Raw genomic sequence first — 71,168 nt, forward strand, 5'->3', positions numbered from 1 at the left:
TAATTAGGAACTAGGCTTGGGTTTAAATAAATTTAAATAGACTCAATCATAATGATGCTTGCTATTTGAATGTTTTAAACAAACGAATGAATTTAATCTTTTAATATGTTTTAGCAATTGAGATTAAATGTGTAGGATGAATTGGATATGGAGAATGCTTATTTGACGGTATAATAAAATATCATCATATGCATAAGATTCAGTTTATGTAGGACATATGATATAGGAAGCTTAAATAAATAATAAGTCATTCCTATTTTGTGATAACTTGATATCATATTATCATAGTTATTTCTGGATTGTTTGATGTATTTCCTTAATCGTTACATTAATTGTTGGATTGTGTGGTTTAATGCACCGGTATGGGATGGTGGCATTCTAGGGACGGATTAACTTATCAGTTAAGTCCTACCTATTTTATATAAGGAAATGGATTAACTAAAATGTTAAGTCATACTTATATTCAAGTCAGGTCAGCTGAACAAGTTGAATGACTTATGGAGGATTAATTTATTATATAAGGGAATGAATTAACTAAAATGTTAAGTCCTACTTATATTCAAGTCAGGTCAGCTGAACAAGTTGAATGACTTATGAAGGATTAATTTATACTGGATAGGATGGTTACTAGATTTTATATATATAAGTATGATGCCATGATATGAGCTTGAGTCTCTGGATCAGTGGTTAGGGCGCGTATATCGCCAGGGATGTGTAGCTAGATATAGTGTAGTTGTGTACCCTGGTAGATCTAGGTACTCATGCCCACTATATATGCGTTTTGCATGTTGCTTATTATTCAGGTTGAGACAACCCTAAAGTCTAGTGAGGTTCCTTTAGTGTGTGTGTATATATATATATATATATATATACGGATTACTAGTTACTGTTGGATTGACTAGGATGTATACGTGTATCGGATCTCTGCTTGGACTGTAGTAGAGTAGAACTTGTTTGTGAGCCTGACCCACCTTTATTTTTCAGGAGTTCGTTAGGAGTAGAGGTTGTTCGTGCTGAGCGGGGATCAGTCTACTTCATTCTTCCGATGCTGCATAGGAGTTCCTTTATGATTCAGTTTCTTGATTTAGACAGTTATTGCTGTCATTTGTTTAGTTTGGATTTTCTAGGGATCCACACAGTATGGATTCCCGAGTTGTATTTTGGAGGATCAGTTGTATCAGAAGATTTTATTAATTAATGGAAATATATTATGAGATTTATTATTAGATTATCATTTTAGTTTCTTGTCAGCATTTTATTTATTCTTCTTTATGCTTTTTGTACTCTGTGTTCGTTTATTATCAATTTGTTTTGATATCCTCGGGTATTCGGGCGTGGGCCTGGCCAACCCGCATTCGGAAATCCGGGGGTATCACATAATTCTACCAACTTTTGTGTATAAATAGAGGCCTAGACCTCCAATAAAGGGGTAAGCAATTCAATTTTTTTATAAACACTGTTTTTGTTTATTTTTATTATTTGTTGAGTGTGTTGTATTATTTTCTCTCAATCGTAATTAGTTGAGCGGAATTTTGCACCTACAAACGGTTTATATATAAAGTGTGGATTACTTTTCTTGCTCCATGGGGAGCAAGCTTTGTTAAGTTTAATTCCCGTAGTTTTACTTTTATTTGTCGTGGAAGAGTTTACTTTAAGGCTTTGAGGATTAAATATATATAACATTGCATCTCGATCTCTAACGCATAGATATTTAAGATTGCATCTCCAATATATATAATTAGATAGATATTTGTTTATTAATATAATGATTAAAACTAATGATCTCTGTGATTCCAGAAGCAAAAATAAAGAGAGAAATTTAAAAAAAAATTACAGAGCGCGTGCCCATGCTCATGCAGGGGCGTGTGCGCGTAGCGTGCGCATGGGGGCTTGGCCCTGGTGCCCCCTTGGGCCGTGACGACGCCCGATTTTATTTGTCTTTTCTCTTCCGTTCGGACTCCAAATTAAGTAATTTTCGAGTCTAACTTCATTAATTTTTCGTTATCTATCCAATGGTGTGCTTGGTAGCACCCATTATTTTCTGAAAATTACCGTTTTGGCTCTAGGGCTAAAATTGTCCCTTTTTAAAATATCGCTTCCGCATTTTGTTTTCTTTTAAACTCCGTGACTTCATGGAAAGTCACTCTAGCGTTCTTGGGATGCCGTTTACCCGTAGGAACTTTGTTTACTTTGTTTTTACTTCTGCATTCCGAATCCATTATCGGGTCACATTGATATTTCCGGTTTATGAAAATTCGGAACGTCACAGGAAAAAATTGAAAAAAATTGGTGTTTTTGTTTTAGATTTTGTATCAATCAAATTCTTCTATTTGAGTACCATGAAAGATATTGTGAAAACGGAAAAGAAGATACAGTTATGGAAAACTGAAAAGATAAGAAAATGAGTTATGAAAAACTAAGTAGATAAAAAAAGTAAAATTGACGTATTTTATTGAAACAAATAGGAGTAATAATGATGTTATTTAAATTGAAATTTTATAATAACACGTCATATTTTTAACTAGGTCGGTTTTAAGTCGGAGTATTAGAATCGTCAAAAATATCATTTCCCATTATATAATTGCTAAAAATAAAGTTCACATGAATAATGTGCATATAAGGATACATTAAATGCTAGGATGTGTACCTCTATTTTCACTTATATTCTCTAATTTACTATCATATCTTGATTTTATTTTCTTTTAAAAATGATCTTAAGCAAAATTTTATGATTTCTACGCGTAAGTCACCTTAAATTTAAGTGTACAGATGATTTGATTTTAAATATACAAAGTTTTGTACTCCTAAAACTTCACATGGAACCAAATTACATTAGGTTTGAAAAATTCATTTGAAATATAAATATAAAAATGTAGGACATAAACAAAAGAACCATAAAACATGGGTAGTGTGAACTTCATAAATTACATTATTTTTGCTTAAGGTTTCGCAAAATTATATAATATCTTCTATTGTTTCAAAAATTAAACTAACTTCGCCTAAAAACTAATCTTGGTAACAAGTATAGTGTTGGTCAATATTACCCTCCTTTACATGGCATATTTGTTAAGCATAAAAATCTCTTTGATTTTTACATTTTGGTTTGATTTTACATATTTATTGTGAAATAGCTGTGCTTAAAAATTATTAAAAGCAACCAAAATAACTTCTACAATAAAAATACATAAACTCAATAAATAAAATAATTGACATAAAAATGAAGTTTAATTGTTTAAATAAAGATGTTGATAACATGGGTTGTGTGATGAACTTAAAAATAAATACATAAATAAATAATTGTTCAGATATTAAGTAAAAGACATTATTACAGACAATCAATGAAATAGAATGAGCCGATGAAGTGGGATTTATTTATTTAACTGAACCCAAACAGATTCTGTAGTTAGGAAAAGATTGAGCCGAGTTGGATTCAATTGGGTATATTTACAAACCTTTTTGTTTACTTTATTTTTTGCTTTTTGAAAAGGGAGGACATACTAATATATTTATTGTAGTTTGATGGGTATTAGAAAATATGTAAAATATTTTTACGTTTTGAGTGGGTTCACTTTGATTCTATTTCTCCATTCACACGTCAGTTGTGAAGCAAAGAATTTTACATGCCCATATGAGAATCACTTTAGGTATGCTTTCACATATAATCCAAACTTTAGGTGTGTTTATATATAGTATATACCTGTCATAACTTGGATATCTTGGATACACTTTGTGAACAAAAAAAAAAATTCAAAGATACAATATATCAAAACAATAATCATGAAAAAGTATAATATTTTTTATTTAGTACTAATGTAATTTTACATCTCGATGTTATATATTACATGAATAATGTATTCTATGGTATAGTATAGTATCATTATCATTTTTACATTTTTTCATAGGTATTAATCTGTCACATAGATTTTTTTTCATATATTTTTTAAATTATATATTACATATCAAAACAATAATCATGAAAAAGTATAATATTTTCTATTTAGTACTAATGTAATTTTACATCTCAATGTTATATGTTACATGAATAATACATTCTATGGTATAGTATAGTATTATTATCATGTATTAGTCTGTCACGTAAATTTTTTTTCATATATTTTTAAAATTATATGTTACATCAAAAGGAAAGGAAAAAAATAAAATAAAAATCCATCTAAAATAAAATACAAGAATGCAGGCCATATATGAAAATATCATAAATTATAGGTGGTGTTCCCCATTCATCAATAAACTTTCGTTTTTTTTTTTTTTTAATTAGTAATACATATATAATTTTATTTTTATAAAAAATGAGTTGATTGATTCCACCAACCGTCTGAATCGGATTTTCCTGCGTTTTCTGACTTTTCTTCTTCTCCCCATAATTCTTTTCTTTGACCCTTTACCATCTCCCTCTCTCTCTCTACACTTTTCTAGGGTTCTTTACTTCCTCTTCTTCTTATATTCTCCGTCTTTCTCTACACAGTTTGTGCTTTTGCGTTTATCTCTTTCCTATTATTCTCTTAATATACACACACAAACCCATTGATTCAGTCTTGAGTACTGTCAATGGCGGATTTCATTACTTCAATCAACATTCCTCCGATCACGTCTTCGTCTTCGTCTTCTGGAGCTGCCGATGACAACTACGAAGACGCCTGCAGTATATGTCTCGAGCCTTTCAACACCGATGATCCTGCCTCTGTATGAAACTCACACACTTATTCTCACTATATACTTGTATATGTGTGCATAATTTATATATGTATATGTGTTGTTATACATGATTACGTTTGTAAAATTAGGCTTTTTCTTGTTTTTAATTGACTGAAACTCTTAAGCTAGAATGAACAACTGCATTTGTTTAGATCATATGAATTGCCTCAATTTGCGGAAAAATATGACATGGGAATTTGAAAATCTGGAATGGTATTTGTTTGTGATAAATGTCTAGATGTGTATGCTTATGTTTTTTTTTGTTTTTTTGTTTTCTTTTGTGTGTGTGTGTGATTACGTGATGTTGGTGATGATTATGGTCTAGTTTGTGGTGATGTTCTAATTAATAGAAGTGATTCAGTTGAAATTTGTGTGATATTATGATATGCAATTTCAATTAATTACTTTTCAATCGTTAATTTAGTTATTTTGATTTTCAATTGATGTGATAGAGGGTCAAATTATTATTATTATTATTATTATTATTTTTAACAATTTCCAGTCATGATTCTTAATTGAATCTATAAATGTTGTGTTTGTGTTCAATAAAAGTTTTTGCTACTGAAAACTTGTTTTTTTTTTTTTTTTTTTGCAATTTTTTGTAATTAGTTTGGCCTCTTGTTACAGTGCTTCTCCCATGGTATTTTTTTTTTTTTTTCTCTTTTAGGTTTTGGGAGATGTGCTTCATTTGAGAATGACTGCATTGTATGCATAGCTATCCATGAGTTCGAATTAGTATTAAGCTTTTGGACATCCTTTTTTTTTTTTTTTCACAGATTACCAACTGCAAACATGAGTATCATCTGCAGTGCATTCTTGAATGGTAGGTTTCTTTACTTTTTAAAAGTTCAATTTGTTGCATTGGGAGGTTCAGCACAGTTTTTCCAGCACTTGTACCCCCTACTTTTGCACCCTCGTAGATGTTATGTAATCGTTTTATTGGGTGAATGTTCTCAATGTAATTATCTTCAGGTCACAAAGAAGCAAGGAGTGCCCAATATGTTGGCAGCTGCTTGTCTTGAAAGACCCTGCCAGGTAGATAAATTTTCATATTATAACAAGGCACATTAATACATACACTAACAATACTCAGACTAACCAATTCATTTTCATGTCCATGGATTTCTGATTTTCATGTTGATTGAATCAAGCTTGCAACCCAATAATTTTTATCTCCATAATTATTTTTTCCAATATTCATTTGTTGTCTTAAGCCAAGAGCTTCTAGCTGCAGTGGAGAATGAAAGGAGTTTGAGGTCAAGGCACAAAATTCGTCACACCCATGGGGGCTATGAAATTGATCGTGTGAGTTACATAGTCCAACTTGAAACTACATTTTCTTGAAATGTTTTGTGCTGAATAGCTTACCGAGCAAGAATGATATCTTTCAGGAAGCTTTTGCAGATGATTCTGATTTTGATGAGCGTATTATGCGACATTTTGCTGCTGCAGCTAGTAGAGCTTGTTATGTTAATAAAAGGGGAAGGCACAGATCCTCTGGAATTGGTCCTTCACAAGTTTCTCTTTCTATCCCTACTGCAGATCTGTCTAATGAGCAGCAAATGCACACATCATCACCAGAGGAATGCCAAAGTTCGAGTTATGGATTATTGGAGGGCAACTCAGCAGCTTCTACCACACCAACTACTATTGATGGTCAATACTCATCTGTGTTTCCGTCTGATGTGAATGTGGTACCCAACATTGTTGGCAACAGATATGGCCCCACTAAGCCCAGGTGTGGTTTAGTCATAAAATTTACAGTATATTTAGGAATTGATGTCAACAAATGGAGGGATAGCATGTCTTTCCAGTCTGCACACTCAAAATTTGACACTTTTAAATCACGAAGCCATAACTAACTATACAAGTGAATGAGTTCTCTACGACAGAAATTCGTTGCAACAAATTGCAACGTAATATCATTTCTGTCTCTTTTTACTGGTCTGTTCTGTTCTTTCTTTCTTTCTTTTTTTTCCCACACATAATTATGTGCCTCATTGGTCCTATTGTCATTATTACTATTCTTTTGATGAGTATCCTCTTGTTAATATAGAGTTCTTTGCAGCCAGCCACCTCCTGATAGTCCGCAAAGACTAAACTCATCTGAATTGCTCGCTTTTTCGGACTCTATTAAGTCTAGGTTTTCTGCTGCTTCAGCCAGGTAAATGAATTCAACTTGGTTCTCCTTAGGAGTTGATCCTTACTTGTTTCATCCATTTGATTCCGGTGTTTGAATCTCCAGGTATAAGGAATCAATCTCAAGAAGTACCCGTGGTTTTAAGGAGAGGCTGCTTGCACGCAATGTCTCAGTCAAAGATCTGGGAAGAGGTGTTCAGCGTGAGATGAGTGCAGGCATTGCTGGTGTGGCACGAATAATTGAGCGCTTAGATCTTACCTCGAAACAAGCTGGAGCTCCTAATCCTTTATCTGATTCAACTATGGGGACCTCAAACATCTCTCATAAAGGAAAAGGGGTGCAAGAGAGCGTAATAAGTCAGTCTCTTAATGGAAACATTGGGGAAACTACTCTTGATATGAGTTTAGCTGCACCCACATGCGTCTACGATACCATCCCAGGCCAAGTGGAAATTTCTTTTGCACAGGTTCTTTAATATACACGCTCTCTGATTCCTTCAAATTTTTCCCAAATTTTCTTTGGTTTCAGTTCAAAAGATAAAAATAGCTTGAAATTGCCCAATGTTTGAGCGAGATGAGCATTTGTGTATGTGGTTGAAAGAATTGTTTAAACATTCACCATACTAACAGATCTGAAGTCATACATATGTTCCCTTACAAATGTTGTACACAAACAAATAGCATATACCACATTAAAAATGGTAAGAATCTTCCACAAACCTAAGTCTTATCTATATAAAATGAGTTAGTCGTAACTGGTTCATTCTCTCAAAACAGAAGCTTCTCAAAGGTTTATGGTCACTCTGATTAGTTTATCTATATAGAATGGGTTAGTCGTACCTGGTTCATTCTTTGAAGCTTCTCAAAGGTTCATGGTCACTCTGATTAGTTTAGTATGCAGCTGTTGCATCATCTGTAATCTGTTGATATGGAGTTTGTTACATTATGTGTCTTTTAATTTGGTATCTAGTGAGGCTCGTGACCACGTAAACTTCTACTATTACTCGTCAAAATTTGTTAGTCGATGCTGGGATTATTATAATCAAATGGTTAAGATTCACTCTAAAACACTTCTAAAATATCTAAATTTCTAAGTCTACAGTCTACATAATTCTTTACTTTATTCTCTACTCTGCATGCTTCTGTAATTCCCTAGGATCTTCCAACATTCCATAATTCTCTACACAACTCTAGAATCCACTCTCCACCTGCCAAGTATATGCCATACACAATTTTCCTTAGGCTATGTTTGGTACGGTAGGAAAGAAAAGAAAGGATAACATTAGTTATGAGGGGAAGGGAAGGGAAGGTAAGGATTGTTTTAACCCCCTATCGTGTTTGGTAAATTAATGAAGGAAAAAAAAGGAAAGGATAATAATCATGTTTGGAAAAAGAAAGGAAATGAAACTATTTTAATAAATTTACTATTATGCCCTTTTATATTTTAAAAGATAAAATTATATATTTAACTATGTAATTTATAGGCCCATGGATGATGGGCCACCAGAAAAGAAAAAATATTTTTAGGGCAAATCATTTCAGCCTCCCCAATTGCCTCCATCTCTATTCTTGTTCTCACTGAACTTGCCTCCACTCTCTCAATATATTTCAGTTTATCTATCTGTCTGCAAGAATCAAAAGTCCAAAACCTATTACCCATATCAAAACCCATATCGGCATATCATTTCAGATTGTTCAGAAAATCAAAACCCATATCTTTCAGTTTCCAGTTCGGCTCTCACTCAACTCTCAAGCTTGCCCCCCTCTCTCTCTGCAACTGCTAACTTGTATGCATGGGTTTTGTTTTAATTTTTTTTTTCTAAATCAACTAATCAAGGTCTGTAATTCTTGTTTTGCAAACTAAAATCAAGTGTAATCTTGATTTTGTGTTAGGGTAAATTTGGTATCAGAAATAATACATCAAACCTATCAAACCTCTCCTTCTTTTTCCTTCCATCTCTTCCCATTTTTGAGAGGATAAGAAAGTTACTATTCAAGCCTTGTGATATCCTTCCAAAACCATCCCTTTCCTTTCCTTTCCTTCCAACCATTTATGCCAAACACAATTTTTAATCACCCTCCATCACCTTTCCTTTCCTTTCCTCCCTTTTCCATTGCACCAAACTGACCCTTAGCGCTCACATGTGGCGTGCATGACACAACCTCACTGAATATTGGCAGAGGATGACACAGAGCTCACCCCTCCTTCCCAGAAAGCGGATCATTTACTTTTACGGCTGATAGCAGATTGCTATATGGGAGTTCTATTGCATAATATGTTTATATACCCATCCCCTATACAACCGATGGGATAGTCTTGTATCTCTCCCCTCTCCTATGCTAATGGTACCTACTCTTCTCCTCTGTGCAGTGTGGTAAATGATGCTGTTATGATTCAAATTTGGCGCTTAACAACAGTTTGTGTATGATCTACCCTGCTGAAGAATGCGAGTGACGTGTTGAAAGAAAATCAGTCCGTCATTCTTGAAATGGGCGGTTGGTTTGCGTCCTGCAATAATTCTATATGCTAATTGGAGACTGACTTCACAATTAATTACTATTTAAATGTCTACTCATGTTTGTTTAAACGGTACTAGTCGCCTTTTAGCTAATGAAATTTTACTTGTATTGACTTGCTGTGCCTCTATCTTTTTAGATTGGGTGAATAGACGACAAATATTCTTACAAAATTCCCTCAGTTTTCATAGTCTAATTGAAGTTATAGTGCTCAGGAAATGGTTTCAGTATTGTCGAGTACAAATATTAATGTAGCAATTCAGGAACGTTTGGTCAAGATAGTCTTGAGTACACATTCGGATATATGTAGTTTAATGCTTCATAAGGCAACAAAGTCAGATTTTTTGTTGCAATGGCCTATTTCTTAGTTGCTGTGAAAACAATCATTGGGTTTTTTGTTGCAAGAGCCTATTTCTAAATCTGACACATTCAAATGAAGAAAAGAGAGAACCTGATTCAAATGACCACAACATTTAACAGGCTCACAACTTTGGAGAGTCGTTCCTTAAAGTTGAGCCAAACCAGAAGGTGATCTGCTTGGTAATCACAAAGGGAGGAACCCACGAGAACAAATGGAGAAATTTTTACATGGTTTGGGGCTATATGGTGAAATTGATTGTCGAGTTGTGATTGGTTGGAACAATGTAAAAATTACTCACCCAGATAATTCTGCTGCTCGCAGGTATAGAATTCAAGGCTATTTGTTAGAACTTTTTAAAGTTACAATAGACTTTACATCAGAAGTAAGAGAGACAGAACCAGGTGGTCTTTTATTTCTCACAAATTCTTATGGACACAAACACTTGGATCTCATTACACATACTAGCATACTACCTTTGAAAAAGGTAAGACAGACGCCGAAAATCATACAATCACACGCCAAGTTCCATATCAACCATTGATTATCTCACCACCCGCGTAATACATACCATTGGGGTGGAGAACCTGGCCAGTGAAGTAGGAGCAGCAGTGATTGCATGCGAGGAATATATAAGATGGTGCAATCTCATGGGGCTGCACAGCCCTGCCCATTGGTGTCCCTGACCCTTAACTGGCTTCGGGCATAGAGGGCGGTTGCAGGGAGTCCAAACAGGACCAGGGGCCACAGCATTGATTCGAATTCCTCTCTGGACCAGCTGGAGGGCTTAACCCCTAGTGAAAGCCACAATTGCTCCCTTGGTTGCGCTGTAGTCTAGCATCATCGGACCGTCTGTGTAGGCAACGACCGATGCCGAGTTGATAATGCACCTCCCCTCTCTCATGTGTTTCAGAGCATGCCTGCACCCCACCACGTCAGATCAATTATCAGTTTCTGTGCGTGTGTTTTTTCTTCTTCTTTCTTTTCTGCATCCACCACCAACCAACATACCATATTAAAGTTCGTTATGAATGGCATTTGATAGACGCTAATTTTTAGTGTGAAAACACCTTAATGTACCATGTAAGAGAAGCTTGTAATATTGAATAAGACATAATAATCAACATTAGAATGTCATTAATTAGAACGTGAGAATGTTTTATGGAGAAAGATTAAGACCCAAATCAATCATGCATTTCAGTAAGTTAATCAGGTGTACTGAGTCATCTTCTGTACTAAGAATCAGCTTAATGAATCATGCTCAATACATGGAAATTTTGCTTGATTTGATCACTGCAACCCATTCTGTCTAACTTCGTATGAACCATGTAATCTCAGTCAATCAAAATAAAAATAAAAATAAAACTTCCTATTTTTATTTTACACAAAACATGATTGTATGACAACTTGGTGGAACCACATAATGGCAGATCATTTAATAATTTTCCTTATATATATATATATAGACACGCGTATTGAGTCGTTTATTAAGCAGTTGAATTAAGGACAATAAGCAATCATGAAGCTTGTTGGAAGGCTTGTAGTCAGGGTTTATGGCCTGTGGAATTGGGTTCATGACATGCTCTTTCCCGGGCTGCCTCTTTGTGTCTGTGGTGGGAACTTCTAGCTTTACTGCGAAGGAATGCACTGATTTAGAAAAACCAAAGACAGATGCTATATATATATATATATATATATATATGCGTGTGTGTATGAAAAGCTTTGATGTTGAGGCTTAGAGGAATTCATGAGTGATTAACAGAGGAGAGAAGATTTATACGCAAACCATCATGTGGACTCGGTGGGGATTGCAATTATCCAAACCGAGCAAGTGGGTCCAGGTAAATCTGAGTCATCATCCTACTTGACACCTGTGCAATGTTTCTGTCATACGTGTCACCTCAGACTTTTCCCATATGAGTCGATTTGGCATGTACTACTCCAATTACGGCTTTAGTGACACCGCCGGTCAACCAAGTTGAGTCGATTGAGCTTGCTTTTTAGACATGGTTGAACCAAACCAAAACCATTCATGCTACTTTTAATTGAAATTGTATATTTTGCAAAACAAGTATTTCTCATCATAAACATAATTTCAATTACCAAATACCCTTGCTGTTAATTTTTTTCTTTTTTTGCATGGTTGAACCAAAACAAAACCATTCATACTACTATTAATTAAAATTGTATATTTTGAAAAACAAGAATTTCTCATCATAAACATAATCTCAATTATCAAATACCCTAGCTGTTCATTTTTTTTTAATTTTTTTCTTCAGAAGACTTGTTTCTACCGATCATTGCCCTTATCGGTGGTGAATGAATAGATTATTGTCACATCACGTCAGTCGCCTCCTTGTGCATCTCTTCTACCTTTAAAATAAAAATAGTGAGAATTCAAATTCCGGATAAATAGGATAAATAAGTGTGTAAATTTCTTGTCAAAAAAAAAAAGAAAAAAAAAGACTTATTTATACCTATCATTGTCATGTCAGTTCACAACTGTTATGATCCACAAGTTTATCTTTTTCTCATCAAAATAAATCCTGCAGCCAAAACTCCTCATAGTTGAGGAGTTCAATAATCTTGGATATTTTGTTACTGTCAGATTATAGCAGTCTCAAAGAAGCTTCTTACTGACAGACATATGCACCAGAATAATCGAATACTAATATTCAAGATTGTCAAAGTAATTATGTTGATACGAGTCATATTAATATACTGTAAATCCTATTATCAAAGCAAAGGCACCATGAATTGTCATTATTTACAACATTATTGAAGCTAACTTCAGCAACATTAATTTCCAGAGGAAAAAAAAAAATCAGCAACAGTCTCGTCATCTTATTAATCGTGTAGTCTCTCTTCCTACAGGTACCAACAGATACAAATACATGGCAACTTGCACTGTAATAGAAACTGAAACAACATTATATTTTTCCCAAAATTTCTTCCCCACCAGATACTTTGAACTCAGATGGGGCTTCCTCCACATTAAGAACTTTAATCTTTCCATCAACCACATATGCTGACCATCTGCATAAAAACAATAGAATTATGAGGAGCATGCAACATAAATTCGGAATAGTGACAAAGTAACATAGCACAAGAAAATTCCATTATTTCTCTTCTAAAAACTATTTCAAGCAAATCAATGGTGAACAAGCATGTTAAATGATATTAAAGAAACTAATCTCATACCTATGAGAGCGAGGTCCAAGCAGAGCAGCAGATAGATCTATTTCCAAACCCAAGCTCTTGTTGAACTTGCCATCAAAGTCACCATAAAATTCAATCTAGATGGACAAAAAAACAAAAATGTTGCTCTCAGGCAGATCAATGCAGTTCATGGCCATTGCATGGAAGTGAAACCATTTCAAAGCATTTAACACCAGCAGAGTAGCATTAACTCATCAAGTGAAAATTAAATTTATTACAAGGAGAAACTTCTTTTAAATTTTTCCCATATATTATGCATGACGAAGAACTGGCTAAGAAACTTAATTGTCTTCCCCAAAACCTAATTTCCCATTTATCTTTCAATTTTGTTTGCTGTTGTTTACATGATAACGTGTTAATTGACTCTCATATCCACCTACTCTTAGTTTAGACTTAAGTAATTCATCCAAATTTTAATGGTACTTCTTTTGTACAAGAAAAAAGTACAGCTTGAATGACAAGAACAGGCTCACAAAATCTGATTGGGCCACAGATCATGGAGCCCAAGATTTCAAACATAATACAAGAAACACCGCCGCATGTTACCCGATAGTACGATCATATTTAGAAGCCAACCTCTTTTCTCAAGGCACCATCTTAGTATACCCTGCCCCTTCCCACATACCAAGGAACCGTAAAGTACCTCAAAGATAGACCTAGAGCTTCTAGCTGGCTGACCAGATAGGAGAGTTTATGGTTTTAAGATTTTTATTCATCAGTCAACACTATGAGCTAACTTTCTGAAGCAGCTATAAAAAGTTTTATACAACTAAAATGAAGGCTCTTTTGACAATAAAAGATCTCATTTGGAGATTAACATAACTGAACAAGTGAACACCAAACAGAAGAAATTGCCAAATTCAAATAGTAAAAAGTAAAAATATGGCCTCTAAGGAAAAATAGTAGGCCAAAAAGATAGCATAACCATAGCTCGGTTTGTGGATCAATTGATATGCCTGATATAGATACGACTGAAAGATTGACATAATCTAATGAGAAGCTCAATAATTAAGGTTTTTACAGCCATATTTTTAACATATCTAATATGCATCATTATGTGGTTTTCTTATAAGAGAGCAAATGCCTGTTTTTATCTTTAATTTGAGAATTTAAATGGGCATGGGGAAGGACAGTTTGGAGAAGGTCCAGAAGTTCCATTTTTTATTTTTTTTTTGGTATATAAATCTTTTAGAGAAGTACAGCCAACTCAAAAAAAAAAAAAATTATCAAGTTCTAGTAAATCAGTTTCTAAAATAATCCAACTACATGTCTTTGTGCAGTGGTACTGGAAAACTAATATAAACCGAATCAATGGCTAAAAATTCAAAAAGGAATGCCATCATAACCTGAACAATTTTTGCATAAAGTGATCAAGCTCATTTTTCCTAGGTGTTGATGCCAGTTCCCCTTTGTATATTTTGACAGTCCTAATAACAATATTTGAACGGAACTTATAAAAAAATAACAGTATTTGAATGGTGCTGATACTACAAACCATGGAGTCGAAATCATTTGATCTGGGAGGGGACCAAAAGATCTAGGAAAAAGTATTTCTAATAAGTATAGCTTGAGATTCACCAGGGGGAACAAGTATATCTTAGAGACATGCTATTTCATAATAAATGTTGCTAATAATTGTTGGTATTTTCAATTACTGAAAAAAAAAATAAAAATAGTTGCTTGATATTTATTTTTCAGGATATTTTCCCTTCAAATTCATGTTATCACTATTTATTTCAATAATATATAAAAGTTCCATGTATTCCGAAGCCAGCAAGCAAGGCTAAGTAATGAAGCCACCTTATTTTTTCAGGAAAAAAAATTGGTCAAGTTTTTCAATGTCTATTAGGGTTTGGGTTTAGGGCTGGTAACAAAAAAAATTTGATTCATCTTTCCTCCCGTATGTTGAAGTGAAGAATAGGGAAGTTAAAAATTTATGCAAATGGGCTATGAAGTATGAGTGGGCCAAATAAAGGCACATGAAACCATTAACATATTAAAACTACAAGTTTTGAAGGAACGACTCAAGGGGACAACTTACACCATCTTTGGCTTCAAGTTTCTCTGCCCAACCATTCATGGCATATGGATCATTGACAGCTACACAAATTACAGAATCAACTCCTTTGGCCTTGAACTTATCGATATTCTTCTTGTAACTTGGCACATGTTGAGCCGAACAAACTCCTGTGAAAGCACCCTGGAAGATAGCAAAATAAACCTCATGATGCAATATATAGCAAAAATGTCAAATTAAGAAAACAAACGAATAAATTTTATGTCAGGGTCTCCTAAATATTTATTATGTATTAATATGGACCCTTCTGGCTACAAAACCCAGATCCCAGTTTTGGGTAATTTTACATTCTTGCAGATAAAATATATCTTTTTTGGTGTGTTTTTGTGCATGTGTGTTTACTGAGGATGCTTCTGTTTACCTTCTTAGTCATCTCTGAAACATGTCCTTATTCACTTGACAAGTGTTGATTAAAGATCACAAAAGTCTCATCATTTGCCACACATTTCCATTCCCTCCCTTCCCCTCCCTCTCGCTCTCACCCACCCAACTCATACTCAAATAAAGAAATGACCACTAATTTGACCACTCGTAATTCATAATGGTTCTACAGGGCAGCTTATGATGAAATAGACGGTTCAGGGAAACTAAACTAGATCGAGGAGCATTTTTCCTTGCTTGATCAAGCTCGAGGAATGAGGTCAAGCTTTTTGTTAATAGTGCATGATATGAAATTAGGAATTTTGATGATTCCACAACCATGATAAAATGTTTGTGCTGATGTACCCACAACCATGATAAAATGTTCAGGCACTTATTTTCTTTATATTATTGAAAGATAGACAATTTTATAGTTCATAGTTTAATCCATAGAATGATTAAAGGTATAGAGCTACTAAAAGTAAACTTCTTGTGTAGTTACAAAACAACTGTTCTATAAATAAGTAAACCAAATCAAAAGATAGCTTTTTCTTTTCATATTTGACAAAGTTTGAGGGTTGGAAGTCAAAGAGTTGCTCTTTTGCCATGAAATTATGGAATTATGATTTTGGATGTTTTCATATCCTTGATTTTATCATTGAAGCAATGAAGAATAAATTTGGTTCGATAAAGATGCAAGGCTCAAAACTAAGGCAATAGAATAAGAAAGGATATACATGTTCAGGATTTACTGAATTTGTTCTATAAGAAATCCAAACAGCATAACTCCCACTTTCTTAGAATTAATGCCTTCTTTTTATCGTAGTAGTTCAGCCTAGGAATCATTTAATTCTGTGAAGACAAAATTTTATAGGAAATGCGGATGTCCAGATGCAAGAGACTGGAAATAATTGTGTCTGTGCTATTGAAGATATGAATGCACAAGGATGGAATGTAAACTATTGTGCCTCATCAAGAAGAAATCAAGTTAAGAGGAAAATCCATTTTTTAATAAGGAAAGGCAGAAGCCAATTTCCATCATGTGAAGAAGGGTTGAAATTTGTGTCATTTACACGTATAGCTATGATAAGGTAACAAGACTTCCCTTTTCTTATGTTTCCGTAGGACAAACCTTTCATTGGTAGCTTACTCTATACTGATATCCCCAATCAGTTAAATCACATTTCATAGTCCAATGTGAAATCAAATTCCAAACAAATTATTCTAAATTCATGTAATTAGGCACCAATTGATTCATCAAAAAAAATCAAACTCAAAATCAAACAGGGTATTTGTCCTCAATTGTAAAAACTAAGTCTACTTGTTGATTCTCAATTTCTCATCACTTGCAACATAAAGGTGTTCCTATTTTATTTACCACAAAGCATTACAGTGACTGTGTATACATGTTTTTGTGTGTGCATTCATACAAATACCTAATTATATCTAAATATGTATGTATACATATATATATAATAAACAAAAGGTTAGTAAACTCACAGGGAGGCCAAAGATAACGACTTTCTTGTCCTGAAAAGTAAAATAAACAAAAAGAACAAAAGAAAAAAATATAAGTGAGATTAATAAAAATACAAAATAAAACCCTTAATAGGTTTAAAAACGTAGATAGATTGAGCTTAGAATTAGTGAACCTTAAAGATGTCTTTGAGAGGGGTTGTGGAGAACTTAGAGGAGACACCTTCGTCCCAGCTTCGAGCCTTCTGGAGGGAAACATCGGGTGCGGCCGAGACTAGGTCCGTCCCCACTGCAACCGAGGCGTAAGCCCTTGACGCCGCTGCGATTCGGAGACTTCCGGCCATTGACTTCATCGTCGCAGCTCGTTTCAACATTGCAGAGGCCATTGTTGATTCACTTTCACACTCTCAGCTCCTCTATCTCACCGACTCTGTTGATTCTTTTCTTCTTTGAATCTGTGTGCAGCTTCAAGCATTTTCTCATACAAATGTTGGGTCTACATCTACTGGACGATGACGGTAACGTTGGTCTATCAAAGTGATTCGGATACCCATATTGGTTTAGGCCTTGTTTGTCATATTTATAAAGGGTATTACAAGAAATCCAAAAAAATCCCCTCGAAGGCTCGAACTAACATTTGTTGCATTTAACCCCCATTACTTCAATATCCTAAGCCGAAAAAGTTAAAAGACAATATTACCCTGAAGTAAAACGACATAGTTTGAAGCTTTATATATTTAAGTTGCTTAGGTGTAAAATGAAATTCAATGAGCCAATAAATTTGCAACAAGTCAAATCTCAAGAATACATCATACCCATTAAACCCCAATTACTCCATTTCATCGTGTACATTGTTCCTGAAACCATTAAGCAAACCCCCCGAAAAAGAAATAATAAAAAAAGCAGTTTTTGCAAAGAACGTGAACCCACCTCAGGGAAAAAAATATATATATATAGAGGTAATTTTAGTCCAGCCCCAAAAATATATATATATATATTTTAAGTAATACTAACCCATTTCAAAATAAATTAGTTCACCTCATAATGCATTTCTGAAATTCGCTTAGTGTAACCTTCTTTGACCCTAATACAATTTACTTTGCAGTTTGCACGATTCCCTGTATATGTCTATCTTCTCTTTTTTTCTGGGTTTTCCTTTAATATTAATAATTTCTTAATGGGAAGAAAGATGCTGGATTGCTGTCTTTCTGTTTAAATTACATCAATTAGGTTTTACTTGTGTGTATGAATATGTATGATGAACATATGTGATAAATTTCTGATTTATTTTATTTTTGTTAAAAATAAATTTTAGATATGTTCCTTGTTTTTAACTTCCATATTTTGTTTTCTTTACTTTTTCTTGAATGAACTTTTTTTTTTTTTCTTTCAATGGAAGTGTTTGTCAGATTGTTCCAAGTATCTGATTCATTGATTCAGTATTAAAGGTGTTTTTTTTTTTTTCCTCCGTTAAACCGCGGGTGAGTGAGAGAGAGGATTCAATCATAAACAGATACTGAGTATTTGATTTGGGGAATCAATTTAAGATGTTTGTGTGTATATAAGGGGTATATATTGTGTACTAGAAGGGGTGTTGGCTCTAACGATCATGGTAGGGTAATTTGATATTTTCATATATGTAAGGGTATTATTGTTCATAAAATTCAGTTGGTATGTCACATGCTTCAAATTACGGTCATTTTTGGATGGACAGGGTAATTTGTAACAAAATTGCATAGTTTAAGAGTTTCTTGCATAATTTATAGTTCAGGGTCCTTTACATGTTTATCAATAGTTTATTGCATTTTATTCTATTTATAAGAAAAATAATAGATCATTACCCTATCTAACCTCCTAATCACGTAAAAATAATACGATAAATTTTAAGTCTGGCCAAGCTTTGTCCAAGTTGTATTTTCTCATACGATTCCAATAAAAAAAATGAATGTAAATAATAATAAAGAAATAAAAATTTATCCTTCAATTTTTTATTTTATAATAATATGAATTCCTTTTTCTATGACAATTGGAACCAAGTAGTTGGGGTGGGCACAAATAATTCGTGAATTTGCGAATTCGGTCCGATTTGGATAGAATTGCTACACCCATGAATTGGTGACGGATTCAAAAAAATTAAATCTATAGCCCACGGATCGGATCACATATTAAGCTATTAAAAATCGAGTATGATCCATGAAATTTATATATATTTTTTCAAAGAATATATTAGTTAATTTAATTAGTTAATGATAATTTCTTGGGCTTTAGAAATGTATTAGTTAATAATTATTTAAATATATGAGCTAATATTAATAAATTAAAATTTTATGTATTGGGTTAGGATTAAAAGTTAAATAAATAATAAATAATATTACTTATAAAAATAATAATAATAATAGATAATTTAGATAAAATTTAATTTGCGGATTCCATTCGACCTGATCCGCCATTACACAGATCGGATCGAATCCGTGAGATAACAGATTGGTGATGAATTAAAAAAAATTAATCTGTTAAGAGCGAATCGAATTAAAATTAATGCTTAATTCGATCCGATTCGTGACCACCCTTGAAGTAGTACGAGCATCCCTTTCAAAAACGGTAACTGAGTCATTGGAGCCTCGCATATAGGAGTGGGTACGTGTAGGTGCGTGTGTTGCTTACTTATAAAATAAAATAAAAAACAGACATTCTACACCAAAAAATAAAATAAATCAGAGCTTTATAGCAACATGAAATGAATGAAAAATCAGCAACAGCCTCGTCATCTTATTAATCGTGTAGTCTCTCTTCCTACAGGTACTAACAGATACAAATGGCAACTTGCACTGTAATAGAAACTCAAACAATGATGGTGGGGTTTGGGACTGCCACACAGGGTGTCAGGGTTCGAGTTTTCTACCAAGCCTCTAGTTTCGTTCACTTACCTGGTATTGCAGTTGTGGGACAGGCTATAATATCCCCAATTTGTTGCTTCAGGGAGTTCTGGGTTATCAAAAAAAAAAAAAAAACATGAAATGAATGAAATATGAAATTAAATGCTGAAAATTTTAAATGCTGAATTTTAAGGTTAAAATTTAATGTTGAATTTAGTTATTTGAAAAATTGTTTAATACTATCTTTATAAAAATATTTGTATATGTACATAGCATTTCCAATTTCTCTCAATATTTTTTTTTTCATTGGAGAATCATTAATTGACATTGGAGGAGTCTAACCTTATTTCACATGCCGACTAGTTTTTTTCTTATTATTTTTAAGTATTTTATTTATTATTATATAATATTATTTTGCTGCTCTATTTTGTTTGAATTACTTAAGTTATTGTTGTTAATGTTCAATATTTTAACCTCTAGTAGAAGTAATTTAAGTAAAATGTACTTAACAACACATATATATATAAGATAGACTTGTAGAAATTGTTAAATATGTATGATATATTTGTGGAGTATTGTAGAAAGTTAAATCCTATTCGTCCACTCTAATGCATTCAAACCATTAACAACAATAACTATATCTATAGTATGCTAGGGTAGTTGTATTTATATATTGGTTTCTATAATAGGGTTTTATTTATAAACTGGTTTCATGTTACATTCAAAATCAATAAGTATCTAAAATCTATTGATTTCCCTGTTTACTGCTTAGTCTCAGTATTAATCGCCATCAATCTCTGCAGCAACAATGAATGGTTTTAGTGTTAGGTAAGTGTATCAAAATTCTTCTTCAGCTCCAGCTCCAAATATTACGGGTTAGTCTCAGTATTAATTGCTGGCTAAATTGTTATGTAAGGTCCATAATGATTAATTATTAAATTTGTATATCTTCCCAAAAATATTTATTATTATTAATTATAAATTCAAACACACACGATAAAAATACGAGTACGGAAATGTACGAATATAATTTACGAAAGCATAAGAATATGAATATAAATACGTACATGTAAAATACATTATGTGCACTAAAAATTCAGAACCAAAAATTCCGCTATACGCATCTTATTATTTACTTATATATCATATATTTGTAAGGATAATGAAAAATATGTAACAAAAAAATAAATAAATATATTACAATTAACACTATCACAATAATTATAAAAGAAATAAACTATCTAAATATAATTAATTAATAATCATATGTCCATAGCATGATTAATTCATCACAAAATTAATGAAAAAAATCTAATTCAAATAATCAACTATGTTGCATAAATTAAAAATTAAATGTAGGTGCTTGAACCTCTTAGGATACTTTTGACAAATTTTAATATCTCTGCCTTTTACCCCAACGTGATTTGACTCTTGAAACAACACTCCTTCTAATTGTTTAACATGATCCCCAAATTAATCCATTTTTTTCTCATCTTTCCTTGATAGCCTATACATGCATAAGTATATGGTGTGATACTTGCGAAAATACTTTTATATTCTACTAAACACTAATGTGGTGATCTACAAACTTTTGAAAAAAAAAAATAATAAATAATAATAATAATAAAGATACCACAACTGAGTAGTCACAACCTTCTTGCACAACAAATAGTATTATTTTGATTGTGTGAAAAAGAATGACTATATATCAAATAAAAGACGGTAGTGTGTGTTAAGAACCTTTAGAAACTTGAACAAAAAGAAAAAAACAATTAGGTTACTCTAAAATATAAACACGAATGATCGAAAAAAATGCTGAGAGTATTTTCTCTTTAATTCGCGTATTACGCGAATTTACTAGCATAGATGGTAAATGAAATGACATAATTGATCATTATCAGTTGAAAATAAAAGGTGTGTCCATGGCCAATTAGGCTGTCCATGTTCGAATCTCTCTCCCAAGAATTCGCTTGCCTTGCCTTTAATTCCCGTATCATACGCCAATTTAGTAGCACAGATGGTAAATGAAATGACATAATTGGTCATTGTCAGTGGAAAATAAAAGGTGTGTCCATGGCCAATTAGGCTCTATAACAGATGTGTCCATATTCAAATTTCTCTCCCAATAATTTGCTTGAGAGAATGGAAAAATAAAATAAAATAAAATAAAATAAAAATGAGACGACATCATTATCCTCGACTTAAAACCCCCCCTCATCTAAAGGTATTTTAGCTTCTATGACACGAGTACAATTCTTCCCGTTTCATTAGCCCCTCACCATTTCATATTGATTTCAAACATGGAAGAGAAGAAACATATTTACTTTATTAGTTGACGTTTCGGCACATTAAGGACATAATTTACGGTACTAATTTATATACATTTCTGAGCAATTTTCTGATCAGATATTGAAGAGAAAATGGTCAATTTCTAATTTGAAAATTGATTTCAGCTAACCCAATTTGCCAAAATATAGAGTCCACTCTATGGATGGAAGGAACAACGAGGTGCCATCTCCAATTCATCAAGCCAGGTAATGATCTCAAGAATGTAGTAACTTGGAATAATTCAAGTCCGGGAAACACAATGAGAGGGGGAAAGTAAGATTCAGTTCCCAAAACAGTGATGCTCAAATAGCTTTAATTCCTAAAACCGGTCATGACAGTATACATTTAAGGGGGAAAAGCAATCGCCATAGACAGCCGCCATCTAGAGGGGCACATGCCTTTGTTGAGCACCAAAAAACTTCCTGGATCCTAAAAGAAGGAAAAGAAAAAAATCAGATCCTTATGCCAACAAACTCCTTGCTATTTAAGTACCAACTCATTCCCACCAAAGAAGGGAAAAATGACTAATATGCTTGCAAAATGGTATCAAGAATGGCACTATCAGATTCTCAGTTAGTTAAGGCAAATGCAAAAATCTGATTGCAGAAGCCAGCACGAATGTATAAAAAGGAATATAGCATACAATAAAAAGAAAGGCTTCATCTTTTCAAATAAAACAAGTAACCATGATTGCACCTTGAAAATTGTAAATATTGTTTGAACTGTAATGTGAAAATGTTTGCACCATTGAGAGCGTGGGAGAGTTTATCAGCACTTTTACCTTCCACCAATTATCTTGGTCATGGCTTAAATAACTTATTGTAGAAGTACAATAGAACAATCAAGTTCATAAATGTCAAATCAACAGTATTTTTTTCTACGACACCCAAGTCACAACAACATCATAGTACTAGAAGAAGCAGCAGCAGCCAATGAATACTAACTATACTTCATCAAGAACATGGTAAGCGTGGTTCTTCTAATTGCTATTCAAACAAACTAAAATTGAAATATTTAAATACAGCTGAATGCAAGAAAGAAATGTTCTTAACTGTTTTGATTCTAGTTCTCAACCATCTATACATAGCTCAGAGAACGATTATATTGACTATGGGGTAATCTAAACGATTTTTGGGTATGAAACAAAAAAAAAGTTTCCAGTATAACAATGAGAACAAGCAAAAATCTGATGCTGCCACAAGTTTCCACAACTGGACCATAAGTTGTTCCTAGATAATAAAATCACAATTTTCTATAATTAATTAGGCTAATAATTAACAAGTACAGGTTCCAAATATATAGTTCAGAGGGATGACAGAAAATGAATTGTTTTATGTTAGATGGCCTACTTACTATTTCTTTTGTGCATGCCACTTTTCTATGCTTCCATACCAGTTCCATTGGAAACATAAACCTGCAACACGCACAACACCAGCGGCAACCACCTCAACAAATGCCATCAGGAATGATCTCTGAGGGGATAGACCAGCAGTTGCTATCGCCAGTAAGTGTCCTTCAAAGTTACAAGGGACAAAAAAACTACCAGATTTTATGCCATTCAAAGCTTTCTTGGCAACTTCATCGGCTTTCATTGCACCAGAGGAAGCTGCTATGATACTGGTGAGCTGTGGTCTTCTCTTGTTTTCTGCAACAAGCAATGATCTTTTAAAAAGAACTAAAGAACAAATGAATTCTCAAACAGAAAAACAAAATAAAATTCCAGCAAAGTTTAACTTTACACAGATATGACAAGAACAATTAATACTGGTTGTTTATACAAAAATGACTATTATGGGTTAGAAGTAATATTCGAGTTAGAAATTAATTTTAGCAAATTCCAAAGATGTGTCAGTGGAACATAAGAAAATCTAGACACTTTAAGCCTATAAGGCATATGCCTAAGCTACAAACATGAAGAGGAACAGAGTTCGAATATTATAAGCCTCTATAATTAACAACTGCCATTAGAAATAAAGAAAAAAATAATGCAGAGTAAGATAAATAGAAAATAGCCAAATTAATAATTTCACGTGGATTATGCTTAAGACCTTATGTAATCAAGCTATGAGTCAAATAAAGGGTTATATTACCTTTTTATGTTTCTTATATTTTAGAAGTCTCAATTATTGTGATCATTTCTACATTTCTTTGACATGTGCTGTAGTGTGGTCCATGGATGTCATATTGGATCAAGTTATGTTATTAGGTCTTCATATAAAGTCATTGGTAGGGCTAGAGTAGAAAACTTCCTATGTTACAAGCCAAGTCCGCGTAAAATTACGAGAAACTCAACAGCCAAGATACAGCCAAACCACAGGAGGTTACTCCAAATGAATTGTAGGTGAGATTTTTCATCTTTTTCTTCTTTATAACTACTGTTCATGTGCTGCTGTTCACAGCCCCAGCATAAAACATACTTCACCCTAAAATTCTAGTCTATCCTATGGAGCCCTAATCAGCAGAAAAAGAGAAGACCATTTAGGTCAAACTGATTAGTTTGAAAAATGAAAAATAAAGAACATCACAAGTAGGAGGCAGGGGAAGAAAAGGTACTTCAACTTACCTTTAGTTAGATGAACCCAAAAGAGGAAACGGAAGAAATGTAGAACTTCTGAAATACAATATTAATTTCACTCTCAACCCAAACCAATTTAAAGGCTTGATCATAAGCTGTCTTTTAGGATCTTGCCAAAGATTTTTTTGCTTCAAATGAGTTGTAATTTGTCCACAGTTACTTTCACCGTCTCATTATTTATTTCTTTCTTTCTTCTTCTCCACCCCATCCCCCCTTATCAAGTTTTTTATTTAACCAAAATATTTATAAAGAGTAACAATGCTCTCTTTTGTGCCCGATGTTGATCCATATTTCCATTGTTGATGTGTAGAACACTTCATCTCTCCACCCCAAACTCAAAAAAGAAAATGAAAAATAAAGGAGATGAAGAATTTATCAATGCTCGATGCGATCCATATTTTTGGTGCTGATTCTGTCAAGTGTGTTTAGTAAGCATAAGTAATTACCACTTAAAATGAACAGTCAACTTAGAAAGGGTCTGAAATTTGAGTAAAAGATACTCGTCACTAAATCTCGTGTGTGTGTCTTTCACTAAATGTTGAATGTATCAAGTGAAAGATGGTTTTAAAATTTAACTTATTTTTAAAAAATACAAATATATATAAATTTCCAGTTCTAAAAATACAACAGGTTACATTACTTATGACTAATTATTCCACATTGAAAAATTTTAAAAACTCAGCTTTCTCAGACAACACCTTAAGTATATTAAGAACCAAATACACTCAAAGTAATGGTTTATGACTCTTTCATGACTCCTAAATTTAATTTTTGATTAATGGTCAGGATTTTTTTTTTTCCCCTGTTGACGGTTGTGGTGCCGGCCCTTAGAGCAAACCATAGTCCACCGCCAGGCACATAAAGTCCACCCGTCCCACATGAACCAGGCAATTACTAAAATTTCTTGGGAGTGGCATTATAAGGGATTCGTGCCCCCAACCTAACCTCCAAGAAGGGTTAGGATTCATGAAGGAGGATTTAGCAGATCTTTTTAGATGCTACAAATCTGACATGACACCTGCAACTAGCAATAACAAGATAACATAATGAATTATTGAATAATTTATGCTTGCCACTAATAAAGTAGGATTAAAGTTCCAAACCTTCCACCAAACCAGGGGTTTCAGTGTCTGGGGGGAATATAAGTGAGACGTGAATGTCTTCTGCAATAACTTCCTGCTGTAATGCTTCTGCCATGCCCCTGAGGGCAAACTTACTAGCTGAATAAGCTGTATAACCATATATACCCACCTAGAAAAAAAAAACCCGATTAAAATAAAAAATAAATCACAGAAGGACAACAAATAATCATTTTAAAGCCCCCAAACACCACAAAATCAAACCTGAATTTTTAAATCCAACTATATAATGATTGGAATGTTGATATGTCAATTTCCTAATACTGACTAATGACTATAAACTATACATTCCTACTAATAATTAATAGGGTTTTGGCATTCGAGGTCATAGATTTCAGCTCCCAAGCTGAACTTTTATAGTTAACTATTCTACTTACTAATTCAGTAGCTCTGTAGTTAATCACATAAAAAGCACTCTCAAAGTTATATATGCCAACTCCAGTTTCTATTTACATAGAAATAATGCAGTTGTATAATGACAACAGAGAACAGAAATTAACATCTGAAATATTATAAGAAACTAAAATGACAATTTTTCAGTAGTGACTACAAATGATAGATTCATATCAATATTTTCATAAAGTTCTAGCATTCAAGGTTTAAACTTCAACCCCCAAATTGAACTTCTACAGTTGTCTACACACTAATTCAGTAGCTTTTGTACTTATAGATATAAGTAAGTGTGTATATACCTGACCAGCTTGGGATGACATGATTGCGATTGAAGCAGGTCCTCTATTAAGTCGAGATTTCATCTCAGGCAATGCCGCTTTGATCAAATGAAAAGTCCCCATCACATTCACATCCATCATGAACTTCACCTCCTCCAAGTCCTGAGTCTCCAATTCTTGGGGCACAAACACTCCTTGATTGCAAACCAATACATCGATAGGCCCGGCCTCTTCCACCGCTCTCTTGACGGCGTCGAAGTCACGGACGTCGGCGCTGAAGACGGCGACGTCGATGCCGGTGGCAAGCCGGATCGACTGCTTCGCTTCCTCGAGCTTGTCGGGGTTGCGAGCGAGGATCGAGACGCGTGCGCCCTCGTATGCGGCTTGGTGGGCCAGAGCTAGGCCGATGCCGCTTGATCCGCCGGTGATGAACACGTGTCGGCCCTTGATCGGGACCTTTACCGGACGTGGACGGGTGATTAGAGAGAGAAAGCCGATGAGAGAGACGGGTACGAGAAGGATGAGAGAGAGAGAAGCGATGTCCATTGATGAAGCTTCTTTGAGGGCTTCTGAAACAAATGCTAGTAATGTCAGACGTGTTGACTTACTTGACTACATAATTTAGGTGACGCATAAGCGACGTCGTATTCATGTGCATAAGTTTATATTCCCTCAATCCCAAAAAGTACATTGAATTTTTAATAGCACATGTTAGCCATCTACTGTGCCCTAAAAAGTTCCTAACTTGTCTAATATTATGAAAAGTTTCTAATTTGTCTTTTTAAATTTTGAATATTCAAGTTTAGGATTGAAAAAATTAGATGTTGGTAACCAAACGTAAAAAAAAAAAAAAAAAAAAATTGTTAAAAAGAAGAAAAGATGAATAGTGAATAATTTTTAAACTTAATTACTAATAAGTGACCATTCGAGAGCAATATATTTCCCAAAAAAAAAAAAAAAACTTACTTGTTTATAAAATATTCTAAAAAATTAGATGTTGGTAACCAAACGAAAAAAGAAAAAAAAAATTTGTTAAAAAGTGGCCTTAAAGTCTCAAGATGGATAGTGAACAATTTTTAAACTTAATTTCTAATAAGTGACCATTTGAGAGCAATTTAGTCAAAAAAAAAAAAAAAAGCTTACTTGTTTATAAAATATTCTAAAAATAAGTTTTAGATGACAAAATTGTTGATTCATTTTCCTTTCTCTTTCTTGTTCTATTTTTTAAAAAATAGAAAAAAAAAATTCTTTAATAACCTTATATCTTAAATTTAGAATTTCTTTATTAACCTTTTTTTTAAAAAAAAAAAAAATTCTATAAATTTACATACTTTCAAGTTTGATCGAATTACATATATATATCTACAAACACACACACACACACTTCTTGTTTGCACTTCCCCTCTTCGTTTTCATCGTATCCTCTCATTGCCAGACATCAAAAGTGTTTAATGTTGGGAATTAATTTGTTCAATTAATATATATATGTATACACACTTTATATATATTACAATAAGGATATTTGTGTAATAACTTATCAAATGGTCATTTGTTAGCAATTAAGTTTAAAAATTGATAATTATTTATCTATTCTCAACTTTAAGGTCACCTTATAACAATTTTGTTTAAGTTTGGTCACCAAATTCTAATTTTTCTTTTAGAATTTTAAATTCCAAGAATATATATGAAAAGATGTAAAATATATTATTTGAAAAAGAAAAATAGATAATTATTTTGAAAAAAAAAAAAATAAGACATTCTTTTTGATACAGTGATGGTGAAAATTAAGCACAATCTTGATATTCGTTGCTCGAAAGTATTGAACGAACTTCCCAGATAGGATTGGTAGTGTGATTGTGAAGTTTATACTTAAATTAAGCCCAATCCAATTTTGCTGGCTCGAGAGATTGGGTCGGTTAGGGTTGTGATTGCGTTCAGTTTGTTTGGGCCGTTGTTTTTTTTACAGCCCAATGGGACTAGGAAAGCAGAATCGAAATGATTATTGGGCTTTAAAATGGGGCGAAAGATAGGAGGAAAGAAAGTAAAGTTATACTAATTGTATCTTTAATTATTTACAAAATCACTTCTTAAACCCAACCAAAATTTTCTCCCAAAAAAATATAAAAACTTATTTCTTTCCTTCCAATCAAACCATAAAAAATAAAATAAAATTTATCACCCTATCCATCTTTTCTATTATTCTTTGCATTCAACTAAATAAAAAAGTGAGGGAAATACTTCGCTTTCCTAAGAAAGCCTCATCCATCACTCTCCCTTATTCTCCCATCCATTTTTTCATTCCTACAATCAAACAAAGCATCAATGGTTATAATTGTGCACTCATATAATTTAATAATGGACAATAATTAATAGAGTATAACCTTAAACAAAGAGTGAAAGTAGTGGAGTAAGAAAATTTTGAGACTGAAATAAGTGTTCAACAAATTCATTACCCTATTAGTTAAGAAATGTACACTCGCATTCAACTTAGGAAGAAATTATTACATGGTTCTCATAAATCACCAGTTATTACGTAATTAAAAAGTTAAATAAAGTTGACACATTTAGTTATGTAGCAATTTGTGATTAGTCAGGATCACATGGTCTCGAACCATGTAATAATTTTTAACATATATAAAAATTTAAGTCTCATTAAAACATGTTATGGGTGTGCTTAATATTTGTTTGCTTCAACTTTTCGAGAAAAAAAGGAAGTGTATACCGACTCGCAAAAGTTAATAATGCGAACACCAAGAGATAAATATTTTTAAATGATCCGATGATAAAATCAAACACTTTCAACTTTCGAGAAGAGATTGTTGGATGACTTGGTAACCATTACAAAATACATAATAAAAATGAAAATTGAATTAATATGATTTGTCTTTAACTAATAAAAGTAACCATGATTTGTTTTTAACTAACAAACACATAATACTTGTACAAATTGTTTTAATTTAAGAAAAAATAAATAAAAAAATAAGGAGTTGAAGGTGCATGTAGTTTTGGCGGTTTAAGGTAATTATTAAGAGACAATTCATAAGTTCAAATTTTGTCATCGTATCATGATAGTGATTGTTTTATATTGTCTATCGATATCGTTACAACATCGATTTTAGCAACGATACTCCACCCACACCCCCCTCTCTAGGCCGGCCACCCTTGCTTATAGATGTAAATCAGTTCTTGTGCCTATCATATCTTCTTTAAATTGATTAGACATGGTGAGATGAAGGTACATATTTTAAGTGGTGAAGCTATGTCTATCTTTTCATTGGGTTCAAATGATGCATCATTTCATTTATTTTGATGCATTAAGAGTTGGGGTCTTATTGTGCCCAGTAAGTCCTCTCTTTTTGAAGCACTCTCTTCATAATTTGGTGTTTGAGTCGTCGACAACAAAAGAGTGGGGGTCCACGTGATGTTTTTTTTTTTTTTTTTTTTTTTTCCTTCTTCTCTCTCTTATCTCTTATTCAATAATTCAATCTATACTGTTTAAATTATATGGTATATCTCCAAGTGGCCAAGTACTAGATTTCAATACCCATTTAAAGTGTTGCATCTTCTTTATTCTCATCAAATCTAACCAAATATTCCATTACCACATCTCTCTCTCACTCTACTTTTCTTTTGTTAAGATATTTGGGAGCTGCGTTGAATTAGCTTGACGGGCGTTTAACTCGATAGCGACAAATTAAGGATTGGTTATCCGTTTTTTTCTTTTACTTTTATTTATTTTATTTTTTTTTGAAAATTCAACCAAATACAATCTTCTCTATTGTTTGCAAGTGTCAACTAGTATCTTTAGGATATATATATATATATATATATATATATATATATATATATATATATATATAATATAAATTTATCGACGTACAAACTATTCGACCTTTTGTGGACCCTATCAATTAAGGTGAGTCCCCTAAAAAGTAGTCGATGAAATTGACACTGGTAATGAATATCATCACTCTTTCACGTATTGAGGTTTTTGCTTAGAGCATTGGATCCATTTAAGGGCTGCACAAATATTGGGTCTATACTAGTTTATGCAAGAAAGTTAGGGGCATTACTTCATGTAATGCGTTCCTTATATTATGGATTTAAGTAGGATGGTAATATTTTTATACAAATAATGTCAAATGTTATTCTTTATAGCGCGTCATTTGTTTACGAGTGTCAGCAATAGCAAGTTTAGCAACCAATGCCTCCCTCACGAAAAATCATACTTATTGGGCAATTTAAATAATTATTTTATTCAAAGTTGTATTCGTATTCAATTTAGAAGCTCTAAAAATAAATAATTGGTTAAGGAACTCATATTGACTAAAATTTTTGTAGTGGTAGTTTTGTGTTGATGTTTAGGGTTCACTTTTGGTTATAATACTATAAATAATACTGGCCTAACCAGTCCATTTGGCAACAATATTCAAAATACAAGAGATGAGTACTAAATTGGTGATTAAAGAGAGGATTGAATGGCAAGATTGACAACTAATGATTCAACTTTGGGAGCAAGAGCATCCTTTCATATATACTACATATATATATATATATATCTTCTAATCTTTTTTCTTTTAGGTTGGCTAGCAACTTGCAAATCCCTCAAAGCTGCCACTTTAGTGTGTGTTCTCTTTCTCTTTATTGCTAGTAAAAGTTAAATCCTTTCCCTCCAACTGGAGATCTTACACAGCCAATGGACTAAATTGCCCCTGATAACGTATGGTGTGTGCTCATCTCTAAATTGTCCTTCTCATGAGCTCTGTATTGGGGTCCACACAGCCTATCTTGGAATGCAAGCTTTGCATTGAAATGGCAATATTTGAGTACAAAGGACCACCGTAGAATCCCCTCCGTACAGGAGGAGATCCAGATTCTTATCATGAGCTCGTCAAGTTGTTCAGATGCAAGGTGAGTTTGAAAATTGGTTCAACCAATATTGGTGATTTGTGAATAATTGCCGATATTATCTTAATCTAATTTCAGTTTCATATTAATTTCTACTTAATTTAATTATATTAATAGTTTAAACAGACCAATCATCATAATGTTAATTTTAATTCAAGCAAGCCTATAATCCTGTATTCGATCCTTACTATAATTCAAACACTATAATTCAAATGTAGTTTCATTCCGGGAAACTTATTTTTATCTTTTTGACATATTAAAAGGGTAAAGTGGTCAGTCTGTATAGGTTTATGATTTCATCTCACTCCACCTGATCTAAATTGGTTCTAACTGAAACAGTTTATTTTTTAGGAAAGTAACTAAAATAGTTTGTTGAACACACTAACAACATCCAATTTTATATCCCATACAATGTTTTCTCAGGTGCACAATGTGTGATAGAAAAATTCAATGGGAAGAGAGAGAAAAAAATAAGAACAAAATACACCCCAAGAAATCAATTTTTCAGAAGAAATAATTAGCGGTATTAAATGAACATAAGAAGCTTATCCCAAATGAAGCTCCATAACAACCATAGAAACCTATTACAGATTAGAGGCACAATCCTTTGGTGAAACCTCCTCAAAACCAAAACCCAATAGAGAGAATTTAGTAATTAACAACCTTAATTAATTAATCTCCATGTACATCATACAAATCATATATATATATAGAACCCTTGCCTCATCAACATAAAGACAAAGATATTATATATATATATATATATATATATATATATATATATAGAGTAATAAATTATCGAGTCATGCATAACACTTCTAGCTATAAGCAACTCTACTTAGAATCTTTTAGAGTTATTGTTGTAAGACACATGAGGAAGGCCTTTATCAGGCTGCTGCCTTTGGTACTTTGTGTTGGATGAAGTAGTACTGAATCTTCCATGCCTGTTCTTCCTACTCGGAGGCGACGAACGGGGGATAAAAACTCCAGTCCCTTTGCTTTCTCCTCTACAAGTACTTTGACTGTTTGGATATGGTGATTGTGTGCTGGGATGGACCGTCCGCGAAAAGGCCTAAATATCCAAAAGAAGTTCATTGAACTTCAGTAAATTAATCTTCTACTCTTATATATATCTCCAGGAACAAAAACAAAGAAGTGTCCATGTGTGTGTGACAGAAGGATCTTGCTTCATCTGATGCAGCTACAAGGAAAATATATTTATGTGTGTGTGTGTGTATGTGTATATATATATATAGAAGATGATGATGAAGAACCTGGAGAGTAACTGAAGGACAATGGGCAACCTTGTCTTCTTCATCATCCATGATTAGGAGAGAGATTTGCTTGCTAATGTCTGCAAAGAACACATCATCTTCTACTTCCATGGCTAGCTACTTTGAATTTCTATTTTTGGACAGTGAGACTTGTAGAGCAACAAAGGGGAGAGAAAAGAAAAGAAGTTAATTGGTTCTTTCTCTTTCTCTTTCTTTTTGCATTTCCTTTTCTTCAGTTGATATGGAATAAAATGGGGTGTTAAATAGGGAAAGGGAAGGGATGGGTGACTTGGGATCCATGGGCTTTAAGGGCATGTGGGTGGTGGGGCCATTAGGTGCAGTTGGACAATCTGTCTTAAGTCCCACAACCTCACGAATCATGGTGTGTTGTGACATTATCCAGTTGGGTAGAGAGATGAGGAGCAGCAAGGCAACAACCCACACCTACATATCTCATCCAAGATAGACTTAATCTTCACCAAATATACTTGGTTCTCAATCTCTCTCTCTCTCTCATCCACTCGAGAGATCATGCATGGGTTACAATATTTATGATCTAAAGCTGTTTCATCTTATGTTATGATCAAACAGTTGTGTTGATCATGGTTAAGCAATAAATTTGTCTGAAAAGTCATCAAAAAAAGGCTTCGTACTAGTGGGAGTGGGGGCCAATAAATTCAATTATTTTAATAATGAGATTGAACACCTTCATTCATCATGCAATCTACCCAGAAAACGAATATAAAGGGGTTCAATTCAATCCAGTGAATTTGCTGAGGCTGTATCCAAGTTGGAGTGGGGCCAATAAACCATAATTGTCAAATGAAGATATGATACTAATGGAAGGGTTTATGTACCTTTAGTAGTAATAATACTTTACTCCTCACACTAGAGCAAGTACAATTATCCACCCTCCATTTGAAAAAACTTGTTTACGCCTGTTGCACGGTGCATCTGACTAGCACAGTGCAACTACCCACGGTCATTACTGTTTGTTATTTGAACCCGTTACACGGTGCATCTGATTAGCTAACCACGGTCATTACTGTTTGTTATTTGAACCCGTTACACGGTGCATCTGATTAGCACAATGCATCTAACCACGGTCATTACTGTTTGTTATTTGAACCCGTTTCACAGTGCATCTGACTATCGCAACACATCTAACCACTCATTACTTTGCGTTATTTGCGCCCGTTGTACTGACAAGCGCAGCACATCTCACCACTCATTACTTTGACGTGCAAGGGGCACAACCAAAATTTTCTCCTCTATCCGATAGATGGGCCAGCTTTACTATGCTGTTAAAGGGTTTTTGTACCTTTTAACATAATTCACCACTTGCTCTGCTACATGTACTGTGCTGTGCTCTTCTTAAAATGTAGTAGTGAATTATAAGTATCAACAACTGGACCACACACCACATATTTTGCTGGCTAGCTAAAAGACCTCGCCATTTGCAAAACATTATGGTGTATGGATGTTCTCGACTTGTCAATGTCGTTTTAATTTCAAATTTCAGTTGTGTACATGGAAGAGAGAGAAGTTAATTAAATGATTGATAAATATTGCTTTGGTGTTTATGCATATATAGAACACCACAAGGACTTTTCTGCAGAAAAAATCTCATATTGAGTGCGTACCTGCTCTAATAATATCTGTATGCACAATTCTCAAATTGGGGAGGGGGTTGTTAGAGGGTCATTTTCTCTTCCAGATGCAAGGAAAAGATGTTGAACCACAATATATCCATTTAGAAGTACAAAACAATGAAACTATTTCACCACGCATGGACTAATGCAACAATCCTACTACTATCTGCTCCGCGCGATCGAATCCTCTCAATTTCATTTTCTATTTCAAACTATTAACCAGCATCACAAGTAACAATTTGACAATCCCACAGTTAATATGAACTAATACTGTGATAAACATAAGTTCATAATGCAAGGAACATATGTCAAGATGGCATATGTTCTGACTCCAAATACCAAGTCCTAATAGCCACAGTTTTTGAGACACAAAGGGGCAAAGTGATGCTTCACTTTCTTCATGTTTCTCTAAAAGCATGCTCGTCATGACAATAAAACTAATGGAGTAATAAAGTAGCAATGCACTTCTCACTGCTTGTATCAGATTCAAGTTGAATAAGTAACATAAACACGACAGACATGTATTTCTAGTAAGCATATGAACTTTCTTGAATCTCATGCCATCAAATGAGATTTCTCGAATCTCATAGCTCATTTGGTTTTAAATTCATGTCCTTTTGATGAGACATCTTTCAAAGGATGTTACAAAACACTCACCTAGTTAATTCTTGCTTTCGCTGAGATAATATACTTGGAAAGGGAAAGAGAGGAAGGATTTTGTGCAGGCACGGAAGCAACTTTGGATCCAAATTAATATGCAAAATCAGGTGCATGAAAATTATGCCCCACCAGCCATATCCATATCTGTAACCCCATCGATTCCCTTGAAAACAACACGAAGTTTCCTTAAACATGATGTTTTATGGTCACCCTTGCTGGTTGTACCAGTCACATGGATGATATCCTTGGGGATTTTATCCATTAGGTCAAATAGCCGTAGATTTAGGTTTGATCGAGTCATCTCTTCTAGTACTGGAGGTGCCTGCATATACAGATTCTTCCCGTGGTGCGAAACACTTGCTCTGGACAGGAGCAACTTAGGGTGCTCTTCAAGTAGATCAATAAACTGATGCCACAATAAAATAAATTAGTACAAGCCTATGTAGAATATGCACATGCGACAAAAGTATGAGCATAAACATTATTATAACACTATATACATTTGGTAACTCCATTTGTTTTGCTTGACAGAAAACATAATCAACGGCAGCAAAGTAGCACATCTGTTGACTGAAGCGAGAGCTCTATTTCGGTAGTAATATGAGCATAATACAAATATGATGCATAAAACTAGATGAACGAAGCAGGCACCATCAGCCTAAAGAGAATGACATCAATTGTTTCAGGATTATCAATTTTAATGTGTCTGGCAGCTATAGAACCATTTTTACATCAGATTTTCTATAGTACAGAGTCTTTTTTTTTTTTTTTTTTGTAAGTTATAGTACCGAGTCTTTTTGACCGGAGAAAATTTGGATTCACAAGTTATGGCTGGCAAATAGGAACACCGACCTTTAGTTACCATCATCATCATTATTATGTCATTATCAACATCATCGTTTATCTTCATAGCTGGAGGCTACTTATAAAAATAAAATAAAAAATTGTAAATAAATAAAAACATTCATAGTTGGGGGCGACAAGGAAATCCGACACTGAAACATGCTGTGCACATGCACACACACACAGAGGTTAAGCTTAAATATAGCACCAAAACTATTTAACTAGTCTAATCAAACGCATAGAAGTGAAAACAATTCATCAGTTTAGATTTAGGTTTATATTGCAGAATAAGGGGGAAAAGAGAGAGAGAGAGAGAGAGAGAGAGAGAAGATGCAAGCACCATACTTGCACATGCACATTCAAGAAGAATTTTGACAGCAAAACAGCTTTCAGCATCTCTTGCTTGAACCAAAAGTATACAGTCATTATTAAGCATGATCTAGATATGTTAGTGAGAAAATCAGTTCTTTTTCTTAAACAAAAAATTAGTTCATTTGTCATTTTTTACAAAATAAGTTCCTATGCATTTATCATAGCTGAGAGGTAAAAACAAAAAGCAAGAGAGTTACAGAGGCTCAAGGTGTGTGAGGCAGAGTACTGCAAAGTGCAAACACTTAAAGAGGCTAGAGACTGTGACGTTTGAAGCACATAAGAAACCCCCAAGCACAGCCACATGCAAACATAGCACCATATATTTTACAAGCATAAGTATCTGATAATTGTTTTGTAAGGAACACATCTAGAATCTAAGTCACATATCTTGTACAAAATAATCATGAATACTACAAGTTACTAGAGTAACTAGACAAAAGTGGGGAATTACGTTCCAGCATAAGTGTAACCCAATACGATCCAAAGCTAAGGCTTCTTCTATTACCACTAAATTTAGGTTGTTCAGCCAAGCTATGATTGTGTACATGGAATATAATAAATTGAGATTGAGTTGGTGTAGGTCAGTTCCTGGCTTCATATTTTTTTTTTGGTTTTAGTGAATTTTCTACAATTTCAAAATATTTACTTAATGCTCAGTCATACAATGGGTTGGTTTGTGGGGCAGGATGGTTTAGCCAAGACTTCAACCAAAACTAAACAAATCCCGGGTCAAGTTTCAATTTCCTATCCCATGGCATATCTCAGGTGAATACAGAGCCCAACCAAATGAATGTCATGCTGGACAATATATTCTTAGTTGCTCTGAACCAAGTTGAGTCCCTAGATATAACAAATTAACAGAAATAATCAAGACAAATAAATAAAAAAGAGGAACATTGCATTTATAAAATAAATACCAAGGGTTATAAAGGAGTAAGAAAACCTTTTGTAAAGTAACTGAAGTGTCTAGCTCAATAAGAATGCCAGGACCGCAAACGAGACAGTCTTTGTCCTTCAGAAATTCCGTCACTTTAGTGTGCAGACCTTCAACACCATTATACCTATAACAAGTTAAGGTTAGCACATCCTATGAAAATAATTCATGACATAAATTTATAAAAAAATACAAACATCACTATTCAACATATAAATACCAAAAGCAGCATTAATTATGTTTCTATTCAAAGATCTAAGAAGGCATCAGTAGCTCTGAGCCTCTGGCAATCTTCAATTTTTTATTGTGAAATCCATGTTTAAAGGCTCAAGTAGAATGAAACACAGACTTAAGAGTGACAAGTTTTTACCTAAGAAGCATTCGAAAATTCTTCTATTATAAAAATTTCTGTAGGAGCAAGAGGGACAAAATGTTAATGAGATATTGCTATTCCAATTTGACTTTCATGGTTTAATCTTATTTAAACTTTCTCGATGTTCAATTAATGCATTTAAGAATATTTTAAAGGTCTTTAGCTCAGCATTGCATAAAAGAGTAGAGTCATCTCATGAAAATGTAATTAAATATTAAATGAAGGGAACATAAAATTTAAGATGAACACTAAAAATGTAAGACAGATGTTGTAACGGATGGGCGCTTGCCCATTTACCCAAAAGCTCGAACTATTAGGTAATGCTGCATACCCACCCATTTATACCCAATCACTTTCCCATCCAATTCCGATGTGGGACAAATGACCCTTGTTACATTCTCCCCCACCCAAACTCACAACACCCTCGTTGCGGTTCGGGCCACCCTGCCTACCCGGGATGCTAGCCCGAACGCCTTCCGGGCCGGGCGCTTGGCGTGACACCTGATCAAGGACTGGGTCTGGCTCTGATACCAACTGTAACGGGTGGGCGCTTGCCCATTTACCCAAAAACTCGAACTATTAGGTAATGCTGCATACCCAACCATTTATACCCAATCACTTTCCCATCCGATTCCGATGTGGGACAAATGACCCTTGTTACAGATGTCATCGTGCAATTCAGATCCATTGATATTATCCCAGACCAACCACCAAAAGAAAATAAAAATGAAAGAGAACTAAGAAAAAGATCTGGCATTTTGAAACAGTGGAGAAGTCAAAATATCACCAACAGAAACAAAAAGAGAAAAAAGATATTTTAGCAACGAATGTGTGATATTGAAATTCACTTAGACAAGTATAGTAATTCATCGAGTAGATGGAGATGAAAAAGATGAAATTCCCAACAAATTTACAATGAGGCATACTAGAAACCATTCAATTACTCATCTTATTAGGAAGTTAGGGATGAAACCACGAAAATCATCAACACATCATTTTCTTCCAGAAAATATGAAATAATCACTACATCAGAAACAAGATATAGATGAGTTAAAAATTGTGTAAATACAGAAGAAGCAGGGCTCACGTTAAATAGTTGGATAATGTTTTGCTGCATCCAGTCGCAATTTTCAATGTTTCAAGTGCGCATGCAGCTGATATTATTGCATTGGTGGAAGCTATAGCAGGTATGATATTTTTCACCACACCCTGTAAACAAAAAAAGCAGATATCTTCCTGTGTTATCAATAAGCGTGACATAGCGAGGAAGTTAAAAGATCAAAGTTGAAGCCATTCAAACATTTATATATCCAACACTTAGAATCTCAAATGATTAGAATAAACAACATTCTTCAATTGAAAATATTGTGCCATAATCGAGTTTCACAGTTGAACTGGCATTGCAATGCCAATAGATTGTCACGATAAAATAAGCTGAAGAAATTCATGCAAGTAGTATAAGATGTTACCCGCCAAAATGGATTATACTTAAGGTTTGACAAATAAGTATAAAGTGTTAGGCACCACGCTGATACAAAAAAACAAGAATAAAAATACTTTAGGTAAAGCTATCATTTCTTTTATTATTTGTTGTCTTGCACTCCAGTCAAAACTAAGGACCCAGACCTACTGCACCATGACCAAGTGGTAAATCCAAAAAGCTCCTGAAATGCCAAAGAACCGAAGATACCAGATAATATGTTTACCTGAGTTAGAGAATATGTAACTCCTGGAATGCCAAAAAGCTCTGCTCTCTTGACAGCCTATGGATATGGGTGGGATTAGTGAAAGGGAAAAAAAAATTGAAAGAGAAGAAAAAAGGAAAAAGAAAAAAAAAAAAAAAAAAAACCAAGCAACAGCAACTGTTGACCTCTTGATAGACCCACTGCATATGTTCAGGGTTATCAGGATCAAAAGTTTGTCCGCTATGAACCTGCAATTGAAATGCATTATCTGATGATAGAGCAATTAGTTCAAAAGCACTAAAAGCACCAATCAGAGAGAGAAAGAGAGAGAGGGTACCTCATCCCATTTGATTAAGTGGGCATATTCAATACAATGAGCAGCAGTTCTAGGGGTCTCAGCAAGAGTACATAAAGGAAACTTCACTTGAGGGGGGAAAAGCCAAATGGTACACTCAAAGCATGGTGTGACACCTGGCACAATAATCCTAGCGTGACCCTTGAAACCTTCAGTTCCACCATCTACCATAGGTTTGATTGTTTCTTCTCGTGGCTTGTCATCAGAATCATATTCTAATGAAACCAACCAGACATAAGTCTTCTCCCAAAGCTTTGGGTTAATCTTTTATTACACAAACTGCATATATGTTTCCTTTAAATACTTTCTCCATCATAAAGGGTATGGAATCTTGGATGGGTGAGACTGAGAGTTCATAATCATTCCCATAAGGACGGACTCCGCCTCCATTTTACCAATTGATAATGCATGTTTTAAAATCTTTTTATAAAAAAGAAAGCCAAACATTGAAGTACTTTGTCAACAATAGAGGCAAATCGGTATAATATAAAAGGGTTTAATCAACATGTGCAACACTGAAGCAAAAGTAGATATTTCACATCAAAATGACTGAAGACCCATGAGGAAATGAGAAATAACATAAGGGAACAATCTGTTGGATATTATAACATGCCACTTTTTTTTATAACCAGAATATAATTAGAAAATACATACCTAGAAAACCACAAGCGACGGCATTTATGTAGCTTCGAGCCTCAATGGAATCAAGCCCAAGGACAATAATATTGAAATCATTGTAAAATTCAAGTTCTTTGTCTTCAATCCGACAAAAATGTGGCACAATATTCACACCACTAACTCTTTCCATGACACGTTTTGCTGCCACCTCAGCCTTTGGCTTTCCAACATCTTCAAGCCTATGATATTAATAATTTAATACCATTATTAAGGAACACTTTCTAATAATAATAGTATAAATTAAACTTAAAACAGTGGTAACATAAATTTTAACCCAAAATAGAGATTAGAGAGCCATCAAATCTAAAGCACTGAAGTTAGAGAAAACAAGATTGCTTACAATTATATAGAAAAGTATGTTGTTAATAGTGTTCCCCTGAGACAAAAATTCTATTAAAAAAAAATTTCTTACTAGAAGCTTTGATGTTAATAATGTTCCCGCGAAAACACCACTCTTGAGATATGGATTTCAGTTATTTTGCACAATAATGCATCCTCGTCGTCTACCATGAGTTTGTTTGTTTTTTATTTTCTTTTCCGAATGTTGATGCAAACGTGCATGACATTGCCTCCGCCCCCCATGACATTGCCCCCTCCCCGGGCTCGAACTCTCAACCTCCCCTTTAGTTTCTAAATTCCCAAGACATTGCCCCCCTCCCCAGACTCGAACTCTCAACCTCCCCTTTAGTTTCTAAATTTTAGTTGTAGTAGCTCACAGACAGCTTATAACTATTGGCCTATAGCAAAAATATAATATAATATTTGGATCCTCTTATGTAACTATATACACTTAGGTTAAGCACCTCGGGTTATACCGAATGATCAGTATAGATCGAAGGTTAAGAAATTATCCCGTGGGTCAAGCTTAGTTAAGCACCTGAAGTTGATTCAATGAAGAATGTCCCACCCTCAATATCAGGTATCGTCAGTCTTCAACCCAATCCAAGTTTCACCCGTATACACCACCAATTCACATCCCTGAGAGTCCCGAATTGGCAAACATTTCTATATAATTATCAACCAGTAACACATGTAATCCCCACGCAACTGATCATAAGATAATGCATATATGTGCCTACACGTGCGCACAAACACACACATATATAAATGGGAATATTAAGGTGGGAAAAGAATGACCTGAAGAGAAATTGGCGATTGAGGTTAGAAACCTCGATTCGATCCATATCTATGACTTCGAGGTTTCGAAAACCCGATAGAGCTAAGTCCTTGAGCAGTTCACAGCCCAATCCACCAGCACCAACCACCAGCACTCTCGCATATTGTTGAAGGTCGTCTCTCAACTACAAAACACCACAATACACAAACGAAACTACAATGAAACCGACACGAATAAGCGAATGCGTAACAAGCGTTTGTGAAAAATCTGAAGAGAGATAGGGTTTTTAGAGAGAGAGAGGAGAGGGGGGCTTACATCAGGACCTGGTTCGAAGGTAGGGCCGACGAGATGGCCAGGCCTCAAGAGGAGCTTGTCCAGGTCTCTCGATCTGCTAAGTTGCGCCATGGAGTCTGCCATTGCAAACTCGCTCGCTCTTTTGCTATATTTCTCTCAACACAAACACTAACACAAAGGTCTTGTGTTCACATAAACTGTGGAAGGGGGGAACTAATAGCTTGGCTTTTACGCTGGGGGTGTTGATGTTGCAACCTGCGCACTACTCCCCTCTTTTGCAAAGTTTTTGGATTTTCTTCTTCTTTTTCTAATGCAATTGAAATTAATTATTAATAATTTTCTTATTTAATTAACAGTGTTTTTCTTTTTTTCCTTTTCTTTTTCTTTTTCTTTTTCTTGTGTGTTTTGGTGGGGGACAAGTGTGATGGTGAATAGTTAATCTACACAATCCAGATCCGAAATTGAGTGAGTGGTTATTTTCTAAAAATAGTTAAAATTTAATTTTTCTAAGGTTTAAACTTTTAAAAATAATAAATGAAAAATGAACTCCACTTTTTATAAATGCACTCTATTTTTATGTGAAATGACATAATTATTCTTAGTTCAATTTAGAATAATCAAGTATAAGGATCATTTATGTTATTTAATTTAAGAATAGCTAAAATAGTGAAGTGCATTTATAAAAATGGAGTTTATTTATCATCTCCTTTAATTAAAAATACCCAACAAGATAACAGTCTCCAGATTTAAGTAAAAATTCATAGCAAAGATCTTTCTAAAAAATGGTATTTTCAATAAATAAATAAACTTATTTTGATCATACAATTCATTTGATATCCTACAAAAGTTTTCGAAAAGGGGAGGAAGACCAAGATTAATTTTTTATCCACCAACTCCAAGGAATGTTTTGTTCATTTATTAGGGGTTTGATTAACATGAGAAATTATGTGGGTAGAAAGAAGTAAGAAGTAAATTTCTACCGTAATAATACAATGTTGTATAACATGGAACGATTGTGACAATTCACACATGTAGAGTGATTACAACCGTACTCCTCTATAACACTTGATTAAAGAAAAATTGATTGAATTGAAAGCACCTCAGAAATGCAAGGTAGAACCAAAATGAAATATTTTTGCAGCAATTAGTGAGGATTCAATGGTAGAATCTATATTTTAGAGCAACCCAAACTACTACCATCACCAAGCAATGTCTTAACATATTTATTTCCCCAGTAAATCTATGTAGTATGTTTTCTAATTATCCCTCAGGTACCATTTATACATTTACATCAAACCTAAAAATTTTATTTTCCTTGTTTTACCCCTCGCAGTCTTATTGGTAAAGGAAAAAAACACACATGAAATTTAAATATCTACAATGGAACTACATTTTTTCTCCAGGGGATGTCCAGAGTCCCATGGCCACGCAAAGACACAGCTTTGCGCATATCCTGCCCATTGCCGCGCATCTAAATGTCCATTCAAACGCTTGCGATGCAACAGTGTCAACTGTGCACTCAGGTAACAGAGCAAGCCCTTGCCAATTTTCTTGGGCCACAACATGAATTGCATATTTGCATGTATTCCACAATCTTGATACAGAATCAACTGAAAATTCAATGCTTACACTTCGAAGTTACTCTAAGGAAACTACAACAAAATGCACAAGAAGCTCCAGTCCTTGATTCAAGTCACAACTCACTATATATATAGAGAGAGATAAAGAAAAAGATACAACATATGGACAAAATTTGATGGTAATTAGATACTTATTCCAAAGAATTGTACCACCTGAAACAAAGGCAGCAAGAATATCCATGTATATATATGATCTTCGATTCTCTATATCTTCTTCGATGAACCCTTGTTGGTCCATCTCTCCCTAAGACGACACTTCCTTCTATGTCAAGTTCTCGACACCTAAAATCTAAAAGAGCCAGCTTTTCCCATGATCTACCTCTTTCTAGATGCTAATTAATCAAAAGTTTGCGCCAGCCCTTGCTGCATATCTCTGGCAAACCATTCTCCTGTTCTTTTCCTTTTCCTTTTCCTTCTCAAGAAATCAACTCCTTCCAATGTTTTTAGGTACTCTCCAGCAAATAAATAGGATAGTCTCTTCACCACTCATACTTGTGCTCGATATGTAGATGAATTCCCAGTGCGAGTGGCCTCACGCTTTAAAAAGAGAGCATAGAGTAGCTCATTCCATGCATCAGGGACCCCAGGCAGACACCAGTGGCTGCAGTCTTGCCTATGAAGTGGCGCAGGGGTCGAGTTGGGACCTTGATAGTATAGAGATGAATGCCCATCTTTCCTTCGTGATGTCATGTTGGTTACATTTAACAAATCTAATGCCATCGGCTGTGATGTGTTTAAGCGGGTTGATAGTACATCAATGAATACATTGTATCGGGCCCAAGTGTGGAATGGCACAAGCGAGGAGCCTAGCTCAGGTAGTGTCTCCAAGTGACAGCTTCCCCCAGTTCTCCAATCCCCACCTCTGTAAATACCATGTCATCCTTATAATTGAGACAAGATCATATATAAAAATCTATTTCAGGAAGAAAGAGTGATAAAACTAAGCAGATTTCTAAAATAAAATGCTAGTGCATACATAACTATGCTCTTTGAAGAAAATAAAGATGCTATTAAACTCTGCGGATACACATGACTGCATATTCACACGACAAAAAAGCTAAAAGAATATCATTGTCATAAGCAGTTTTACATGAACTCTCCTATCTCCCTTTATGTACCCATGTCGACATGACACGACATGGTTATGAGAATGGGATATGTGTCTGACAAATGAGCTTAAATTAGAAACCCTAATCCTTCACATGTTATGATTGAAAAAGTAAAAGGTCAAATTTGACAGCAAATAATAGGTTCCTGTCTATGAGGTAGATGCTAACTCTTTTTTGTTTTTAAGTACATGACATAAAATTTAATCATGACTAAATATATTCTTACAAAACAACAGCATCAGATGTCACACTACTTATATAACACAATATATAATGTACTTAAATGTCCAGTACTCGCCAACGTACCCATGTCTAACTTTTTGACACACTTCCTCGCATCCTAAGATTTGGGATTCAAGGAGGTCCAACTAGACATACACCTGCTAGGTTATAAGGGCCCACCAAGGTGGAAAAATAGCAACTTTAAATACTACACTCATTATATTGAGAGTAACAATTTCATAAAAACTTGTTTGAAGAAACAATTTAGTGCTGGAACAAACAATGGAAAGCCAAAGGTCGACACAAGGCTAAAAGCAGTAACCAAGCAATCATATGCATACAGATCATAAGTATTGAAAGTGTGGTGCTTGGATGAATTGGTTTGATTCATGATCAAGTCTTTCAGAATCCTCAATTGAGCTCCAAGTTTATGAAATGCAATAGACCACATATTTGAGTTAAGAGTACACCAAAAGCTAAAACTGATTTACCACCATTTCTTGTATGACTAAAAGTCAAGAACCCAATATTAATAAAGAAACTTTTGTATATCTGAGGAATGTGAATATATATTACAGACAAAGGAAATCTGATGAAGAGATTTACTAACTAATAAAACAAACCTGAAATGTACAGGGGCGTATGTTCGAAAAAAGACTTGGGTCTTGCTAGTATTCAGTTCCCGGTTTATCCAGTCCACCACAGTCTCTAGGGACTTGCGGTATGCACTATCAACTTCCATCTCCATCTTCACCTCTGCCCCTTCTTGGAAGTAACAACCCCTGATTATTGTGTTGAATCTTTAGAAGTGAGTTTTAATGATATTCAAAACTAATATAAGATTAGAGATAGAGGCAAGAATTGCATACTTATGACAAAATGACTCAGTAACATATTCCTGACAAATACCATTTAGACCAACAAAACAGAAATGCCAAAAAGTACCAGATAAGATAAATTGCATATTTTTGTGTGTTCTGTCAGAATTTGGTTTACAGATGATGGTATACAGAAATAATCATTATTAAATCATATTCAATGAAAACCCAAAGAAGCCATCACCAGCAAGTTTAGGATAACAACAACGTTCAATTACAGTCCAAGTGATTGTGGGATACACTTATGAAACAGATATCAATCACAAAAACCATAGGTATCTTAGTTCTTTCTCGCATGGAGAGAATAACAGACTTGAGAGATAACTTTTGACCAAATAATAACTACTATGACAATGTGAAACAAAATGATTAAAATACACAGGCAACTGCCGTGAAGATGAGACAACAAGGTCCTCAAAAGTAAGGTAGTTAATGGCTCAATCTCTAACTTCATTCAACAGCCCGAATTTCCCTTATCTAAAGATAACCACATCCCACAACTACCAAATCTTCAAAGAAAATAAAAGCCGTCATATGTTTTCACAACTACCAAAAAATCATTATAATCTATGAAATACCTATTTGGTGGCATCACTTCAATTAGTCATGCCTTTAGGCACTACTTATTGCTTAGTGAAATGGTAAAAACTCAAACTAACAAGTGCCAGAGTTGAGTCACTATGCGCAAAATAATGTCAAAGATAAGGCATGCCTGCACTCAGGGACGGAGCCAATGAAGGCCTAGGGGGGGCATGTGCACCCCCCCCCAAAGAAGCCATCACCAGCAAGTTTAGGATAACAACAACGTTCAATTACAGTCCAAGTGATTGTGGGATACACTTATGAAACAGATATCAATCACAAAAACCATAGGTATCTTAGTTCTTTCTCGCATGGAGAGAATAACAGACTTGAGAGATAACTTTTGACCAAATAATAACTACTATGACAATGTGAAACAAAATGATTAAAATACACAGGCAACTGCCGTGAAGATGAGACAACAAGGTCCTCAAAAGTAAGGTAGTTAATGGCTCAATCTCTAACTTCATTCAACAGCCCGAATTTCCCTTATCTAAAGATAACCACATCCCACAACTACCAAATCTTCAAAGAAAATAAAAGCCGTCATATGTTTTCACAACTACCAAAAAATCATTATAATCTATGAAATACCTATTTGGTGGCATCACTTCAATTAGTCATGCCTTTAGGCACTACTTATTGCTTAGTGAAATGGTAAAAACTCAAACTAACAAGTGCCAGAGTTGAGTCACTATGCGCAAAATAATGTCAAAGATAAGGCATGCCTGCACTCAGGGACGGAGCCAATGAAGGCCTAGGGGGGGCATGTGCACCCCCCCCCCCCCCCCCCCCCCCCGCCCCCGCGAATTGGCCAGCAACCTATAATATATGTGGAAGTTTTTAAAAAAATTTCCATATATATGACAAAATTTATATAGTGCCCCCCCTCAAATTTGTAATTCCTAAAATTATATTCTTATTTTTTCTTTATTTTCTCTTTTACCCTTCACATTCCTTAAATTTCCTTAATAGAAAAAGTCAAATTTTTCTTCCTCAATTCAAACTTTTTAACTATTTCCTATTAAAGTTTTTTCATTTTTATTTTCCTTTTATATTTTAATAATTTTCTTCTTCTTTGTCTTTTTAAATTTTATTGTTATTATATATATATATATGTATGTACTCCGTATTATTATTTTTTTTTTTTGGTAGTGTGCCCACCTCACTTGAAATCTTGGCTCCGTCACTGCCTGCACTCTTCCCCTCCCAAGGCCCCATTGTGTTATGCCCTATAATTTAGGCAAGACTTTGAGATACAAAAGTATTATTTTGTTGTAATAAAGACATTATGTCCATATTTCGTATACCAATAACACCTTGAATAAGGCTGGGATGATGAAGTTTTACATTCCAAGTAAAAAACATTGCTTACTTCCCATTCCAAAACATGATTCATAAAATTCCTATAACATCTGAAACAAGCCCAGGCAGAAGTTCATATTGGAAAAGTATAAGCAAATAACAAAGTATGAGATCATGAGATTAATTCTAGAATATCAAATTACCCTCTTATGGTCTTCTCATAGTTCCACCAATGCCCTGTGTTGAAGACCAGAACATCGGCATCTCTCCATTTCAAAGAGCTCCAATCCATTTCATCTAATTTCAGAGTTGTTCTTATCTTATGTGGGGAACCAGCAGGAGGTCGACTCTGAAGTACAAGAAATGGTGCCCTGTAGTACTCCACTGTGCAGTTATAATTCTTAAACTTGAACACCAAGAACCCTTTATGCTTTGTGATTGGGCTGCCATTCACTTCATAGATTGAATTCTTATCGGGAACAGCAGAAGAGAGCATGCAGAGGAGGGACTCCCACTGATTTCTTCCAATTGAGTCTCCAACAAACACTAGTCGTTTGTCCCGCAGTTTCTCCAACATCATTTTTGCATCAAATCTGTTTTTTACGAGCGATTGACAATACCCAAATTAGTTTTTTCTTCCTTTTCTCCCATTAAAAATGATGTACTATACGATCAAATATAAGAAGATTCGATGCAAATGAATATAGTAGCCTTTATCTCCCTGAAATCCTACCCCAATTCGATTACAATCCCAAATGATATATATATATATGAATGAAAAATGAACACTGACGGAAATGAAATCAGATTTGTTTCAATATTCATGCAATTCTTTTCATTTAATTCCATTTTTTCTTTTATCCAATGGAAATGAAATTTAGAAGATAGTTTGGGACCAAAGCTATCTAAAACTATGACAAGTTAACTCAGGGAATAATATAATATTATATGGAGAAAACAAATTATCAACAATAAAAAAAAGTTAACCAAATAATAAGAAGAAGCCCCCAAAGTATATAGATAAGAAGTACAGCAAAAAAAGGACAACAGAAAGATGTGGCACAGAAAGATGGAGTAATATCCCAGAAAAGAAATCTCTATATCATTATCCAATAGTTCACGGGTGAAGCTAATTGATACATGATGCTTTCCAGCCCCAGAAGAAATAAGGAAACAAACAATTAGAAGAAAACGGACATAGTCAGAAAAGAAAGACAAAATTCAATAATCATATACTTGAAAAGGACACCATTGCTTCAACTATTTGTTACCTATTGCAAGAAATGCCCTTGAAAAAGAATATTTAGCGGCAGAGATGACTTGAGATTCTGGTGAGAAGCTACAAAGAAGTGGTCGGTCATTTACTTAATTTGTGTATTTTGTTATTATTATTATTGGTAAACGTAGTATTTTCAAATTTTCAATTGTACTATTATCACTAATAGAGAAATTAAACTAGACGTACCCAAAAATAAAAAATAAATAACCGAAAAAGTAGGATATAGATATAATCCATAGCCAATCAAAAAAATTCAAATCAGAAAATAATCCCAAATACAAAAATCAAACCGCTGAGTTAATGAAAAATCAGATAAAAATAAAGGAAAATAAAATGCTACCTTTATCATGTTTTGCAATATCTTGTCTTTTCAAACATTCAACACAAGCAAATCAAGTAATGTATCAGATTACTTGATTGAATGCTAGATACACATACTCTTTTTGGGTTTTATACGTCTTAATGGTTGAAAAGAGTTTTCTTTTTCCAGTCCCAACAATCTTCCCAGCAACCAAACACAATTTCCAACAAAATCAAAAGAGGAAAGTGAAGATTATGAGTAACCTGGGCAAGTTGCAATCTTTGGGCTGCCAACGCCATCTGGTGTAGAACAAATCAGGCCGCCCATTCTCAGAACACCGAAACCCATCATCCATAAACCTGCAATCTCTGGACTGATACAGAGGATAGGTCTCATCCCACACCCAATCACCTCTAAACACATCACACACATCACCCTTTTCACTCAAATACTCCACTACTCTTCGATCCTCATCGGACCCATCAAATTTCAACCACAAAAACCTCTGGGTTTGTGTCGAAAATCGAAAACCTTTAGCAACAGCTTTGTAATCCAAGTAAAAGAAACAGCAAATAACACACACTGTGACAAAGAAGAAGCCAAAAATGCCCACAGAAGGCTCAAAGAGTCTCAAGCGCTTGAATTTTTTGAAAACATCCATCGAAGGCACTGTTTCTAAGTCCTGTTGAGATGGGTTCTTAGACATTTGTACTAAGTATCAATTGGGTTATTTGGGTAGGTTTGAGAGAGAAGCAAAGAAGGAAAGAAGAGGGAACTTAATATAGAGATATTTTAGTGTGGAAGCAATATAACATTCATGGCGATTTCTGTTCGAATCATGGTTTTTGTGGCTTCTTTACTTGATGAATGAGTAACGTTTATATTTTGAGAGTTCGAAAGGACATAGAAAGAGATGTGTGTCAAGAAAGTAAAGTAGCATTCATGAGAAAAACTATGCACTTTGCTATGTTTTTTTTGTGTGTGAAAATGTGTGAGAGAGAGGGAGTTGGTTGGCGAGTGGAAAGATGAACTGTATTTGTGGGGAGGGCATAGGTTACTCACGCATTCAATTTCAAAATCGAATCTGGAAAACGGGGAATGGGTGATTATCAGGGAGTAACCGTAGGGGGTGTGTACAAAAGTTTTTCTAGAGAGAGAAAACGACTCATTCTCGCTCTAGAAATCGTGGTTAAGTTGACTGGTCGTGGGCCCCGTGGCCAAATGGGAATCGCGCAACAAAAGACGGTGTGGTAACGGATTAAACTTAATTTAACCTCACTTTTAATCACCACTTACGTGGTGGAATATTTTCACTTGGATTAATTCGTGTTTAGTACGCGCGGTTTCTGAGCATGATTTTCACTTGGAAACAAGTGGACGCTTTAATTAATTTCATTTTTGTAAAGTACCATTTGATTATTAACTTCCATTTAAGAAAACAAAACAAAATTTATCGAAACAAAGATGGAAAAACAGTTCCACCTCCTCTCTGATGAGATCTTGCCCTTTTTATATTCATTCAATTTTATAATCACCTGAATGGGACTCTTAATTACTTATAAATTATTATTGTTAATTTTTTTTCTTTCTATACTCGCTTATATACTTAAAAGAAAAATGTTAAGTGCATGTAATTATATAAGTGTCTAAGGGCACAATATCAATTCTTGAAAACGTGAGTACAACTATTCATACCATAACTCATTTTTGAAAAAATTTAAATAATTAGGAAGAAAATACCACACACCTTAATAATTACTTTAGAGATTATAACTCATGTATATATATTAAAGTACTTATTTTATATATCCTCAAGCTAAATGCGTGTAATCTATTTCATTTCAATGATTTTTATTTGATTATACGGGGTACTTGAGTTATTCAAAACTTTGTCAAAAGCGTTTTAAAGCTTTTGTTTTTTAAGATGTGGCTCAAGAGAAGCAGGAGTTGGATCCAACAATATCAAACCAATAAAATCCATTTAAAGTAGGCATAAAATTAATAAAATTAAGTCCACCACCTAATGGTGTTATGTAGCAAGAATCTCTTAGTAAAGGATCCGATGCAAATTTAGGATGAGTTCAATCACGTGCCATTTGTCTTGGGATGGAATGAGGGGTCATCAAAGCCCTCTCTCACTCTCTCTCTCTCTCTCTCTCTATATATATATATCTATGTGTGTGTGTATTTTATTATTCGTCATTATTATTATTTTTCGCATTGGCCAAGGTGCATAGACCTTGGTTGGCTTAAGATATTATTGGTATTGATGGACCCTCCAATGCCGTCCCAGAACAGGCTGCCTTCCCTTTGGGTACTCTAGTGTGCCTTTGACGTGCCTTGTTTAAATTAATGCCTCTCCAACAAACAAAGACAAGTGAGCTGTGCCTTTTATGACCATGGATGAAATATTTTAGTTGAAGATTTTTTTTTTTTTTCTTTGCAAATTAGAAGAGGGGGTACTCGAATACGAATATATTCATTTGGAAAGTTACACGTTCTGCCGACTAGGGTGTACGTATTGGTATACTCAAATTGTACTCAGATTGTGAAATTTAAAACCACCCTCGATGGGTTTCCTTTCATACATTTGAGGAGTGGTTTGGGGACGGGGACATTGCAGCATATCTGCTAGTGCTAGACATTAGATGGGAGCAAACTCAAAGCTGGTAACTGAAAATAGCGTATTAGGCAACTTGCTTTAACTTCTTTTGAACCAATCCAAAACTTTTTTTTTTTTTTTGATAGAACCATGTCAAGCGAAGTTCAAAAATCAACTACCAACTCACAAATTTACCATTTTCACTTGCAATGCAAGACACAACTAATTTTTCCTTTTTTGTCAAAATTCTTTTACCTTTTTGCTTTATAGTATTACTTTATTTTATATGTATATTGGTCACAACTCATTTTTTCTTATAAGAGTTTTTTTTTTTTAAATTGTTTTGGAGACGGGTTTTTATAAGGAAATCACTATTGCAGCTAAAAAAATATACCACAAAATGACCAGAATATGAAAAAATAATAATACACATGCCAAGTGGAGTGACGTAGATAGCATTTTTATCACTATTAGCTCAATTGAATGATCATTAGTTGGAATATCACCACGACCAAGACATATACTTGATGCTTTTGACGAAGTCCATGGTCGACCTCAGTGGACAAGAAGAGATTGGTAATCGAGAGAGACTTGATGACTATCTTGTGGAAATTTTCGACGGTCGACAGCACTTCTTACTTGTCAGCTAGGAGGGTGAGACTTCTTCAACTCCAATTACTTGAGGTCTAAAATAAGAAGATTGTTTAGTCATTGTCAATTAAAAATTGATACTAACAAAATAAATTCATGTTAGAACTATATGACAATACTAATAAACCTTTAAAAAAGTTCAAACAATTCCTTCTTGGATAATTAACTTCAGTTTGAAGTATCATATTATGAAGTTCAGATTTTTAACTGTTTATCGCAGCTGAATATTTTCTTATTGTGACATTGTAGCCTGAATTTTGATTTTGAATTGAGTCATGTTCTGACCCGAATCTGACCCAAAACAATTTGTAATCTGTTTCCACTTGAGGGTCATGGATGCTTTTGAACTCTCTTGAAATGTTTGGAGCGGAGTAACAAGACAACACTACAAATATAATCTCCATATTTATTAATAGTTAAATCTATATCTAGCAGAACAATGTTTTGGTCCAAAAATAACAATCACTCATTTGGAATGTTCTAATCCATCCTACTTTTAATTACAATTAAAACAATAATTAAAAAATTGAAATTATCCCACTTTTAATTACAACTAAAAAACTGAAACTACCTCAGTTTTAATTATAATTACACAATTGAAGTTAATTCACACTGGTTTAGCATAACCTAATCATGAAATGACACCACCTGATAACAAGAACTTTATTACAAAACTTATTCTTAGAAGAAAATTACATATTATGATGCAGTAAAATATTCATTAAACCCATCAACTCAATGAGTAATGTGGGGTGAAGGTAGCGGACTTATATTGCATTTGGATAATACTTACAACTTGATTGTTTGGTGAGTAGCAAATGAGCTCCCTCCCCTATATATAAGCCAAGTGCTTATAAAAAATGGCTAACTCAATGAGTAATGTGGGGTGAAGGTAGCAGACTTATATTGCATTTGGATAATACTTACAACTTGATTGTTTGGTGAGTAGCAAATGAGCTCCCTCCCCTATATATAAGCCAAGTGCTTATAAAAAATGGCTAAGATCTGTTCGGGTTCTAGAAAGCTTCAAATATTTGTCTCTACAATGCTTATTTTGGAGAATTTTAGACTACTTGTACACTTCTATACATGTCTAGATAACTCAACGCAACTCTAAAAAAATTCTGAATAAACCCACGTGTATAGAAGTCTAGAATCCGTCTATGCATACCATCCATGTTATCATCTTGTTGTACGACTGCATGGAATAATCTTCCACGGTGGGGCGTGACACTACGGACACCATAACTTGCACAGGTTATAGCCTCCATTGTGATTGGAAGCAGATATTGCAGGTATCCGGTATTTCCTAAAGTAGAAATGAGCATATGGTACAATGCTCAATTTCATAAATATAGCTATTGAGTTTACAAAGACCGGTAAAAAAAAAAGTTTAAAGAAAAGGCACTATGTTAATTAAAACTCAAGGTTCATGATAACTGTCACTTTCAAAAACTTCAATATGTTCATTTCCAGGGAATATTAATACTACGTATTAAAGAGGGAGACATATAATGCAGCTGAAAGAGGCACAGTTGGAGCACTTTTATAGCAATGTAATGTTTGTCTATGAAAATAATAGCCTGTTAAGTTAAATTTTCAGAGAATGTTTTAATGTTCTTACAGAATTGAAAAGCATGAAACTACTTGAAAATTCATTTAATTGATAGCTTCCTGGAAAAAGAAAAAGAAAAAAAAGGGAGAAGACCCAATTTCAGAAATCTCTTTCTTAGTTACAAATTATTGAAAATATTCTCTAGACAATGGAACCAAACAGACTGATTACTTGTCTAAAAGAAAAGTCTGGTTATTCTCAAAGCATTTTCTGTTCTGTTTGAAATAAGTTTATGTGAAGATGAATTAGTAAAGGCCTTAATCTAAATATTCAAGTATCCAAATCAAAAGTAGTCCTAAAAACAAATTTTCACTACTTTGTTAAATATGCTTACAAAATTTTCCCCCAAAGAACTTCTAGTACTAAAAACACTTCATCTGTTCTGGAATACTTTCTCTTTCCAAGTCCTTTTCTTTTCGCAGAATAGGCACATCGAAGAACAGGTTGTCTTCTCAAAAATAAATCATTTCTAAGCATTCAATTGCCTGAAGGACGAGGTTGTATTTAATATATTTAGGCCATTATCTTTATAAAAGTTAAACAAAAAGTATTACCAACTACCAAGTATTCCATGTTTGATTTTCTCTCATTGATTTTAGTTTCAATTCTACCATGACCCGATTCTATTCCTTGTAGGTTGATTGGTGTGTGGAGTACTGTTTAAGGGTATTACAGAAAATCAAACTTCTAATATTCTAAAATTTTATTACTTTCAAATATCTTCTTCCATTTTTCTTGAACTTCAAAAGAACACAGATTAAAACACAGTTTACTTTCACATACTTTCCTTCCATTTGGATGAATGTTATGGGCGCCTCGCACTTCTCCCATACACAATCAAATCTCCAAAACATCAGTCTTAGTATTTAGACTAGTAATGGAGTCATTAATTAAAATAATTTTTTCTAAAGCAGTTTTAAAATAACTATCCTTTTCCCTTAGGGGGTAAAAAAAATCTTTTCAAGAACATTTTTCTTTCCAAACCTTTTTCAAAAAGTGACCTAAAATGTCTTAACTCAATATTAGCCGGCATTCCCTAAAACTAATAACCCTTAACAAATTCTATAAATCCCTGAAGTATTAAGTCTCATTTCTTAATATAGTTCATAAGAACTTTTCTGATAAACATTAGAGAAAGAAAAACACCACTATCAAACACTTAATCCTTGGCATTGTCCCTGTAAAGAACTTCACTATACTTGGAACAATAGTGTTCTACATCATTCTAAATGGAACTATAGCCCCCCTATGACTAATTGAGGCTTCATATCTTATTCGACAAAAAAATTAAAAATTAAAAATTAAAAATAAAAAATGCAATGGATTTTCGAACCATTATAAGTTGAAGATCCTCAAATTAAGATTAACATAACATATTTCAGTCCACAATCATGGAATCTCTTAATAAACAAAATATCCATCGTCTCTTTTCCAACCCATATCATATTTGTATCACCCACATCTATCATCTCCTGAAATGTCAAAAGATGTGAAAATCCACCATAAGAGGTACCTTTCCATGCCAAATATATGTCAGAACTTTTCCCTTTCCTAACAAGCCTAACCCCTTCCCATTTGAACTTTTGTGTCCTCAACAAAACTCAGAACCATTCCTACGAGCTTTCCAAATATCTATTCGACTGGATTCCCCGCACTTTGTTACTCCTGTATTCCCTTTTATCAATCTTATATGTGCTGAACTCATCACCAACCCCAAGTATAAACTAAGAATCAATACTCAGCAAAGCCTTTTTTCAAGCATTTGGAGCATAAATCCTGTTTTGTCATTCTACTTTGTCAAACATCAGAACACAGTCAAACTACCCAAAAAGACACCATAACTCTTCCATAAGTTACCTAACTATCTCTTTTTCCCCTATCATTTACCCATGAACTAAAAATCAATATCTTCACCAAAAAAAAAAAAAAAATTGCTTCATTCAGTATATCATATATATATATATATAATCACGAAATGCAGAGACATTCATTCATGGCCAATAAATCTATTGCTATTCCTTACATTGCTCTTTAGATAATGCCTTCGGAAATGTCTAGTATGAAGCTCAGTTCCAACTTAAGAGTAACACAATACACTAAAAAATACAACACATAAGAAGGAATCACATCGAATTGAAGGAGTCATAAAGTTAGTGTTTAGCCATTTAGAAATCTGTTTCCATTGACATTGGTTTCAAAAGCAATTAGTAAACAAACAAACAAGTTCATACATATATATATATATATATGGATGATTCTAGTATTTACTTGGAGAGAGATCACAAGCCGTCTTCAGAGAAGCCTTCGGGGACAGTTTGGGCATCACGGATGTGTTGATTGTGGTCATCAGACGGCTCAGATTTGTCGACAGAGTACTGTGCTTTTTGGAGAAAGGGCTTGAAACCGATCTGTAGGGTCAGATATCCGAAAGCTAAAGCTCCGACCACCACAACCCCAGACCTCATCGCATTCTTCGCGCTCTCTCTCATCCCTACTTCTTCGTCTTCTTCTTCTTCCTCTTCTCTCGATTTCCCAGAGATCCTCTAAGAGCTCTCAGAAACGGCGTCCTGCAGACTATTCACTACTCTGTAACTTTAAGCTTCGTTTGGATAAATATATAAGGAAAAAGAAAGGAAAGGAAAAGAAAAGAAAAGATCGTAGGAGGGAAGGGAAAAGAAAAGATAAGAAACTATGACAATAATTTATATATAATTGGATAAATTATAAAATAGTAGGTTAATTTCACTCACCTTGGTCAAATATTATGTTCAAATATTTTTTTGAAATTAATCATAACTCAACTTTAGTTTCTTTTTTCGTTAATTTTTTTTGTTTTAAAAAGTGCACAATGACAATTTTATTTTTATTTTTTAAATTTATTTTAATAAAACATATTAAAACCTGAAATAACTAAATTGCCCTCATTTATTATCCTTTCACCTCCAAAACAATTCATATCAATCTTTTCTCCGAATACATATATTTTTTGGTATATATATATATATATATATATATATAAAGAATAATTTTCAAAAATAATTATAAATTTATAATTATAATTTCGTTGGTTTTTAAAAATAATTATAAATTTGGTTTTTAAAATAATTATAAATTTATAATTATAATTTGGTTGGTGTAAATAATGAGAAATATATATATATATATATATATATATATATATATAAAGAATAATTTTAAATTTATATATGAAATTCAAAGGATATTCGAGTCCTTTCAACCATTTTTTAAAGTTAGCAGATAATTAAAATGATAATAATGTCATTTTATATGCAAAAAAAAATCTAACATATTTGAAAAGTAACTTTTAGAATGTAAGTAAAAAACGGGCTAAATGTTTGTAATGCGAGTGATAATTATTTTTGTAAGATGATAATATTTAGCCAAACTTAAGGAGAGGTGTTAGTAAAATTAATCCTAAAATAAATAAAAAAATGAAAGAATAACATTCTTGTTTAGAGAAATAAAAAATTATATTATTTTAACTAATTTATTATTATATCTTAATGTTATGGTGGGATTCAATATTTTTAAAATTTTCTTAGTTAAAATGTTAAAAGTTTTTTTCCGATGAAAGTGTTCTATATCATTTTTCCTTCCAAACCTTCTTCTCTCTCCTCGTTAAAAATCAAACATGAATATTTCAGGCCTTTCACAATTTAAGTTTCTTTTCCTTTCTATTCCCGTCTATCAAAACAAAGTCTAAGGGTCAGTTTGTAGAATGGGAATGAAATGAAAGGAAAAAAATGGTAATGGAAAAGAAAAATATATATATTTTTGGTAGGAAATGTCTGATTGGTAGAATGGGAATGAAATGAAAAGAAAAAAATGGTAATGGAAAGAAATAAAAAAAATTATTTTTGATAAGAAATGTCGGAAGGACACGTAGGGATAGAATGAGACATAAATAACATCTTTTATTATCTCAAAAAAAAAAAAAAAAAATTGAGAATAAAGAAAAGGTATGGCTAACATTTTTAATGAAATTTTATTAATATCAAATTTATTCTTATTTTTATAAAATAAAATTTCTATAAAAAATGGTATTGTTGTAAATTACAATACAATACACGTAATTTCAGTCACAACATCAAACGGCGCACAGTCGCGGTACACGTACTCATTATCGATCAAAATCACTTCGCAAACTCCATTTCCGTCTCTCCTCGAAAGGTATGATGTGGATGATGTTTCTCTCTCTTTACTATCAGTTTGACTTGCAATTTTAATTAAGAGCCATTTTTCGAAATATAGTCACAACTAGGGTTTATATACATATATGTATAGGCTGAAATTTCAGTGATTAAGCATTTGATGAACTTTTGGCTCGATTTGTTGGACAGTTCAAGCGATTGAATGTTGGCTTACTCTGCTATTATCAGAAGGCAACAGTTCTTGATAAGGTCGTTGGGAGGTTACAGTAACAATCACAATTATCAACGGAACAGAATGCATTCTATGAGCCTAGAGGCCGACGCTCTCAACATCCTCAGATCAATCACTCCAAACCTTGACCCAACCAGGCATAAAGGCCAAGCTGGTGAAGCTCTCAATTATGCTATCCACTTTCTCATTTTGTTAATTATATAAGCACACTGATAACTATCTTCAAGCATTAATGGCGGTTTTGAAAAATTGGGATTTTTATGTATGTGTAGGTCCCTATTCTCGCACGAGTCTCAGCTTCTTCACTCTATTTAGAAAAGTGAGCATGTGAAGAGATTTTAGAGATTCTCTACTGTAATGTTTCAAAGGCACTACCATGGCTTAGGGTAAATAATGATGAGAGGTTTGGAATTAAGATACTGAATAACTATTAGTAGGGCTAGTCTAGTGCACGAGGCTCCCGCCACTGCAGGGTCTCGGGAGGAATTGATATATGCAGCCTGTCTCTGTATCCGGAGAGGCTGTTTTCTGTTTTTGAAGCTGTCACAGTGGAACAACCTTATTGTTTTGCCAATGCCTTTCCTCTACTGAATAACTATTAGTGTATATTTTAATGTTTGAGTGGATTTGTGGTCACCAAAATTAGGGCAAAGCCCAATCTAGGAGGGACATTCATTTCGTGGAGAGAGTACAAGACCAGCCACATTAATTCTCTTCTTCTAAGTTTGGCACACTAGGACTCAAGGTGCAGAATAGTGTGATCCATGAAGGTCTGGATCAACATGCATGAGGTTTCATGTGTCAAAGCCACATTTTGCAAAAGATTTTCCAGAAAATTTTCTTTTGACGTAAAGAGTGTCAATTCTTATGAGAAGTATGCATGTGTTTTCAAAAGCCAAGTATATGATCCGTGACGAAAAAGAAAGTACCTAAAATAACCATTGTTGTCTATTTTCAGATGGAATTCAACATTCCTTTGTTCCCTGTTTCAGTCATTTATAAGATTATAACTAATGAACCCACTCTGTACTGATGTAAATCTTAGCTATCTGTTATGTTTGCTTTATATGACAAAGTTTCATTTTTCTTCCTGGTACGTGTAACGCTCTTCTGGTTTCCTCACATTCATGTGTTATTTCGGCTATTTGTTAATTAGGGAAGATAGCTGTTATTGGTGGCTGTCGTGAATACACAGGTGCTCCATACTTTTCTGCTATATCAGCTTTAAAAATTGTTAGTTCTCTAACTTTCTCTCTCTTTTATTTCGATTTTATATATTTATGTATTTGTCAAGTCTCAGTTTTATTTTAACTTCTTTGATGAGAACTTTGTAGTTATCTCGTATTTACCACCCGCAGTATGAATGATCTTTTCTTTCGCCTCAGGGTGCAGATTTGTCCCATGTCTTCTGTACTAAAGATGCAGCTCCAGTTATAAAGGGCTACAGTCCCGAGTTAATTGTGCATCCTGTCTTAGAAGAGTCTTACAATGTTAGGTAAATTTCTAAAACTAAAATCCACTTAAAATTTCTTTTCTTTGAAATTTAGAATTAAATGTGGCAGAGGGTGCTAATTTTGCTTGCCATACTCTCAGGGATGAGGACAAAGGATCAATCGCAGCCAGGGTTCTTGCTGATTTTGATAAGTGGATGGAAAGATTTGATTGTCTTGTTATTGGTCCAGGCCTTGGAAGAGACCCATTTCTTCTGGTTAGTTTTTGTTGTCTTTCAAAACCATATTTATTTTGCGAACAGTAACTCAAGTTATGTAGTTCATAGTATTTTTCGACTTTTAAGGTCAATTTTGTATGTTCCAATTTTGCTCAAGGCATACATATGGCTATAAGAATGAAGTTACACACTATTAGCTGTTTTTATATGGGAAGAAGAATTGTGAGATGATATGAACTCAAAAGAGTTCGTTCCTGATTTTTTTTTATTTTTTTTTCACATAGACATGCATGCATGCCATTATGCCGTGGACGCATGGTTGAATATATGAATGTGGAAGCACAGATGATTAACCATATTTTTAGAAAAGCAATCCACGAGGCAAAAAATTCTGGAGTAACTATCAGTCGAGTTCAATTGTAGACAATCATGGAATCTACTATGGAAATCCTTAAAGTAAACTCGAGCCATGTATGGTACTTGTAAGAGTCTAATAAAGTTGTGCATGAGAAATGAATTATCATATGATCCAACTGGTCTGAACTGAAAAGAAAAAAATGGTTTGCCGGCTCAATTTTATGGTCGTAACTCGTAACTAATGATTTTCTCCACTAAGCAACTACAGTTGGTTAAACTATGGGTGAGATTATTCAGATTTGTGATAAGCTTGTTCCTTGTCTGCATCTCACACTTTGAGGAGTCGATGAGTCCTAGCTGCAGAATAAAGAACAAACCTTATATGTTTCTTTTCATTGCTAGAGCTAATTATGTCATTTCGACTTGAATTAAGGATTACGTGATATCATATTACAGAAGAATGATCTCATTTTCACTTTCTGTTCATCAGTATTTTTCTAGCTGCCTGTGCTGTTTATCCTGTCAAATGCTAGTTTTCTAAAGGTTGCACATCCAGGACTGTGTGAGTGATATCATGAAGCATGCAAGGCAGTCAAACATCCCGATAGTCATAGATGGGGTATGTGATCACAGCTATGTACCTTAAGTATATTCTGAAATATCAAGTGCTATTTCAGAATATACTCCCTTTTTTTAATCCTGAAAAAAAAAAAAAAAAAAAAAAAAAAAAAAAAAAAAGTAATATTCTGAAATATTAGCACTTGGTAATTTTCGTCAATCCATAATTCTGTATACTTTTTTAATGTTCTTGTTTGGCTATGCCTTTATCAGGATGGGCTCTTTCTTGTTACAAACTCTCTTGGTCTGGTTAGTGGTTATCAGTTAGCTGTCCTGACCCCAAATGTCAATGAATATAAGCGTCTTGTTCAGAAAGTGCTAAATTGTGAAGTAAACGATCTAGAAGCTCACGAGCAGTTATTATCTCTATCCAAAAGGTGAATTCTCTTTTAAATTCATCTAGATTGTATCTAATCACTTTGTGGCTTCCTATTGAACGATATGTACTTTGTATGTTCAACAGTTCCACTATCATATTCATTGTTCTGTATTTAATGATTAAAACTTTTTCTTGAGGAATCATCAGAGAATGTTATTTTGCTTGTGCTGATTAGTGCCGACATACAATACTTGTACTTAGTGTCAGACACACACACACACACACACCGATTTATTTACTGTGCTGACGAGCGGTGTTATGAAATATTTCTACTTGAACATCACAAAATGACATACATGTGCACGGAGGAAGGAACATAACCACCCTGAGAGACGGTTATTGATTAAAGTACAACTTGAAAGCTGCAACTCTCAACTCATTTGAGAGACGGTTACTAACATACCATATTGTCTTGTTCAGTTGACCAGATCAATTAGCAGATGCTATGTATTTAAGAAAGACTGGAGTATCAAATTAATGTAAAGATGAGACATTTACTTTTGTTGCAAAGCTATTGCCTAATGTCCACCATGCATTATGTGTTTTAAAAATTTTAGCACGACTCTGTAGAAATATTGAGCGCTGAGAACATTCAATTTGTAGCATGGTTCATATCTTGTTCACTTCCTGTGCATCATGTGGGTCGTTTTTTTGTGAATGCACATCTATGTTGCAAGGATGATGTGTTGCTTAAGTCTGCATTTTACATGATGCAAAAACATAACCTAGAAAGTAAATATTCTTGTCGTATGCTGGCAACATCCTCATTAATATCTGTGCATAAAGCAGTTCAGCACTGTTTGGACTTGCACATCTTCTAACACCTCTATGTTAGAAACAGTATGAGTGAGTGAGAGATCTTACTAGAATTGTGATTATTTCCTTATGGCCAACTAATATAATGATCCTCTTGCCCACTTTAATGTCTGGATTCCATTTTATTCTATTTGGAGGGCTTTGTATTCATTGTTGAATCATAATGTACAGTTATCCATAATTGAGATAATCAAGTTTTGATGTACTCTAATGATATTTACCATTGGATTAAATCTCTTCTTGATCAGGATTGGTGGGGTAACCATTTTAAGGAAAGGAAAATCTGATCTCATCAGTGATGGAGAAACAGGTATTTATGTAATTGATCATATTGTTAATTATCATTCAGGGAAAAAAAAAAATTGTTAATTATCCTTTTTGTGGTTCAACAATCTCTGGTTTTGAAAAGGTTGATAATTGATTTTGCTTTTTCCTCTTTTTTGTGCTTGATTACTATTTAATTTATGTTACGAATTTATCTCATGAATGATAAGAAGTGTTGGATTAAACATGACAAGCTTGGGTTGAGAAGTGTTGGTCTATTGCTTGATTACTGTTTGATGTGATTGCGTAGTCCTGCTTTCAGGCAAGTGGATCCACAGGTCAATTGATGCTTGTAAACCTCTTAGGAATAATTATATGAATACTTGATGGACTGAATATTTGCACTTTTGCATTATAGTGGTTTCAGAAATAGTTCGAGCAACAAAGAATGGTGCATTATTTGTATATGGATTGGTTAACTAAATTTTGCAGCCTTGTGAATTGGTTGTCTAAAGTGCTTACAGTAACAAGTTCTTGGCATTGTCATTCTAGTACCTTTGTCCGTTTAATATTCTATTATCCTGTTGAATGTGTAACCACTTGAAACAAGCCAGTGAGCTAAACTGCTTTGATCTAATTTTTCATCCTTTATGTAGTCAAATCAGTGAGCGTCTATGGTTCTCCTCGACGCTGTGGAGGCCAGGGTGATATACTTTCTGGAAGGTAAGTTATGTTATATTATTTTTGGCACAAACTTTGTTGAAAGAAATCTCATGTGTAGATGGCCTCTGTTCTGTTTCATTGGAACATTTTCCTTTTGTCAGTTCAGTTTTTTCCTTTTGTCAGCGTCATCTATGAGTTCCCAAATATTACTTAAATGCCTCCCTTTTTCTTCAATCTGCTCTCTTCTCTTTGGCCTTTTTGTTTTTGGTTCATGTAACGATGGACTCTAGAAACATGAAGATAGGAGGTTATGCTTTTTAAGTTGTCCACACGAATTTATTCCTTTTCCTCAAAAGGTTTGGTTTTGGGTGTTGGGGGAGAGGTGCATCTGCATGTAGAGAAAGAATAAAAGCAGTGTATGCTGACAGGTTCTGTAGTTCGAAACTTGGTTATGTCTGATGAACAATAAAAATCACGATGCCACAAATGTTAGAGCCAGTGTGTGAAATGTCAAATTCTTTTTAGTTAATGAACTCGTCAGATTTTTTATAATAGAAAAATTAAAAAATATACCACACCCTTCTGTTGGTCTCAGTGTTGCTGTATTCCTGTCTTGGGCGCGTCAGTGTAACTTGGCTGCTGAAGGGAAATTGAGTATGAATCCAACCATGTTGGGGTGCATTGCTGGGTCTGCTTTATTGAGGAAGGCAGCGTCAGATGCATTTAAGTACCATTATAGGTCAACCCTCACCAGTGATATCATTGAGCGCTTGGGAATATGGTAAGCTTCCTAATACTCGATTGATGGTTCAGCTAAATAGCTAATATATTCATAATCTAACAACATTTAATCTTTTCTTTCCACTTTCCTTTTTGTTTCCTGTCCAGTTTTGAGGATATCTGCCCATGCCGTTAATGCCTGATAATGAGAGGTGAAATTGATGGTCGTGGCCTTCGTCAGGGTTAAACTGCCATGGTGAGGAACTATGACCTGTGCTTTCCAAACTACACTTTGTCGTCGCCATCTTCTTCAGCTTGTTCTTCATCTTCCTGGTCGTGTACGAGTTCAAATTGTCTTTTCCCTCTCGTTTGAGGGTTAGTCAATAAATTTAAGTGCACTTGTTCACTCTTTTTAGCAAGAGTAGGGAATAATATAGTTGTGTCAAGGGCGCGTGAAGTTGTCATATAGAGATGTGAAGTTTAGATGATGCAAATGCAGCACTTTTTTTGTTTACAGAAGTCTCTCTCTACTACTTGGTGTCGGCTTTCTAAAAAATGGAGGAAGAGACTCCTATTCAGATTTAGTTTTTTATTATTCACCGGGGAAGTTTATTATTAGCATTTTCATTTTCATTTTCAACTTTCCCAAATGACATGACATTCATGTTACATGACAGCTTCAATAAGGCATTTCAATTATTATAATTTTTAGTCTTCTTCAAAGATAGAAATTTATTGAGAGTGAGCAACATAATTTTTTATGTTTTTTTTGAAAGTTTGGATGGTAGCATCATAATGAGTTTGGGAGCCAGCAACCAAAATTGCTTACCCCATTAAAATTTCGCTACGTTCGAATTCAGAATTAGAAGTAGGGAATTTTAGTCAATAAGTTGTCCATCCATAACGTAAATTTGTGCAATGAAAATGTACACAAATTAACCTTTGTCTCAAGAAACATTTAATTAATGGTGACGGGAAAAAAGTAGATTAGGCATAGAAGATTTGTAAATAAAATTAATTTAATCACAAACTGAGTTCTTGTGCAATTTTCCCTAGCATGGAGGCAAGTACGAGTATTTGCATACGCAATTGCCTGCAAATCATATGTTTCATTCAAATTTAGGTGTTTCTGCAAATTGCATTTTCATCACAGTGGGAATTGTGGAAATGTAATAATTGAAGAACAAATAAAGTCAGCATTTTCAATATAAAAGAACTAATTTCCAACTCAAGGAAAAACGAATGAGAACTTCAAGCTGAATTGCTACATGATTAGTTCTTTAAATAATTAAATTGTTTCCAACTTCAAGGGGGCCTTTATATAGCTGCAAATATATATATATATATATATATATATATATATATATATATATATATATATTTGTTCGAAACCATTAAGTTTGAATAAGATCAACAAAAATCTATGCAAAGATGGTTCATATTTAGCTACTAAGGAAGACTTAGATGAGACATTACGTTTTCATTTTAGAAATTTTGGTTTTGAAGGTTATTAAATTTCACTACTTATTCTTTTTCTCATCTACTGGGATAAAAGAATCATGTTTTTCCATTCCTTTTACATCGCATTTTTATTCAAATTACAAGTTATCCTGTATTTTCTTTCAAACCCTACCCATGTTTTTACTTTAATATGGACTAATCGGCACACTTGGTGTGGTTTCTTTTGTATATTCGTAAATCATCTTAATTAATTGTAATTTTCTTTGCATATTCTTAAAAAATTCTTAATTAATTTTCTCTCGGTTTCTGCTTGGGGGTGGGACTTGGGTGGGACTAACCCGAGCAACCCATTCCTGCCCGAAATTTTTACGAAAGTGGATAAAGTATTTGAGATCGTGGGATGAAACTGGGTTTAAACTTTAGAGTTCGAATTTATTTTTGGATGGGATTTGGGCAAAGGGCTTTTGTAATCCAAGGAATCCGAAAAATCTAAAATATAAATAAGTTATAACTTTTATATTTAAAATTAAATTATTAATAGTATCATTAGTCAAGAATTCATCATATGAGATCATATTATTGATCTAAGATTATTTTATACATAGTTTGGTAAAATTTGATTTCTTTTAATATTAATTTATTAGTAGGTTATTAAAATTTGGGATGCCCCAAAAAATCTAAAAAATCCATGAAACCCATAGATTTTCACCTGTACTTAAGATCACACAGAGTCATGAGAAAAACAGGAGAAAATTAATTTTGTTTTCTTCCTTGCACAAAAAATCTGCCCATAGTCTCGAGTCAGTGACAAATCAGACAAACAAAATAATCCCAAACGTCCAAACATAAACCTACACAGATCGAGACAGATGATCAACACAAAAGTAACACTCCACAAACCTTAAATACCAAACTTTATTCATTAAAACACACACACAGAGTCACTGCTACTCATATCTTGCACCAGTATTCATGACAACATGAAGCCAATATTAAGATCTCTAAATTTAAAAATAAAAAATAAAAAAATAAAAAAATAAAAGACATTGTAAGGTGGCCTTTCACTCTTCCCAAACGAGAATCTAAAATATTCTGAATTTAAAATATATTTTACACGCGTATATATGCCAAAGTTTTGAAAATGAGAGGTTCCATGCTTTTGGAATTCATCGTAACAGACCCAATTCTTCTGCATAAAAAATAATCTAAATTAATAATTTCACATTGAATTAAAAAAAGAAAAAAAAAACCCCTTTCAAAGTAGAGAGCATAGCTTAGTCAACGGGCTTGCAATCTGCAAAGAAGGTTATAAGAAAAATACCAAATGAGAAAGCAACTCATAAAAAGAGCTTATGCAAAGTGAAGATGAAGCAAATATTGAAAAGAAAATGCATAATTTATTTTTTTAGTAGATTACATCTTCTAACCTTTGTTATAATTCCAAGAACATCCCATAGTCTGATTACCTCTCTTGTTAAACGTAGTGTATCTAGTTTTGCCCTTAACGGTTATTATGTCTTTCCACAATTGCTGGCTTATTCAGTTAAATTTTTTTTTTTTTATTATTATTATTTTTTTTCTTAATCTTAAGAATGAAGAAGTCCATAAAGACAGACCACTATGAATGAAAAGAGAAAAGGCAAAAAGGGAGAGAAGGGCAAAATAATATTAAGATATAATAAAATAAGATGAATATTGTAGAGTTACAAAAAAAAAAAAAAAAAAAAAAAAAAAAAAAGAAAAAAAAAAAATGTAAGAGCACAAAAAAAAAAAAAAAAATCTTAGTAAGCTTAATATCATGGTACAACAAAAATACATTAATTAAAAATTACTCACAACTGAAATATATGTGAGTTACCAGGAGAATATCGGGCCAAATCATCTTTGTAGTACCTACAAGATGGATCATCTTTCGAAAGATTAGTTGCCCACTGCATTCAAACCAAATCACAGTTGTAAATCATTATTGCACCACAAATAATGATTAAGAAAAACAAGAATGCAAAAAATAATATAAAATACAAATAAAAATCACAAGGCAGCAAAGACTGTTGCTTTTGTTCACCAAATGCATAAATAAAGATATGCGAATAAGGACGACGACAGTGTAGTTTGGGAATAAGGATGAGGTAATTCCATTCACTTATTCAAAAAAAAAAAAAAAAAGAAAAAAAAATCACCTAATACTATTTGGGAAGAAAAAAGAAAAAGAAAGGGAAAAAAAAAAAATTATAATTATTTTCAGAACCTTGGACATATGATTTTGATTTAATCAGCAAACTGAATTATGATTTACAATTTTTGACTTATAAATGACATAAACGAAGAATCCATATAGAAAGTATTAGTTTTTTTGTAAATAAAGATCAAATATATATAGCTCTTTGTAGATCATGAAAAGAGACCCACATGGTGGCTTGGTATATTTCATGACAGAATCATATAACCGACCAAACTGGTACTCATCCTCAAATATTTCGGTCTTTCGAATAAGGTCTTCATAATCTGCCAGCAAAATTATCATAATGCGCACCAATTAATTAAAAAGCCATTTTGCAAAGAGAATCATCATACAAGCAGATCATAGATGAAATTAAAAGTCACAATGCAACAATATTTTCATATCTTTTTGTCATTGCTTAAATATGTCCACACTTTCTTCTAAGTCCACATTGAAGAAACCAGATTCGACATTTGCACACGAATTAATTCCCACTAATTCACATATGAAATCTAATATCAGCACTTAATTTTTTGTCAGAATGACAACTTCAGCTCAATTGAACTTGTATCAACACAACATAGATGTAAGTCAGGTCCCATGAAGTTCACAATACCCATGGAAGGAACAGAGTTACTTTGAAGAATGTTATGTCTCATACACACACACATATATATCGGGTGGTGGTTCAAAGCGAATTCTGATGATAAAATTAATATCGGTGGTTCAATATAATTTAAGGTTTTAGGCAAATATATATATATATATAAAGCCTTTAATATATTAATGCCAAATACTAGTTGTATATATATATATAAAGCCTTTAATATCTTAATACCAAATACTAGTTAATAATATTTATTTATAAATTATTTTTCTTGATTTTTGAAATGCAAAGTTAAATAAGATAAATAAAAACGATCAAAATCAAAATATACAATTTTAAAAGCAAAAAATAAAAGATTACAAAATAATTTAAGTTAAAAGAACAATAGAACCTCGTGTTAAGCGAAATAGTGAGATTGCAATGAGGAAACAAATGTGAGAAACAAGGGGGAAAAAAAAAGATAATTGTAAAAATTAATAGGAGGGGATTGAAAGTTTTATCTAGGGTTGGGAATAACCGGAGGAACCCAAAATATAAAAAAAGGTATATATTTTTAATGTTATATGTTATTTATGTAACATAAAGTTAAAACTATACAATTTAATATTTAATTATTCATTATAGGGTATTCACCTAATTATAGTAATTGAATTTTAGTTATGGAAACAAAATAATAAAGAATTTAATATTTTGACTAATTTCTAAATTTTATTAAGTATTTTTTTGAAAGGCACAAGTTTTGATTACCCAAAGTTCCAAAGAAAACCCTACTTGGTGGTACGTTAACTTCTTTTTCTGTAATGTTTATTTATTAGTAGGATATTAACATTAGGAATAATTTGAGAAATGTGAAAAATCCGTGCAACTCGTGCGGAATGGCACGGGACGGGTTGAGATATCATGGGTTTATTGGGTTGGTGGTAAGGTAAAGACTGAAATTAAGAGTTTTAATTCAAGTGGAATGAATAGTTTCTGAATGAATTAAATTTTTTAGGCCCACTATTAAATGTCTAGCATTGGTTAGGATCTAATAATAAGAAAATAACTTTTTAAGAAATTCTCATAATATAAAGAAATAAAAATTTTAAGCCAACACGATAATTGAGAATATATGCAAGTAAAAGAAAAAACAACAAAGAGAGGAAGAGAGGAGAAAATATATAAACTTGAAACAGATCTATAAACGGGAGAAATCAAGCTAGCAAACCCCTAGCATGTCTATATATATATATATATATATATAGACAAATTCAAACTTACCGGGACAGTATCTGGACAAATCGTGGTAGAGCGATCAGCAATATTTTTCACTATTAGTACCAGAATAGCTTACGCACTGCATGACAACAAAGAAATTAAACCAAGCAATATATGATATAATATATATAGTTGTAAACCATACGTTATCACCTCGCAAATACTTTTATAATCTCGCCTTCATGTTTCATGGATATTTACAAAGAAAACCTTATTGGAAACATCATTAATAGGATGAAATCCATAATAAAGATAATTACTTTATTAATTTAAAATTTCAACAAATTCAAAGAATTATTATCACTCTGAATTATTATCACCATGCTATTGCGTAGGCTTGTAGGGCCTAGAGCCTAAAAGTGGAAGACAATAGTTACTGATGTGTTTGAGTGGTAATAATTTTGTAGTTGGTGTCTCTGAACAAAAAAAACAGTGAGATACTTGTATGGAATCTTCATGCTCTCTCTATCCATCCTTGCTCCATTTTTCAATTTCATTTTCTTCAATTGCTTTATGTAGTTCAACATAGAATTAGAATAGGAATGAGAGAATTGAACAATAGAGATGGAAATCAGAATCAATCTTCTATTTTACTGTCAATCTATCATCAACTCAAACCTCAATTTACAAGTTTTTTTTTTTTTTTTTTTTTTTTTTCTCTAAATTTGCAGGTAAAACACACTCATTTTTGTATAGAATATGAATATCCTAGTTTTGCTTTGTTCACATGAATCTATCATCTTTTCTAGTAACTGTCATTTAGTTCTGTACTGTTCACAACGTCACATGAAACTATCACATGAATTAGATCAAGAATATTATACTGATGCTTGATAATTTTGTGATTTTGTTATGATTTTTTGTTTTTATTATTTACCTTTTGACGTGAAAAAAATTATTTCTTAGTCAATTTTTTATTTTATTTTTTGTCAAATAAGATACAATCCTGACTAACAGTCATTTCCATTTTCAACGTGTGATCATCTTAAAAAGCTATAGGTCAATGACTCAATGGAAAATTAAGAAATGACCTTTTAATTCATATTTTCAGTGTACACTTATTTTATTTTTATTTTTTGTTGAAATGATAACTAGCTGAACTATATGAACAAAGATTAAGGAAAACATAACAGATGGCTCCATTTACATTTAAATTTTCTTAAAACATTGAGATCTGTAAAGTTCAATTTTATTAAGTTTATGACTCACTCCATTAACAACTAACTTACCTGACACACACACACACACACACATATATAGATAAAGTTTTTTTAAATATACTTTTTAATAGAGCTTGGCAAGAAAAGGACACGAATATGACTTAATGTCCAGAAGACAATCAAGCTCACGGTGAGTGCTGCTCGATCTTGTTTCAGTAAGGTCATTAAGGTCGTCACCTACAAAAAGAAATTAGCTGACTTCATAAGAGACGACCATATTACAAACAAATTGAGGTTTATATATATATATTACAATTTCGCTTTGCCTAAGGTCATAGCTTCAGTCAAATAATATATCATAATATCCTTTTTCTTATATAAACAAAAATATTATCAACTAAAATTAAAGTTTTAATATTTATAATTTTATTTTAAAATAAATTGGCTTCAAAATTTTATTTTATTTGTTCGTTCAATTACGCCCAAGAACCATAAAGGTACAATGCCTTCACGTGTCTATGTGCTTATGAGGTTTGAGCAATGTTAAATTTCTCGAGAGAAAAATTCAAGATTAATTGTAGTACAAATGGTTATACGTCTTAAGCTAATTTTCTCTCTCAGTATTATCTTTCTAAAAGTATAAAGATCCGAAGCTTCCCCTTACAATGCATAATTGTCTATGACTAAATTGGTTTACAGATAGATGTCTTAATTTTTTTTTGAGTAATCATCAGTAATTCCAAATTAACCCTAAGCTGAAGAGATACAAACATAATTCTAATTTTAAAGTTATAA

The 71,168-nt window shown here is 33.5% G+C and overlaps 7 protein-coding genes across 10 annotated transcripts; 2 read left to right on the top strand and 5 right to left on the bottom strand.

Moving 5' to 3' along the window:
- Window positions 1-4,303: 4,303 nt before the first annotated feature.
- Window positions 4,304-9,484, top strand: LOC132275155 (E3 ubiquitin-protein ligase RHF1A). The gene is made up of 8 exons (XM_059776564.1): window positions 4,304-4,701; window positions 5,490-5,536; window positions 5,686-5,748; window positions 5,928-6,018; window positions 6,105-6,451; window positions 6,782-6,877; window positions 6,959-7,319; window positions 9,224-9,484. Exons 1-8 carry the CDS (start codon window positions 4,567-4,569, stop codon window positions 9,233-9,235), a joined length of 1,152 nt encoding a protein of 383 aa, XP_059632547.1. The 5' UTR covers window positions 4,304-4,566; the 3' UTR covers window positions 9,236-9,484.
- A 2,891-nt stretch (window positions 9,485-12,375) lies between these two features.
- LOC132275157 (peroxiredoxin-2F, mitochondrial) lies at window positions 12,376-17,417 on the bottom strand. Its single transcript, XM_059776568.1, has 5 exons — window positions 17,036-17,417; window positions 16,884-16,913; window positions 14,988-15,146; window positions 12,929-13,023; window positions 12,376-12,763 (listed from the first exon to the last, which is right to left on the bottom strand). Exons 1-5 carry the CDS (start codon window positions 17,243-17,245, stop codon window positions 12,658-12,660), a joined length of 600 nt encoding a protein of 199 aa, XP_059632551.1. The 5' UTR covers window positions 17,246-17,417; the 3' UTR covers window positions 12,376-12,657.
- A 4,621-nt stretch (window positions 17,418-22,038) lies between these two features.
- On the bottom strand, window positions 22,039-27,040 carry LOC132275156 (3-dehydrosphinganine reductase TSC10A-like). Of its 2 annotated transcripts, none has more exons than XM_059776565.1 (4): window positions 26,470-27,040; window positions 25,742-25,889; window positions 23,417-23,708; window positions 22,039-22,492 (listed from the first exon to the last, which is right to left on the bottom strand). In XM_059776565.1, coding segments are annotated over exons 1-4 (966 nt in total). In that variant the 5' UTR covers window positions 26,995-27,040; the 3' UTR covers window positions 22,039-22,491. The 2 variants fall into 2 exon arrangements, with proteins under 2 accessions (XP_059632548.1, XP_059632549.1); XM_059776566.1 differs by lacking the exon at window positions 22,039-22,492 and adding an exon at window positions 22,918-23,292.
- Window positions 27,041-31,856: 4,816 nt separating this feature from the next.
- On the bottom strand, window positions 31,857-32,908 carry LOC132275159 (uncharacterized). Its single transcript, XM_059776571.1, has 2 exons — window positions 32,631-32,908; window positions 31,857-32,428 (listed from the first exon to the last, which is right to left on the bottom strand). The coding sequence occupies exons 1-2, from the start codon at window positions 32,739-32,741 to the stop codon at window positions 32,195-32,197; spliced, it is 345 nt and encodes a 114-aa protein (XP_059632554.1). The 5' UTR covers window positions 32,742-32,908; the 3' UTR covers window positions 31,857-32,194.
- Window positions 32,909-34,723: 1,815 nt separating this feature from the next.
- Window positions 34,724-41,837, bottom strand: LOC132275158 (NEDD8-activating enzyme E1 catalytic subunit). Of its 2 annotated transcripts, XM_059776569.1 has the most exons (9): window positions 41,615-41,835; window positions 41,320-41,483; window positions 40,159-40,361; window positions 39,487-39,719; window positions 39,335-39,397; window positions 39,171-39,227; window positions 38,552-38,673; window positions 37,101-37,218; window positions 34,724-35,348 (listed from the first exon to the last, which is right to left on the bottom strand). In XM_059776569.1, exons 1-9 carry the CDS (start codon window positions 41,714-41,716, stop codon window positions 35,061-35,063), a joined length of 1,350 nt encoding a protein of 449 aa, XP_059632552.1. In that variant the 5' UTR covers window positions 41,717-41,835; the 3' UTR covers window positions 34,724-35,060. The 2 variants fall into 2 exon arrangements, with proteins under 2 accessions (XP_059632552.1, XP_059632553.1); XM_059776570.1 differs by lacking the exon at window positions 39,335-39,397 and having other exon boundaries at window positions 41,615-41,837.
- Window positions 41,838-43,139: 1,302 nt separating this feature from the next.
- LOC132275160 (protein trichome birefringence-like 11) lies at window positions 43,140-50,019 on the bottom strand. Of its 2 annotated transcripts, none has more exons than XM_059776572.1 (4): window positions 49,173-50,016; window positions 47,533-47,922; window positions 45,188-45,346; window positions 43,140-44,095 (listed from the first exon to the last, which is right to left on the bottom strand). In XM_059776572.1, exons 1-4 carry the CDS (start codon window positions 49,613-49,615, stop codon window positions 43,720-43,722), a joined length of 1,368 nt encoding a protein of 455 aa, XP_059632555.1. In that variant the 5' UTR covers window positions 49,616-50,016; the 3' UTR covers window positions 43,140-43,719. The 2 variants fall into 2 exon arrangements, with proteins under 2 accessions (XP_059632555.1, XP_059632556.1); XM_059776573.1 differs by having other exon boundaries at window positions 43,906-44,114; window positions 49,173-50,019.
- A 7,835-nt stretch (window positions 50,020-57,854) lies between these two features.
- Window positions 57,855-64,372, top strand: LOC132275161 (ATP-dependent (S)-NAD(P)H-hydrate dehydratase). The gene is made up of 11 exons (XM_059776574.1): window positions 57,855-57,968; window positions 58,139-58,335; window positions 59,338-59,414; window positions 59,567-59,676; window positions 59,775-59,889; window positions 60,764-60,826; window positions 61,039-61,202; window positions 62,269-62,330; window positions 62,941-63,007; window positions 63,543-63,728; window positions 63,836-64,372. The coding sequence occupies exons 2-11, from the start codon at window positions 58,152-58,154 to the stop codon at window positions 63,861-63,863; spliced, it is 1,056 nt and encodes a 351-aa protein (XP_059632557.1). The 5' UTR covers window positions 57,855-57,968; window positions 58,139-58,151; the 3' UTR covers window positions 63,864-64,372.
- Window positions 64,373-71,168: the final 6,796 nt, after the last annotated feature.

Source organism: Cornus florida, unplaced genomic scaffold (genome assembly GCF_030987335.1).
Source record: "Cornus florida cultivar Cherokee Brave unplaced genomic scaffold, ASM3098733v1 CherokeeBrave_3.0.0_Hap2_Chr09, whole genome shotgun sequence".
Classification (NCBI taxonomy): domain Eukaryota; kingdom Viridiplantae; phylum Streptophyta; class Magnoliopsida; order Cornales; family Cornaceae; genus Cornus; species Cornus florida.

Bases quoted from the DNA above. Each gene is read 5' to 3' on its own strand.
- LOC132275161 (XM_059776574.1), top strand. From the start codon at position 58,152: ATGTTGGCTTACTCTGCTATTATCAGAAGGCAACAGTTCTTGATAAGG. The intron at 58,336-59,337 runs GTGAAGCTCTCA...TTTGTTAATTAG, and splicing joins CAGGCATAAAGGCCAAGCTG to GGAAGATAGCTGTTATTGGT. The intron at 59,677-59,774 runs GTAAATTTCTAA...CCATACTCTCAG, and splicing joins GAAGAGTCTTACAATGTTAG to GGATGAGGACAAAGGATCAA.
- LOC132275158 (XM_059776569.1), bottom strand. From the start codon at position 41,716: ATGGCAGACTCCATGGCGCAACTTAGCAGATCGAGAGACCTGGACAAG. The intron at 40,362-41,319 runs GTCATTCTTTTC...TTAATATCATAG, and splicing joins AATCGCCAATTTCTCTTCAG to GCTTGAAGATGTTGGAAAGC. The intron at 37,219-38,551 runs GTGAGCCCTGCT...AACTTGTTATAG, and splicing joins ACATTATCCAACTATTTAAC to GTATAATGGTGTTGAAGGTC.
- LOC132275160 (XM_059776572.1), bottom strand. From the start codon at position 49,615: ATGTCTAAGAACCCATCTCAACAGGACTTAGAAACAGTGCCTTCGATG. The intron at 47,923-49,172 runs GTTACTCATAAT...CGTAAAAAACAG, and splicing joins AAAGATTGCAACTTGCCCAG to ATTTGATGCAAAAATGATGT. The intron at 45,347-47,532 runs GTAATTTGATAT...CACAATAATCAG, and splicing joins TATGAGAAGACCATAAGAGG to GGGTTGTTACTTCCAAGAAG.
- LOC132275155 (XM_059776564.1), top strand. From the start codon at position 4,567: ATGGCGGATTTCATTACTTCAATCAACATTCCTCCGATCACGTCTTCG. The intron at 5,749-5,927 runs GTAGATAAATTT...TGTTGTCTTAAG, and splicing joins GTCTTGAAAGACCCTGCCAG to CCAAGAGCTTCTAGCTGCAG. The intron at 6,019-6,104 runs GTGAGTTACATA...GATATCTTTCAG, and splicing joins GGGGCTATGAAATTGATCGT to GAAGCTTTTGCAGATGATTC.
- LOC132275159 (XM_059776571.1), bottom strand. From the start codon at position 32,741: ATGGAAGTAGAAGATGATGTGTTCTTTGCAGACATTAGCAAGCAAATC. The intron at 32,429-32,630 runs GTTCTTCATCAT...TTGGATATTTAG, and splicing joins GTCCTTCAGTTACTCTCCAG to GCCTTTTCGCGGACGGTCCA.
- LOC132275156 (XM_059776565.1), bottom strand. From the start codon at position 26,994: ATGGACATCGCTTCTCTCTCTCTCATCCTTCTCGTACCCGTCTCTCTC. The intron at 25,890-26,469 runs GTATATACACAC...TTTTTTTTCTAG, and splicing joins TGTCATCCCAAGCTGGTCAG to GTGGGTATATATGGTTATAC. The intron at 23,709-25,741 runs GTTTGGAACTTT...TGCTTGTTGCAG, and splicing joins AACCCCTGGTTTGGTGGAAG to AAAACAAGAGAAGACCACAG.
- LOC132275157 (XM_059776568.1), bottom strand. From the start codon at position 17,245: ATGGCCTCTGCAATGTTGAAACGAGCTGCGACGATGAAGTCAATGGCC. The intron at 15,147-16,883 runs GTGAGTTTACTA...GCTATCTTCCAG, and splicing joins TCGTTATCTTTGGCCTCCCT to GGTGCTTTCACAGGAGTTTG. The intron at 12,764-12,928 runs GTATGAGATTAG...GTTTTTATGCAG, and splicing joins CTTGGACCTCGCTCTCATAG to ATGGTCAGCATATGTGGTTG.